The sequence below is a fragment of the Lolium perenne genome, chromosome 3 (assembly GCF_019359855.2).
Source record: "Lolium perenne isolate Kyuss_39 chromosome 3, Kyuss_2.0, whole genome shotgun sequence".
Taxonomy (NCBI): Eukaryota; Viridiplantae; Streptophyta; class Magnoliopsida; order Poales; family Poaceae; genus Lolium; species Lolium perenne.
Genome location: NC_067246.2, coordinates 316,201,071 through 316,273,159, shown reverse-complemented (window position 1 = coordinate 316,273,159; position 72,089 = coordinate 316,201,071). Strand labels below are relative to the sequence as shown.

The following is a 72,089-nucleotide window of genomic DNA, read 5'->3' as shown; positions in this document are numbered from 1 at the left end:
CCCCAACACACCTAATAGGTGCACTAGTTCGGCGAAGAGATAGTGAAATACAAGTGGTATGAATGAATATGAGCAGTAGTAACGGCGCCAGAAAAGTGCTTGCTGGCGTGCAGTTGATGGTAGTAAAATTGCAGGAAGTAAAGATGCAGTAAAACAGTAAACAAGCAGCGATAGCAGTATTTAGGAACAAGGCCTAGGGATCATACTTTCACTAGTGGACACTCTCAACATTGATCACATAACAGAATAAATAGATAGATGCTAGACTCTACACCCTCTTGTTGGATGATGAACACCACTAACTGTGTAGGATTACACGAACCCTCAATGCCGGAGTTAACAAGCTCCACAATATTCAATGTTCATATTTAAATAACCTTAGAGTGCATAACAGATCAACATAACCAAACCAAGTACTAACATAACATGCACACTGTCACCTTCACACTACGAAAGGAGGAATAGATCACATCAATACTATCATAGCAATAGTTAACTTCATAATCTACAAGAGATCACAATCATAGCCTACGCCAAGTACTACACGATGCACACACTGTCACCATTACACCGTGCAAGAGGAATAAACTACTTTAATAACATCACTAGAGTAGCACACAGATAAATTGTGATACAAAACACATTGCAATCATAAAGAGATATAAATAAGCACTTCACTACGCCATTCATAACAGTGAATAAGTATTCTGTGAAATATAGCCTAAGAGACCCACACGGTGCACACACTGTCACCTTTACACACGTGGGACAAGGAGTCTCCGGAGATCACATAAGTAAAACCCACTTGACTAGCATAATGACATCTAGATTACAAGCATCATCATATGAATCTCAATCATGTAAGGCAGCTCATGAGATTATTGTATTGAAGCACATATGAGAGAGATTAACCACATAGCTACCGGTACAGCCCCGAGCCTCGATGGAGAACTACTTCCTCCTCATGGGAGACAGCAGCGTTGATGAAGATGGCGGTGGTGTCGATGGAGAAGCCTTCCGGGGGCACTTCCCCGTCCCGGCAGCGTGCCGGAACAGAGACTCCTGTCCCCCAGATCTTGGCTTCGCGATGGCGGCGGCTCTGGAAGGTTTCTCGTACCGTGGCTTTTTCCGTATCGTGTTTTAGGTCAGGGACCTTTATATAGGTGAAGAGGCGGCGTCAGAAGGTCAACGAGGCGACGACACAACAGGGGGGCGTGGGCCCCCCCTTGGCCGCACCAGGGTAGTGTCTGGTGGGCCTGTGGCCCCCCTCTGGCCTCTCTCGGGTGTTCTGGAAGCTTCGCGTGATCCTAAGATGCTGGGCGTTGATTTCGTCCGATTCCGAGAATATTTCCTCACTAGGATTTCTGAAACCAAAAACAGCAGAAAACAACAACTGGTCCTTCGGCATCTCGTCAATAGGTTAGTTCCGGAAAACGCATAAATATGACATAAAGTATGCATAAAACATGTAGATATCATCAATAATGTGGCATGGAACATAAGAAATTATCGATACATCGGAGACGTATCAGCATCCCCAAGCTTAGTTTCTGCTCGTCCCGAGCAGGTAAACGATAACAAAGATAATTTCTGGAGTGACATGCCATCATAACCTTGATCATACTATTGTAAGCATATGTAATGAATGCAGCGATCAAAACAATGGTAATGACATGAGTAAACAAATGAATCATAAAGCAAAGACTATTAATGAATAGTACTTTCAAGACAAGCATCAATAAGTCTTGCATAAGAGTTAACTCATAAAGCAATAAATTCATAGTAAAGGTATTGAAGCAACACAAAGGAAGATTAAGTTTCAGCGGTTGCTTTCAACTTATAACATGTATATCTCATGGATAGTTGTCAATGTAAAGTAATATAACAAGTGCAATATGCAAGTATGTAGGAATCAATGCACAGTTCACACAAGTGTTTGCTTCTTGAGATGGAGAGAAATAGGTGAACTGACTCAACATAAAAGGTAAAAGAATGGCCCTTCGCAGAGGGAAGCATTGATTGCTATATTTGTGCTAGAGCTTTGGTTTTGAAAACATAAAGAGAGCATAAAAGTAAAATTTTGAGAGGTGTTTGTTGTTGTCAACGAATGGTAGTGGGCACTCTAACCCCATTGCCAGACAAACCTTCAAAGAGCGGCTCCCATGAAGGACGTTATCTCTACCAGCAAGGTAGATCATCCCTCTTCTCTTTTGTTTACACATGTATTTTAGTTTTATTTATGGATGACACTCCTCCCAACCTTTTGCTTACACAAGCCATGGCTAACCGAATCCTCGGGTGCCTTCCAACATTCACATACCATGAAGGAGTGTCTATTTGCAAAATTAAGTTGCTTACTGATGAATCAGAGCAAAACATGTGAAGAGAATTATTAATGAAGGTTGATTAATTGGGGGCTGGGAACCCCGCGCCAGCTCTTTTTGCAAAATTATTGGATAAGCGGATGAAGCCACTAGTCCATTGGTGAAAGTTGCCCAACAAGAATGAAAGATAAACACCACATACTTCCTCATGAGCTATAAAACATTGACACAAATCAGAGGTGATAAATTTTGAATTATTTAAAGGTAGCACTCAAGCAATTTACTTTGGAATGGCGGAGAAATACCATGTAGTAGGTAGGTTGGTGGACACAAATGGCATAGTGGTTGGCTCAAGGATTTTGGATGCATGAGAAGTATTCCCTCTCGATACAAGGTTTAGGCTAGCAAGGTTATTTGAAACAAACACAAGGATGAACCGGTGCAGCAAAACTCACATAAAAGACATATTGTAAATATTATAAGACTCTACACCGTCTTCCTTGTTATTCAAACTCTTTACTAGAAATTATCTAGACCTTAGAGAGACCAATTATGCAAACCAAATTTTAGCAAGCTCTATGTATTTCTTCATTAATAGGTGCAAGGTATATGATGCAAGAGCTTAAACATGAGCACAACAATTGCCAAGTATCAAATTAGCCAAGCCATTTTATCAATTACTACATGTAATTTCCCGTTTCCAACCATATAACAATTAACGAAGCAGTTTCAACCTTCGCCATGAACATTAAAAGCTAAGAACAAATGTGTTCATATGAACCATCGGAGCGTGTCTCTCTCCCACACAAGCATTTATTCAAACAAAAACAAAAACAAAAACAAACAGACGCTCCAAGTAAAGTACATAAGATGTGACCGAATAAAAATATAGTTTCAAGGGAGGAACCTGATAAGTTTGTCGATGAACAAGGGGATGCCTTGGGCATCCCCAAGCTTAGATGCTTGAGTCTTCTTGGAATATGCAGGGATGAACCACCGGGGCATCCCCAAGCTTAGAGCTTTCACTCTTCTTGATCACGTTGTATCATCCTCCTCTCTTGACCCTTGAAAACTTCCTCCACACCAAACTCGAAACAACTCATTAGAGGGTTAGTGCATAATCAAAAATTCACATGTTCAGAGGTGACACAATCATTCTTAACACTTCTGGACATTGCACAAAGCTACTGGACATTAATGAAACAAATAAATCCATCCAACATAGCAAAACAGGCAATGCGAAATAAAAGGCAGAATCTATCAAAACAGAACAGTCCGTAAAGACGAATTTTAAAGAGGCACCAGACTTGCTCAAATGAAAACGCCCAAATTGAATGAAAGTTGCGTACATATCTGAGGATCACGCACATAAATTGGCAGATTTTTCTGAGCTACCTACAGTGAGGCAGATCGAAATTCGTGACAGCAAGAAATCTGTTTCTGCGCAGCAATCCAAATCTAGTATTGACTTTACTATCAAAGACTTTACCTGGCACAACAATGCAATAAAATAAAGATAAGGAGAGGTTGCTACAGTAGTAACAACTTCCAAGACTCAAATATAAAACAAAATTGCTGTAGTAAAATAAACACATGGGTTATCTCCCAAGAAGTTCTTTCTTTATAGCCATTAAGATGGGCTCAGCAGTTTTAATGATGCACTCGCAAGAAATAGTAGTTGAAACAAAAGAGAGCATCAAAAGGCAAATTCAAAACAAATTTAAGCCTAACATGCTTCCTATGCATAGGAGTTTTGTAAATAAACAAGTTCATGAAGAAAAAAGTAACAAGCATAGGGAGATAAAACAAGTGTAACTTCAAAAATTTCAGCATGTAGAGAGGCATTTTAGTAACATGAAAATTTCTACAACCATATTTTCCTCTCTCATAATAATATCCAGTGGCATCATGAGCAAACTCAACAATATAACTATCACATAAAGCATTCTTATCATGAGTCTCATGCATAAAATTATTACTCTCCACATAAGCATAATCAATTTTATTAGTTGTAGTGGGAGCAAATTCAACAAAGTAGCTATCATTATTATTCTCATCATCAAATATAGGAGGCATATTGTAATCATAATCAAATTTATCCTCCATAACAGGCGGTACTAAAAGACCAATATCATTATAATCATCATAAATAGGAGGCAAAGTATCATCAAAGAAAATTTTCTCCTCAATGCTTGGGGGACTAAAAATATCATGCTCATCAAAGCCAGCTTCCCCAAGCTTAGAATTTTCCATATCATTAGCAACAATGGTGTTCAAAGCGTTCATACTAATATGTTCCATAGGTTTTTTAATTTTCGCATCAAACCATCCATGTCTTAAATCAGGAAATAGAATAAGAAGCTCATTGTTGTCCATTATGCCTAACTAGTGTAAACAAGAAACAAAAAGATGCAATTGCAGGATCTAAAGGAAATAGCTTCGAGCACACACACAACGGCAACAGAAAAGTACTTTACCTGGGACCGGAGTATGAGAGCCTTTTACCTTTCCTCCCCGGCAACGGCGCCAGAAAAGTGGCTAGTTGCCGGGGTTGCCGGTGTGTGAGTGCCGTTTACCTTTCCTCCCCGGCAACGGCGCCAGAAAAGTGCTTGATGTCTACGGGTGCTTCTATTCTTGTAGACAGTGTTGGGCCTCCAAGAGCAGAGGTTTGTAGAACAGCAGCAAGTTTCCCTTAAGTGGATCACCCAAGGTTTATCGAACTCAGGGAGGAAGAGGTCAAAGATATCCCTCTCATGCAACCCTGCAACCACAAAGCAAGAAGTCTCTTGTGTCCCCAACACACCTAATAGGTGTACTAGTTCGGCGAAGAGATAGTGAAATACAAGTGGTATGAATGAATATGAGCAGTAATGTGCGCCTTGAGAAAAGTGCTTGCAAGGCGTGCAGTTGATGGTAGTAAAATTGCAGGAAGTAAAGATGCAGTAAAACAGTAAACAAGCAGCGATAGCAGTATTTAGGAACAAGGCCTAGGGATCATACTTTCACTAGTGGACACTCTCAACATTGATCACATAACAGAATAAATAGATAGATGCTAGACTCTACACCCTCTTGTTGGATGATGAACACCACTAACTGTGTAGGATTACACGAACCCTCAATGCCGGAGTTAACAAGCTCCACAATATTCAATGTTCATATTTAAATAACCTTAGAGTGCATAACAGATCAACATAACCAAACCAAGTACTAACATAGCATGCACACTGTCACCTTCACACTACGAAAGGAGGAATAGATCACATCAATACTATCATAGCAATAGTTAACTTCATAATCTACAAGAGATCACAATCATAGCCTACGCCAAGTACTACACGATGCACACACTGTCACCATTACACCGTGCAGGAGGAATAAACTACTTTAATAACATCACTAGAGTAGCACACAGATAAATTGTGATACAAAACACATTGCAATCATAAAGAGATATAAATAAGCACTTCACTACGCCATTCATAACAGTGAATAAGTATTCTGTGAAATATAGCCTAAGAGACCCACACGGTGCACACACTGTCACCTTTACACACGTGGGACAAGGAGTCTCTGGAGATCACATAAGTAAAACCCACTTGACTAGCATAATGACATCTAGATTACAAGCATCATCATATGAATCTCAATTATGTAAGGCAGCTCATGAGATTATTGTATTGAAGCACATAGGAGAGAGATTAACCACATAGCTACCGGTACAGCCCCGAGCCTCGATGGAGAACTACTCCCTCCTCATGGGAGACAGCAGCGTTGATGAAGATGGCGGTGGTGTCGATGGAGAAGCCTTCCGGGGGCACTTCCCCGTCCCGGCGGCGTGCCGGAACAGAGACTCCTGTCCCCCAGATCTTGGCTTCGCGATGGCGGCGGCTCTGGAAGGTTTCTCGTACCGTGGCTTTTTCCGTATCGTGTTTTAGGTCAGGGACCTTTATATAGGCGAAGAGGTGGCGTCAGAAGGTCAACGAGGCGACGACACAACAGGGGGGCGCGGGCCCCCCCTTGGCCGCGCCAGGGTAGTGTCTGGTGGGCCTGTGGCCCCCCTCTGGCCTCTCTCGGGTGTTCTGGAAGCTTCGCGTGATCCTAAGATGCTGAGCGTTGATTTCATCCGATTCCGAGAATATTTCCTTACTAGGATTTCTGAAACCAAAAACAGCAGAAAACAACAACTGGCCCTTCGGCATCTCGTCAATAGGTTAGTTCCGGAAAACGCATAAATATGACATAAAGTATGCATAAAACATGTAGATATCATCAATAATGTGGCATGGAACATAAGAAATTATCGATACGTCGGAGACGTATCAAGGCCCAACACTGTCTACAGGAATAGAAGCGTAAGTAGACATCAAGCTATTTTCTGGCGCCGTTGCCGGGGAAGTAAGGTAAAAGGTATTCACATCCTCCGACTACTAAGCTATTTCCTAGCATTGTTGCCGGTGTGTGAGTGCTCGAAGCTATTTCCTTTAGATCCTGCAATTGCATATTTTTGTTTCTTGTTTTACACTAGTAAGGCATAATGGAAAATAACAATAAGCTTCTTATTCTATTTGCTGAGTTAAGACATGGATTGTTTGATGCGAAAACTAAAAAACCTATGGAATCTTATTTGCATGCTAGTAGCAATGATATTAGTATGAACGCTTTGAACACCATTGTTGCTAATGATATGGAAAATTCTAAGCTTGGGGAAGCTGGTTTTGATGAGCATGACATTTTTAGTCCCCCAAGTTTTGAGGAGAAATTTTTCTTTGATGATACTTTGCCTCCTATTTATGATGATTATAATGATAGTGGTATTTTGGTGCCGCATACTATGGAGAGTAAATTTTATTATGATTATACTATGCCTCCTACACTTGATGAGAATAATAATGATAGCTACTTTGTTGAATTTGCTCCCACTACAACTAATAAAATTGATTATGCTTATGTGGAGAGTAATAATTTTATGCATATAGCTCATGATAAGAATGTTTCATTTGATAGTTATATTGTTGAGTTTGTTCATGATGCTACTGAAAATCTTTATGAGAGAGGAAAATATGGTTGTAGAAATTTTCATGTTACTAAAACACCTCTCTATATGCTGAAATTTTTGAAGTTACACTGGTTTTATCTTCCTATGCTTGTTGCATTATGCTTCATGAATTTGTTTATTTACAAGATTCCTTTTCATAGGAAGTGGGTTAGACTTAAATGTTTTTTTAATTTGCTTTTTGATGCTCTCTTTTGCATCAACTCTTATTTCTTGCGAGTGCATCATTAAAATTGCTGAGCCCATCTTAATGGCTATAAAGAAAGCACTTCTTGGGAGATAACCCATGTTTTATTTTGCTACTGTTTTGTTGTGCCTTGGAAGTTGTTACTACTGTAGCAACCTCTCCTTATCTTTATTTTATTGCATTGTTGTGCCAAGTAAAGTCTTTGATAGTAAAGTCAATACTAGATTTGGATTACTGCGCAGAAACAGATTTCTTGCTGTCACGAATTTGGGCAGGGTTCTCTGTAGGTAACTCAGAAAAATTTGCCAATTTACGTGAGTGATCCTCAGATATGTACGCAACTTTCATTCAATTTGAGCATTTTCAGTTGAGCAAGTCTGGTGCCTCTAAAAAATTCATCTTTACGGACTGTTCTGTTTTGACAGATTCTGCTTTTTATTTCGCATTGCCTCTTTTGCTGTGTTGGATGGATTTCTTTGTTCCATTAACTTCCAATAGCTTTGAGCAATGTCCAGAAGTGTTAAGAATGATTGTGTCACCTCTGAACATATGAATTTTTGATTATGCACTAACCCTCTAATGAGTTTGTTTTGAGTTTGATGTGGAGGAAGTTTTCAAGGGTCAAGAGAGGAGGATGATACAATATGATCAAGAAGAGTGAAAAGTCTAAGCTTGGGGATGCCCCCGTGGTTCATCCCTGCATATTTCAATAAGACTCAAGCATCTAAGCTTGGGGATGCCCAAGGCATCCCCTTCTTCATCGACAAATTATCAGGTCACCTCTAGTGAAATTATATTTTTATTCTGTCACATCTTATGTACTTTACTTGGAGCGTCTGTGTGCTTTTATTTTTGTTTTGTGTTTGAATAAGATCTGATCCATCATGCTTGTGTGGGAGAGAGACACGCTCCGCTGTTTCATATGAACACATGTGTTCTTAGCTTTACTTTTAATGTTCATGGCGAAGGTTGAAACTGCTTCGTTCATTGTTATATGGTTGGAAACAGAAAATGCTGCATGTGGTAAATGGTATAATGTCTTGAATAATTTGATACTTGGTAATCGTTGTGCTCATATAGATCATGTTTAAGCTCTTGCATCATGTACTTTGCACCTATTAATGAAGAACTACATAGAGCTTGTTAAAATTTGGTTTGCATGATTGGTCTCTCTAGAGTCTAGATATTTTCTGGTTAAGGTGTTTGAACAACAAGGAGACGATGTAAAGTATTATAATACTTACAATATGTTCATATGTGAGCTTTGATGCACTGTTTTATACTTGAGTTTGCTTCAAACAACCTTGCTAGCCCAGCCTTGTATTGAGAGGAATTCTTCTCGTGCATCCAAATCCTTGAGCCAAAAACCATGCCATTTGTGTCCACCATACCTACCTACTACATGGTATTTCTCTGCCATTCCAAAGTAAATTACTTGAGTGCTACCTTTAAAATTCTATTCTTTGCCTTTACAATATATAGCTCATGGGAAAATAGCCTTAAAAACTATTGTGGTGAAGAATATGTAGCTATGTATCTTATTTCTTATAAGTTGTTTGTTGAGCGGTAACCATGTTTCTGGGGACGCCATTAACTATTACACCTTTGTTGAATATCGTGTGAGTTGCTATGCATGTTCATCTTGTCTGAAGTAAGGGCGATTTTCATGATCAAATGGTTTGAGTATGCATATTGTTAGAGAAGAACATTGGGCCGCTAACTAAAGCCATGAATCATGGTGGAAGTTTCAGTTTGGACAATTAATCCTCAATCTCTTATGAGAATATTATCTGTTGTTGAATGCTTATGCATTAAAAAGGAGTCCATTATCTGTTGTCTATGTTGTCCCGGTATGGATGTCTAAGTTGAGAATAATCAAAAGCGAGAAATCCAATGCGAGCTTTCTCCTTAGACCTTTGTACAGGCGGCATAGAGGTACCCCTTTGTGACACTTGGTTGAAACATATGTTATGCAATGATAATCCATGTTAATCCAAGCTAATTAGGACAAGGTGCGAGCACTATTGGTAATCTATGCAAGAGGCTTGCAACTTATAGGATATCTTATACATAACACATATGCTTTATTACTACCGTTGACAAAATTGTTTCTATGTTTTCAAAATGAAAAGCTCTAGCACAAAAATAGTAATCCATGCTTCCCTCTGCGAAGGGCCATTCTTTTACTTTATGTTGAGTCAGTCTACCTACTTCTTCTATCTTAGAAGCAAACACTTGTATCAACTGTGTGCATTGATTCTTACATGTTTACCTATTGCACTTGTTATATTACTTTGTGTTGACAATTATCCATGAGATAAATATGTTGAAGTTGAAAGCAATCGCTGAAACTTATATCTTCCTTTGTATTGCTTCAATGCCTTCTACTTTGAATCTATTGCTTTATGAGTAACTCTTATGCAAGTCTTATTGATGCTTGTCTTGAAAGTATTATTCATGAAAATTCTTTGCTATATGATTCAGTTGTTTAATCATTGTCTTTACCATTGCTTTGAATCACTTCATTCATCTCATATGCTTTACAATAGTATTGATCAAGATTATGATAGCATGTCACTTAAGAAATTATCTTTGTTATCGTTTACCTACTCGAGGGCGAGTAGGAACTAAGCTTGGGGATGCTTGATACGTCTCAAACGTATCTATAATTTCTTATGTTCCATGCTACTTTTATGATGATACTCACATGTTTTATACACACTTTACATCATTTATATGCGTTTTCCGGAACTAACCTATTGACGAGATGCCGAAGTGCCAGTTCCTGTTTTCTGCTGTTTTTAGTTTCAGAAATCCTAGTAAGGAAATATTCTCGGAATTGGACGAAATCAACGCCCAGCATCTTATAATTCCACGAAGCTTCCAGAACACCGGAGAGGCACCAGAGGGGAGCCCTGGGGGGGCCCACACATGTGGCCGGCGCGGCCCAGGGGGGGCGCCCCCCTGTTGTGTGGCTGCCTCGTCACCCCTCCGACTCCGCCTCTTCGCCTATAAGAAGCCCCCTGACCTAAATCCTCGATACGAATAAGCCACGGTACGAGAAACCTTCCAGAGCCGCCGCCATCGCGAAGCCAAGATCTGGGGGACAGGAGTCTCTGTTTCGGCACGCCGCCGGGACGGGGAAGTGCCCCCGGAAGGCATCTCCATCAACACCACCGCCATCTTCATCACCGCTGCTGTCTCCCATGAGGAGGGAGTAGTTCTCCATCGAGGCTAAGGGTTGTACCGGTAGCTATGTGGTTCATCTTTCTCTCCCATGTACTTCAATACAATGATCTCATGAGCTGCCTTACATGATTGAGATCCATATGATGAGCTTGTAATCTAGATGTCGTTATGCTATTCAAGTGGATTTTACTTATGTGATCTCCGGAGACTCCTTGTCCCACGTGTGTAAAGGTGACAGTGTGTGCACCGTGTGGGTCTCTTAGGCTATATTTCACAGAATACTTATTCACTGAGTTATGATTTGAGTTGGATGTCTCTATAAAATTGTGGTGTGTTAGTACCTCCTATGAATGCTCACAGTGACAGCGTGGGGTGTTTATTAGTACTTGGGAATACATCTTTAAGGTTTGCCTACATGATGAATTAGTGTTCGTTATCTTGCCAGAGAGTAATTCAGAATAGCATAGTGAAGTGCTTATTTATATTCCTTTATGATTGCAATGTGCTTTATATCACTATTCATCTATGTGCTACTCTAGTGATGTTATTAAAGTACTCTATTCCTCCTCCATGATGTAATGGTGACAGTGTGTGCATCATGTAGTACTTGGCGTAGTTTATGATTGTGATCTCTTGTAGATTATGAAGTTAACTATTACTTGTAGATTATGAAGTTAAATATTACTATGATGGTATTGATCTGATCTATTCCTCCTTTCATAGTCTATCGGTGACAGTGTGCATGCTATGTTAGTACTCGGTATAATTGCGTTGGTCTATCATGCACTCTAAGGTTATTTAAATATGAACATCGAATGTTGTGGAGCTTGTTAACTCCGGCATTGAGGTGCTCTTGTAGCCCTACACAATTAATGGTGTTCATCATCCAACAAGAGAGTGTAGAGTGGTTTTATTATGTGATCAATGTTGAGAGTGTCCACTAGTGAAAGTATGATCCCTAGGCCTTGTTTCCAAATACTGCAATCATCGCTTATTTACTGTTTTACTGCATCTTTACTTCCTGCAATATTACTACCATCAACTGCACGCCAGCACGCTATTTTCTGGCGCCGTTACTATTGCTCATATTCATTCATACCACCTGTGTTTTACTATCTCTTCGCCGAACTAGTGCACCTATACATCTGACAAGTGTATTAGGTGTGTTGGGGACACAAGAGACTTCTTGTATCATGATTGCAGGGTTGCTTGAGAGTGATATCTTTGACCTCTACCTCCCTGAGTTCGATAAACCTTGGGTGATTCACTTAAGGGAAACTTGCTGCTGTTCTACAAACCTCTGCTCTTGGAGGCCCAACACTGTCTACAGGAATAGAAGCGTGCGTAGACATCAGGCGCGCCCCACCCCTTGGCCGCGCCGCCCTGGTGTGTGGGCCCCCTGGCTCCCCTCTGGTCTCTCTCCGGTGTTCTGGAAGCTTCGTGGAAAAATAAGATACTGGGCGTTGATTTCTTCCAATTCCGAGAATATTTCCTTACTAGGATTTCTGAAACCAAAACCAGCAGAAAACAGGAACTGACACTTCGGCATCTTGTTAATAGGTTAGTTCCGGAAAATGCATAATAATGACATAAAGTGTATATAAAACATGTGTGTATCATCATAAAAGTAGCATGGAACATAAAAAATTATAGATACGTTTGAGACGTATCAGAGGTGCATCGGGGCGGAGCGGCTTGCTGCAGATGGGGACGTTGTCGACGTCCTACTGCCGGCGGGAGACGTGGACATCGTCGTTCGGCGCGGCGGCTCCTACTAGGAACGGGGAGACGTGCTCCTAGGTCACCCGACCTCCTTGGTCCAGATGCGGATTTCTCTGGTGTGCATAGGAGGGCGGCTGCTGAGGGAGGGCGGCTGAGAGGGAGAAATGAACGTGGGGGCAGAGAGTGATACGTCCCAAACGTATCTATAATTTCTTATGTTCCATGCTACTTTTATGATGATACTCACATGTTTTATACACATTATATGTCATTATTATGCATTTTCCGGCACTAACCTATTGACGAGATGCCGAAGAGCCAGTTGCTGTTTTCTGCTGTTTTTGGTTTCAGAAATCCTAGTAAGGAAATATTCTCGTAATTGGACGAAATCAACGCCCAGGGTCCTATTTTTCCACGAAGCTTCCAGAAGACCGAAAGGGAAATGAAGTGGGGCCACGAGGCGGCCACACACTAGGGCGGCGCGGCCTGGACCTTGGCCGCGCCGGCCTGTTGTGTGGGGCCCTCGTGTGGCCCCCTGACATACCCTTCCGCCTACTTAAAGTCTTCGTCGCCAAAACCCCAGTACCGAGAGCCACGGTACGGAAAACCTTCCAGAGACGCCGCCGCCGCCAATCCCATCTCGGGGGATTCAGGAGATCGCCTCCGGCAGCATCTCCCGGAGGTCTCTTCATCGCCATGATCGCCTCCGGATCGATGTGTGAGTAGTCCACCCCTGGACTATGGGTCCATAGCAGTAGCTAGATGGTTGTCTTCTCATCATTGTGCTATCATGTTAGATCTTGTGAGCTGCCTATCATGATCAAGATCATCTATTTGAAATGCTACATGTTGTGTTTGTTGGGATCCGATGAATATTGAATACTATGTAAAGTTGATTATCAATCTATCATATATGTTATTTATGTTCTTGCATGCTCTCCGTTGCTAGTAGAGGCTCTGGCCAAGTTGATACTTGTGACTCCAAGAGGGAGTATTTATGCTCGATAGTGGGTTCATGTCTCCATTAAATGCAGGACATGTGAGAAAGTTCTAAGGTTGTGGATGTGCTGTTGCTACTAGGGATAAAACATCGATGCTTTGTCTAAGGATATTTGTGTTGATTACATTACGCACCATACTTAATGCAATTGTCTGTTGTTTACAACTTAATACTGGAGGGGGTTCGGATGATAACCTGAAGGTGGACTTTTTAGGCATAGATGCATGCTGGATAGCGGTCTATGTACTTTGTCGTAATGCCCTGATTAAATCGCATAGTACTCATCATGATATATGTATGTGCATTGTTATGCCTTCTTTATTTGTCAATTGCCCAACTGTAATTTGTTCACCCAACATCTGTTTATCTTATGGGAGAGACACCACTAGTGAACTGTGGACCCCGGTCCTATTCTTTACATCTGGAATACAATCTACTGCAATTGTTCTTTACTGTTCTTTGGAAACAATCATCATCATCCACACTATACATCTAATCCTTTGTTTTCAGCAAGCCGGTGAGATTGATAACCTCACTGTTACGTTGGGGCAAAGTACTGTGATTGTGTTGTGCAGGTTCCACGTTGGCGCCGGAATCCCTGGTGTTGCGCCACACTACACTCCGCCGCCATCAACCTTCAACGTGCTTCTTGGCTCCTACTGGTTCGATAACCTTGGTTTCTTACTGAGGGAAAACTTGCTGCTGTGCGCATCATACCTTCCTCTTGGGGTTCCCAACGGACGTGTTAACTACGCGCAATCAGAGAGCAGCGGCGGGATTTGCGAAGGATGGAGAGGCAGCTCGGCCAGGTGTGTCAGGAAAATGTGGAGGATTTATCGAGAAAAAGAGGCCGTGGCTGGAGGGGCGGAAAACTATCCAGGGACACGCGTGAGAAGATTTCTCGGGCCAACTCGACCAGGCTGAGGTGTGAAGCTCGATTTGAGCTTCACAATCCTGCAGGGCTGAGAGTCCCTTTTTGCACAAGTTGGGCAGGGTTGAGAGGGTAGAGACGGGCTAACAAACAGCTAAAACTTGGTTGAGGTGGGAAGATTTGAGTCCGGTCAACCTACCAAACACACCCTAAGGCATCTGCAGCGGGCCGATCCAAGACGGTGACCCAAAGGTCCGTTTTGTTCGTTCGGGTTGGCCGGTGGACATATTGGTAATGCATGTCCAACCTGCCAAGACAGTGCACGCAGCGGCACGATCTATTCGGTCCGTGCTGAGCGCAGAGTTGATGAAGGAGAATTTATACACAACGTTGAGTGGAACCCCAAGAGAAAGGTATGAGGAGCACAGCAGGAAGTTTTCCCTCAGTAAGAAACCAAGCTTTATCGACCAGTAGGAGAAAAACGTTCTCTCCCGAGGTGTTGCGAACCAACTCGTGGAAGGGCGCACTGCCCAGTGGCGGAGCCAACAGGGTGGAAGGGTGGGGTCAGCCCCACCCTAAGATTTGGCCCAGCCCATATTTCTTATATAGAAAAAAATAAAAAGCCCATCTAAGTAAGGTATGCCCCACCCTAACGAAATGGGCTGGATTCGCCACTGACTGCCGGCGTCAGCAGCAACATGGAGACCTGCACACAAACAACCAAGTACTTTGTCCCCAACTTTCAGCGAGGTTGTCAAGCTCACTGGTTTTACTGAAAACAAAGGATTAAACGAACCGTGTGGAAGAAGAATTGTTTGCAGAGAACAGAACAGAAAAATATTGTAGAAGATTGCAATTAAAAGAAGAAGGATCGGGGTCCACAGTTCACTAGAGGCGCCTCCCCAATAAATAAATATGCTGGATAAACAAATTAAAGATGGGCAATTGATAAACAGAGATTCTACGCTAATGGTTGGTGCACAATACATGCTATGAAAGTATGCGGGCATTACAACAATATACATAGACCGTAATCCAACTGCATCTATGACTAATAATCCACCTTCAGGATTGCATCCGCGACACCCTCCAGTATTAAGTTGCAAGCAACGGACTATCGCTTTAAGCAATGTGTGTAAAGTAAATGATGAAACTACCCTTGAATAGAACACCGTTGTTTTCTCCCTAGTAGCAATAGCACATCTACAACCGTAGAGAACAAGGTTACTTACCATGGTTAAATAGAGGCATGAACCCACTATCGAGCATAAATACTCCCTCTTGGTGTCGCTAGCATCTACTTGGCCAGAGCATCTACTAGAAACGAAGAGCACGCAAGATCATAATAACATAATACATAATCTCAACCAAAGCAATCTCTCTATAAATCGGATCCACATCAAACCAACATGTAGCAATTACAAATAGATGATCTTGATCATGTTAGGCAGCTCACAAGATCTATACATGAAGCACAACAAGGAGAGTACAACCATCTAGCTACTGCTATGAACCCATGGTACCGTGGAGGACTACTCACACATCACCTCGGATGAAGACATGGCAATGTAGAGGCCTCCGACGGTGATTTCTCTCTCCGGCAGGGTGCCAGGATGGATTGCAGAACCCTCCCGAACTAGGGTTTTGGTTGACGGCGGCGTCAGAACTTTTCATGGATGGAGGCTCGGGTCCCTGGGGTTTTCCCGATACGAGGAATAAATAGGCGGAAGGGCGGAGCAAACGAGGCGACGAGGCGCCAGTACATGGGCCAGGCGCGGCCAAGGGTGGGGCCGCGCCTGCCTATGTACTGCCACGTGGCAGCTCTCCTGCGCGTGTCCTTCTGGCTCCGTCTTCATCCCGGAAAAATAAGACTCTGGGATTTTGTTTCGTCCAATTCCGAGAAACTTTCATGTACAACTTTTCTGAAACACAAAAAAGACAGAAAACATGAACTGGCACTACGGCACTGCGTTAATAGGTTAGTCCGAGAAAATGCTAAAAAGTGTGGAAAAGTGCACATAAAACATATAAGAATTGTAACAAAACAAGCATGGAGCATCAAAAATTATAGATACGTTTGGGACGTATCAACATCCCCAAGCTTAACTCCTGCTCATCCTCGAGTAGGTAAGTGATAACAAACAAATAATTTTTTAGGTGACATGCTGTCACACTACTTTGATCAATCTAAGTGTAAAAGCAAACATAGCTGGAATCATAGAATCCTAACATAACCATGATAGATATAATCAAACAATGAAACTTAATAACCATGCTAAAACATGAATAGTAATTAAACAAAAGAAAATGTATAACGTGCATGGAAAGCAAAGTGCTTGTCAAGAGCATAGCATCGATACATAATAATGTGTTACTCAGCTTGTCCCATAAGTGGAAGTAAAACATAAATACTTGGACACCTTTAAAAGTTTATAAGGATGACTAGAAACAAAAAGTTTGAACAAGCAATACCATAATTATGAATCAATCAACAAAATCTTTGGACGATGCACATAAAACTAAGAATGACAACTATGCTCTCATAAGTGGTGCATAAACTAGAAGGTGGAGACTCAACATAAAAGTAAAAGAAGGTCTCTTTTTGAGAGGCAAGTAAGATCACTCATGTGCTAGAGCTTTTTATTGAAACAACAAGAGTATAAAATGCACTTTTGAGAGGTGGATTATGTCAACAGTAAGTACAAAGCATATGGGTTGTGCAAAAGTGCTACTTCTGAATCGCAAGCCTCATGCATAATTGCTACTAGTGCTCACACCTCGTCCTACTCACCTCGGATCACCATTAGCTCTCATCACATACAAGTTGTTTTAACCGAGTATCACAAAGGGGTATCCCCGTGCCTCCTCTACAAAGGTCCTAGGAGATGCATTGCTTTTGATTTCTCATTTTTAAGGCATCTTCAACTTGGGACATCCATACCGGGACGACACGAGCAACAAATAAATGGACTCCTCTTATTTTTTTATTGCTAGAAGCTTTCTCGTAAGAGATTGAGGATTTGTCCAACTGAAACTTCCACCATGATACATGGCGTCGGTTAGCGGCTCAATGTTCTTGTCTAACAAAAATGTATACTCAAACTATTTTTCATGGATAATCTCCTTCATTTCAGACAAGATGAACATGCATAGCAACCCACATGATATTCAGCGGCAAAGCACGCTGAGGTGTCCCCAGATTTCAATGGTTATCACACAACAAGCAACTTAAAAGAGCTACGGTTACAAGGAACACACGCTAGGCACAATAGTCATTTTTGACTACTTTCCCATGAGCAACAAAAATATAATACTTTAAAAATTAAAGGTAGCACATGAGCAAACTATTATGGAATGGAAATGAAATATCACATATAGGTAGATATGGTGGACACTTTGGCATATTTGGTTTTTGGTGGTTGGATGCATGAATAAAATACTCATACAAATGGAGGCTAGAAAAAGACCGGGTGCGACCAACTAAGAGAGCATAATGGCCATAATCATGCACAGTGACAAAATATATTAATCAAAGCATAAAGTGATACACAAGTTGCAAACTAAATGATCATAGAGGCAAGAATTGACTGGAATGTAGTCATAACATGTTGCAAAACATGTGCCAAGTCGACCCAAATAAAAACATTCGCAGGAGAATATATACCACAATATTATGCTTTTCTATTGTATGCTAAAAATGATGCATGAAACCTTCAATGGCACACTAAAAACTCTCAGTATTTGAGACTAATCATAATGAAAACATAATTAACAAGCTCATCATGAGAAGAACATCTAGCAAGATACGCAAAAATAACTATGCCATAGTCTAAAAATGCTTCCATTTGCATCACATACACATAAAACTTTTTTCATGCTTCCAACACCACCAAATGAAACCAAACAACTCTCATATATGAAAAACAAGGAAATGTCCAGAGAGCTATTGAAACCCAAATAAATGTAAAAGTGGAGCGTGTCTCTCTCCAACGCAAAATTCATAACAGTGGAGCGTGTCTCACTCCAAAATAAACATGCAAAACAGCGGAGCCTTTCTCACTCCAAAGTAAATATGCGAAGCGGTGGAGCGTGTTTCACTCAAAAGTAAATATTAATGATGGGATCCAACTTTATTGAAAGTAAACACACAGCAAAAATTAAAGACGCTCCAAGGATAACACATATCACATGAAGGAATAAAAATATAGGGTGTTGAAAAATGAGCTGGTGCTTTTTGTTGATGAAGAGGGGATACCTTGGACATCCCCAAGCTTTGACGCTTGTACTTCTTGGATATTTCTTGGGGGGTCCAGGGGACATCCTCAAGCTTTAGCTCTTGTCCATGCTTCATATTATTGCATCATTTTTCTCTCCCTACACTTGAAAACTTCCTTCACACAAAACTTAGCACAATTGATTAGCAACATTAGTGCAAATAAAAATATATCAAACCAGCAAGGCTTCAGTAATGGCACATATCAAACACTCATTTTAACATATGCTACTGTAGCTACTTCTTTCCAAAGCTCTTTTTCATAAAATAACTCAAAAAGACGAAGCATAATACGCAAATGCAAAACATGGCAGAAATCTGTCAAAATAGACCAGCAGGCAGAGATCGAAATTAAAGAAATAGTTCTATTGCTCAAATCGAAAAATGCTAAACTAACGAAAGTTAGCTAACATACTGGTGCATAAGTACAAAACTTTTCAGCTCAAAATAACGTTCTGGCGAGTTTTAAGAATTTTTTTCGTGACCAGCACATAATCTGTTTCAGAATTGCAAATACCCCAAACACTGCTTTATTTCTATTAGAGGCTACCCTTGGCACAAAAGCGAAATAAAACAATAAGGAGAGGTTATTACAGTAGCAATAACTTCCAAGAATCAACAAAGCAAAAATAACAGAAATAAAACATGGGTTGTCTCCCATAAGCGCTTTTCTTTAACGCCTTTGAGCTAGGCGCAGAAAGGGTGCAAATCAAGTATTATCAAGAGGTGGCTCATCAACATCATAAGTTGTCCTATAAATAGAGTCATAAGGTGACTTCTTTATTTTTCTAGGGAAGTGTTTCATACCTCTTTTGAGTGAAAATTGATAACGAATTATTCCATCTCTCATATCAATGATAGCACCTGCAGTTCTAAGAAATGGTCTTCCCAAAATAATAGGGCATGAAGCATTGCATCCAATATCCAAAACAACAAAATCAACGGGGACATAATTATTATTCACTTGTATAAGAACATTATCAACTCTCCCCAAAGGTTTCTTTGCAGCAACATCAACAAGAAGAACATCCAAATAACATTTTTCTAACGGTGGCAAGTCAAGCATATCATAAACTCTTTTAGGCATAACAGAAATACTTGCACCAAGATCACATAAAGCATTACAATCAAATTCTTATACTCTCATCTTAATAATAGGTTCCGAACCATCTTCTAACTTTTTAGGAATTGAAGACTCATGTTTCAACTTCTCTTCCCTCATTTTCATAATAGCACTAGTAATATGCTTTGTAAGAGCAACATTTTGTTCACTAGCATTGGGAGTTTCAGCGAGCTTTTGCAAGAACTTTATAATTTCAGTAATGGTACAACTTTCAAAATCAAAATCATTGCTATCAAAAATAAAAGGACAATTATCTCCCACACCTCTAAAAATTTCAACACGCTTGTCTGGAACAGTTTTAATGGGTTTATACACTTTTCTATGTGGAGTTGGGACTTTTCCTACATTTTCGATTTTGCTAGTAGTAGTAGGAGGTTTGCTAGCATTCAAAGGTTCAGTATTACTATTGGTGGTGATTGTGTAAACCTTGGCTAAATTATTTTCTCTAGCCATCTGATCTTCTCTTTCCCACCTAGCATGCAATTCAGCTAACAACCTCATATTGTCATCAATTCTAACTTGAATAGCATTTGCTTGAGAAAAAGTTTTATTCTCAGTATTATCATGAGGAACAACCTTTAATTTAAGAAGATCAACATCAAGAGCAAGGCTATCCACTTTAGAAACAAGATCATCTATTTTGCTAAACTTTTCATCCACGGATTTATTAAAAGTAGTTTGTTTACTAATAAAATCTTTGAGCATACCCTCAAGTTCAGAGGGAGCACTCCTATTGCTGTTATAAGAATTACCATAAGAGTTACTAAAACCACTTCCATTGTTGGGAGGATACGGCCTATAATTATTGCTACCAAAATTATTCCTATAGGCATTATTATTATTAAAATTGTTGCTCTTAATAAAATTCACATCTACATTTTATTATTGAGCAACCAAAGAGGCCAAATAAACATTGTTTGGATCCATAGGAGCATTATTATTTGCAAGCATAGACATAATAGCATGAATCTTATCACTCAAAGTAGAAGTTTCCTCAACAGAATTTATCTTTTTACCTTGTGGAGCTCTCTCGGTATGCCACTCCGAATAATTTACCATCATATTGTCCAGAAGTTTTGTAGCGCCCCAAGGGTCATAGATATAAAAGTGCCTCCAGCAGCTGAATCCAATAAGTTCCTTGAAGAAAAATTTAGTCCTGCATAGAAGGTTTGAATAATCATCCAAGTAGCCAGTCCATGAGTGGGACAATTTTTAACCAAAGATTTCATTCTTTCCCAAGCTTGGGCAACATGCTCAGTATCAAATTGTCTAAACTTCATAATATCACTTCTCAAAGATATAATTTTAGCAGGAGGATAATATTTTCCAATAAAAGCATCTTTGCATTTAACCCAAGAATCAATACTATTTCTAGGCAAAGATAGCAACCACTTCTTAGCTCTACCTCTTAATGAGAAAGGAAACAATTTCAACTTAATAATATCACCATCTACATCCTTATATTTTTGCATCTCACATAGCTCAACAAAATTGTTGAGGTGAGATGCAGCATCATCAGTACTAACACCAGAAAATTGCTCTTTCATAACAAGGTTCAACAAGGCAGGCTTAATCTCATAAAAAGCTGCTTCAGAAGCAGGTGGAGCAATGGGTGTGCAAATAAAATCATTGTTGTTGGTGCTAGTAAAATCACACAACTTAGAGCATCTCTAACAGAGCCCGTAAATCCCGCCGGAACTGAAATTTTCCGGCGGATTTACGGGTTCGGGCCGAAACGCGCGCAGATCAGCGCCCGAATACATGGGTCGGCCCGTAAACGAAGTTCAGGGGCCCGAGAAATCAAGCGAACGCCCCGTATTAAAAGGGTTCGCAGAGGGGAGTTCGGTTCGCAAACCCTACTCCCCTCCGCCGCTGCTAGTCGCCAGCTCCGACGAGCAATCCACGTAGCCCGAGCAACCGATCCGAAGCCCGCCGCCACGCGATGGCTTCCCGTGGAGGATCCGGCGGCCGTGCCACGGGATTGGGCGGCAGCGACTCACCGCCGCATCCGCCTGTCTTCCGCACCGACGCGAAGTGGCGGAAGTGGAACAAGAGCGAGGGCGCTCGGAAGAGGAGCGCTCGCCGGTGGACGAACTGGGGGCTCAGGCCCCCAGGGAAGCTCGCTCGCTACGGCCCCGCCGGCGAGGGCTCCTCCTCCGGCCAGTCGAGCCGCGCACCGCGGCTGCCCGTGGCGGAGAGCGAGGAGGAGGATGACCTCGTCCCCGCGCGCTCGCCGACCATCTCCGCCGGGGACTACGTCCACGACAGCGACGAGGAGGAGGCCGTCCTCGCTCAGGCGAAGGCGATCAGCAACACGGAGACTCGGGCGCGCTTCCGCCGGGAGGAAGCCGACGCCGTCCACCAGGTTAGGGAGTATGAGGCGGCCCGCCGGGAAGCCCGCGTCCGCCGCGTCAAGCTCGAAATAGTCGCGCTTGACAAGGACGACACGTGAAGATCTTCCACGCCGCCGACCATCTCCGCCAGCACCGGCACCGCCGCGCGCCATAGGTCATATAGGCCGCATTTTGCTTAGCTAGGTTGCGCTTGCCGGTGTACCAGTAATTACGGTTTCAATTTCAAGAACTATGTATGTATGTATGCTCAATCGGAGCATCTATGTCGTCTAGAACTATGATCATCGCTAAATTTTACCCGCGCCATTTCGAATTCCTCTTTTCAGTTCCATTATACGGTTTCTATTCTGCGCCACTGCGAATTTCGACATAACTCGCGTTTTCGGTGCACTGAACTCGGCGTTTTCAGTTTTCGTTTTTTCGGGCTCTACTAGAGATGCTCTTAGTATTCTTAGGAGTAGCCATTTAATAAAAATAATGCAAGCAACAGAAATAAAAGCTATACTAATTTTTTTGGATTTTCGATATAAAATGCAAACAAGATAAAAATAAAGTATGCAAGCAAAACAATAACAAAGTAAAAGAGTTGAGCGTGAGAGACTCCCCTCGCAGAAGAGATGCTTTTCTCCCCAGCAATGGCGCCAGAAAAGTCTTTGCTGAGCGCGGAGTTGATGAAGGAGAATTTATGCGTAACATTGAGTGGAACCCCAAGAGAAAGGTATGATGAGCACAACAGGAAGTTTTTCCTCAGTAATAAACCAAGGTTTATCGACCAGTAGGAGAAAAACGTTCTCTCCCGAGATGTTGCAAACCAACTCGTGGCAGGGCGCATTGCCGGCGTCAACAGCAATGTGGAGACCTGCACACAAACAACCAAGTACTTTGTCCCCAACTTTCAGCGAGGTTGTCAAGCTCACTGGTTTTGCTAAAAACAAAGGATTAAACGAACCGTGTGGAAGAAGAATTGTTTGCAGAGAACAGAACAGAAAAATGTTGTAGAAGATTGCAATTAAAAGAAGAAGAACTGGGGTCCATAGTTCACTAGAGGCGCCTCCCCAATAAATAAATATGCTGGATAAACAAATTACAGATGGGCAATTGACAAACAGAGATTCTACGCTAATGGTTGGTGCAAAATACATGCTATAAAACTATGCGGAAATTAAAACAATATACATAGACCGTAATCCAACTGCATCTATGACTAATAATACACCTTCAGGATTGCATCCGCGACACCCTCCAGTATTAAGTTGCAAGCAACGGACTATCGCTTTAAGCAATGTGTGTAAAGTAAACGATCAAACTACCCTTGAATAGAACACCGATGTTTTCTCCCTAGTAGCAACAGCACAACTACAACCGTACAGAACAAGGTCACTTTCCATGGTTAAATAGAGGCATGAACCCACTATCGAGCATAAATACTCCCTTTTGGAGTCGCTAGCATCTACTTGGCAAGAGCATCTACTAGAAACGGTGTCTATTTTTATTTACCCTGCGTTATAACCTTTTAAGTTTAGTCAAAGTCAAATATTATAATGTTTGATAGAGACGTAACAGTAAATATTAACATTTGTAATACCAGATTCCTATAATATGAAATACATTTTATAATGATTATTATAAGAATAATTTCTTAATTTTAGATGTTTATATTTTTCGTATATTTTTTAATCAAATTTTATAAAGTTTGAATTTGACTAAATCTAGAATGAGGGGTAAGTGTGTGAACGTTGCTTGTATAGCTGAGTACACATAAATGACACATATATTTAACCGTCATCGAACCAACACATTCACAAAATGCTTACAGAAGTTCAAAATCGTGGGATTTTAAAATTAATGAAGTCATGACATCAGTCGCACTATGTACTTTGTTTCTGTGATTGAGTACATACAAGTGACACATTTATTTAACTGCCATCAAACCAACCCTCTAAAGGGATATTCCGACTTAATGAGACATAAAACATCAAACATTCAAAATTTATAAAGATACAACATTAGATGACACAGAAACATCCATCACACTAACAAATATTATGGTTTACTGATACACACAGAGCTAAGTCACCATGAATTCCCGCTCGGTATGTTTCATATTTAGTATCTGCAGTGCGTCAACTGTCAATATTGTTATTAATCCGATGACCTGAAAAACGGTCACTTAATTCATATGAACTGTTTTGATGGATATTGCTTGGTTTATGGTAGATATATTTGAACTATTGTATGTGTATTTATCTCAACAAAATCAATGCAGGAGGACATGCCATTCCATTTGCTTGCATAACATGGAAATACATGTAACCTGGTCTTTAGAACAATTAACCTTGAGTAGTGATCTAAGTTCGTTTTACAAATCTAATATATCATTTTCCTGGGTGTTTCAACATACGCCATGATAAACATTTTCCCACACATTTCATATTGCCAAAGTTGCTACTAAAATACGTGATATTTTGTATACCAAAACATTTGCCATAGTTGTAGAACAATTTGTTTATCTCCACAGAATAGGAAAGAATGTCATATCAATGAAAACACAAATTTTATTTCTTGAATACTTTCAACTATAGATAGATGGTGCCCTTGCAGTTGGGACGGTCACCATGCTAGTATCAATAACATGCACATAAAGCACTTGGTAGCGGGATGGAAGGAACTGAGAAGCTAAGAGGGCTAGTAATGGAGGAGCAGTTTGAACATGGGTGACCGAGCGGGAAGGTTGACCACGAGTAAGTAATTTGACTAGAGATTAAGTGCACTTAGAGACTAAACTGATCAAATAACTCAATACTAGAAATTCTGAAAAATAGAAAAAAAAAGAGTGAAATTTTATTTAGAAAAAAAATGAATAAAAAAAAAATACACGTGGAGTCTTTTAGTCCCAGTTGGTGTTACAAACAGGGTCTTTGTCCCGGCGTGCGCCTCCCTCGCAGGTGGAGAGGTTACAAAACCGGGACTAAAGACCCTTATCAACCAACCGGGATGAAATCCTCTTTTTCTAGCGTAGGTACATCTAGATTTAGACAAACTTACATCTATTTACGGGGAGGGAGGAGAGAGTACTATATTAATAATCTGCCACAGACCGGCCGGCCATGACAATATGTATAAATCGAAGCTAGGTTAAGAGAAACCCAACCAATCAGCCATGACCAGGATCAGCAGCAGCCGGCCGGCCCGGGCCATGCACCGGCGATCACATGAGTAGTAGCTAGGTAGCTGCACAGTAGTACTACTAGTACGTGCGTAGGCGTGCAGGGCAGGCTGCAGAGCAACATAGAGTTTCAGAGGCGGGCACCACGGCCTGCCGGACGGGAGCACGACCACGAGCGCACGCGGCCGGAGACATTTCAACGCCCCTCAGCCACCAACACAACCTCTGCCAGCCAGCATATTCTCGATCTCGCCATTTATATACGTCCCCGCCCGCTCCTAGCTAGCTAGCCACCAGTAGTTACAAGTGTAAGCACCACGGGACAGAGAAAGTAAAAGTAGCCATCCTCACACAAACACCGCCCATATAAAAGACCAAAGCTTGCCAAAGACAGCAGCAGCGGCAGCTAGCATCCCGAGGTAGCTAGCAAGCAGATCGAAGCACCGCCGCTTCCTCGCAGTAGATCATGGCCGACCACTATAACCAGCTGGTCGGCGGCAGTAGCGGCGGCCACGGAGGGAGCCCTGAGCGCGGCGGCGGGTCGGAGGGGATCAAGGAGCAAGACCGCCTCCTCCCCATCGCCAACGTGGGCCGGATCATGAAGCAGATCCTGCCGCCCAACGCAAAGGTCTCCAAGGAGGCCAAGGAGACGATGCAGGAGTGCGTCTCCGAGTTCATCAGCTTCGTCACCGGCGAGGCCTCCGACAAGTGCCATAAGGAGAAGCGCAAGACCGTCAACGGCGACGACGTCTGCTGGGCCTTCTCCGCGCTCGGCTTCGACGACTACGTCGACCCCATGCGGAGGTACCTCCTCAAGTTCCGCGAGCTGGAGGGTGACCGCGCCGCGGCCGCAGCCTCGTCGCGCGGCGGCGGCATGCCACCCGATGCCGGCGGCCACGCCTCCGGCTCCGGTGCGGGCGTCGGCGGTGCGTCAGGCGGTCATTTCATGTTCGACGCCCTGGATAGGAGCGATAACAACAACGCCGGTGGCTCCAGGCAGTTTTGAGTACTCCTCCACTATAGCCTGGTGAATCAGAATCAGGCACGCATCTTCTTGATTAATTGTTGCTCAAGAGCTACTTCTGCTACTAGCTATAGAATTTAATTACTCCCTCCCTCTCTCTTTGTGTCTGCATCTTAATTTAGAGAGGTCAGGCGACTAGTGGCAGGATAACTAGTGCCAGACTGCCAGTGGAGATTCAAGAGCTAGCAGTAGTTTTCTTTTTTCCTCTCTAGTTAATTAAATTATTCTGGCGTGTATTAATTATTGGAGATGAAACATCATGGAGAGGGTCACTAGGATCGACAAGGATGGTGACGGCGACGCCATGGACAAGTTCAAATTAACAGGTGAATGCACCAGCTGATGATCGATTCCTTCTCGTTTGGTTCCCAAATTATTATATAGTGTTTGTGTAGCAATTCTGCACACCCGGCCCGAGGAAAATTTCAAGTTCATTGTTTTTCAATTTCACTAGTTAATTAAGATTCTACATCGGTTCTAAATTATTGATGTGCTTTAGGTTCCTGCTAGCTAGCTTAATTTGGATATATAGTACGTATTGGCTGCTTAGTCAGTTCGCACTCCTGATTCCAGACAAGCTGTATACCACGGGGATGTATTGTGGGGACGTTTTCTTTTCAGCGAGTACTTGAAATTAACATGTGAATGCATGGATGATCTATTTGTTTGATCGGTGTGCAAATTATAATGTTTGCGTACGTGGAAATTTTGCACACCCAAAGTTCTTTTTTCAAGTTTATTATTCTCTTGGGTAGTTAATTAAGATCCTAGATCGGTTTTTTTAAATTATGTGTGTGCTTAGGTTCTGCTAGCTAGGTTAATTTAGATATTACTACGGCTTAGTCAACTCACACTCGTGCCAAGCTATCTCGTGCATATAATAATATGGAATGTTTTTTAAAGCAATGGAATTTTGCGCAATAATTTGTTGGTTTTTCTGTTTTCTCGAGATAATGCGAAAGCTTTGTGCTGCAATGAATTGATAGCAAGAGAGTTTAGTTACATGCCTAGATGGGCAACGCTCATTCTCTTTGGCTACTCCTGACGATACAACGCCACCTACAAGCTAGGATATCACAAGACCTGAATGTCTCGCTACAACCGGCCCATTACATGAATTCTACCTTGATTGAGTCGATCAGACCTGCGAGGTCAGGTTGCTAGGAATGATTGTCTTCATTTGTATAGTTATCCTAGCTTTGTTGCTTCCTGTTAGTTAGTTTTCAGAGCTACTCTCTAGCTTTCTTTGTAACTTGAACCTCCTTATATATATATATTATATAAATTAAAAATTACAGTGGGGAAACCTACTGTTCAGCTTCAAACAAAATTATATATTGGTTTCTAATTCACAATACATAGGACATACATTAAACTTTGCGTTTCCTATGAAAATAAATATTTTGACTAAATTTTGTAGAACATGAAAACACATCACTTGCACTGTTGCACGAACAAAATGCTTTGTGGATTATCAAAAATATTATAGGGAAGCATGACCAGACTCCAAAGCAAAGTATGTCCACCAGTCCAGGGGTCACTACCGTCTACCATTGATAACATCCTTACCATCCGGGCTACCCTTTGTTCGCTATTGGAATCTAAAATTTTGGAACACACCGCTTGTATTCATAATTTTAAACATCAGGGCTATAACTTTTTTGCATTGTGTTACTAAGTGATTAGCCCCCTAAAATGTGGCTATAGTGGGCTATAAACGGGGCTATAGCTGTTTTTTACGGGTTGCCACCAATAGCCTTAGCCGGCTATTTACATCATTGCTAGGTATATGTCCATATTATGAGTATATATGTTTTGTTAGAAATTTTTGTTTCATTTCGAAAATTGCCAGGGTTTGAGTATATGCTTCCAAGTCGTTTCAACATGCCGGTATAGTTAGTATTCTATCCGTCTAACTTGCAGCCTTAAATGATTCATAGGACGTAAAAATTTATGTTCCATAATTGCTGCCATAATAAATAGCGTGTTCTATGAGTGGTTGCAGAAAGTGAGCGTCTGCTCCCAATAATTCAGGCCTGTGCGTCACCATCCATGCATACACTATATATACAGATAGTTCGTGCGAAACACTGGAATGTCCTTCTTGTAGGTGCAACGTATCATTCATGAGAAATACATGACGTATGCAATTTCTTCTTAAAAGTCTGAATCAATCATGCACAATTGATAGCATCTTCAACAACTAGATTCTGACATTTCAAATCTATGCTTATTTTGGCAGCCTGCTGGAAGAGGTACAATAATACCACGTGCTTTTATTCTGCTCGGAATTATTCAATGCCCTCTTCACAATTATAGTCATATATGTACGTTCAACAGAAGTCTGTAAATGATCGTTGTAGGATTATTGCTAGTGAATGTCATAGAGTGCACCTATATTATGATCGGACACAACCTATAGTGTGATACAAGACAAGAACAGTGCATGAAGAAACGAAATACATGTTTTGGCACTATCGATGGTCTTAATCTCACGTTATTAGTTTTCTGTGAGTAGTGAAAACTAGTTACCAAGACAAAAACTAGACATATGTTAAAACTATACATAGTAGCTAGTTTCCATGCATATCACTTCGACACTATCATATTTACGGGCTCTGCTTGATATTCTACATGAAATGGAATCTAATACTATAGGTAAGAATTTTGGAGGGTAACCAACAGCTGCTCTATTTATTTATATGGATCAATTATAGTAGCTAGAGGAAATTCAATTCGGCTCCCGGGTGTATGCTCCCTCTACCAAAAAATCATATTTTAAAATATCAATTTTTTTTGACAAAATAAATCTACATGTACATGTCCATAATATATGTGTGTTCGTAAAATTTGACGAAAAACTAATATTTATATTTTCTATGCAAAAAAATTATCTTGTGAAAAGCATTATTTTTATCACTGAATTTTATCTTTTTTACACACGCCACATGACAAGTCGATTTTTCATGAAACGACTTTGTGAGCGTATAACACGTGAAGATGTACATGTAAATTTTTTTTTTTGAGATTTCAAAAATATTTCTGAGAGGCATTTAAAATAGAGGGAGCATATGCTCCCATGTTACAAAACACCACTCCCGCTACTCAAGTTGTTACTCGAGCTATATATGTCCCACATGTCATATGGCAATATTGTTTGTTCTAAGGGTTGGTGGGTCGTTCAAGTTTTGCATTCCTAGATCAGTACCCACTCTACCCGCGAGGTACAAATTTTTACCATTTACATCCCAACGGGTAAAAATATTTACCATACCCTTACCCATTGGGGTAAAACCCCATCGGGTAAATGGGTGGCGGGTACCCATTGCCGCCTTTAAGCCCATCTCTATATATAGTTCTAGCACCACCACACCATGGTAATAATTAATGCACATTGTGTCATGGGACCCTTTTGTTTTCAGGATTGTGGAATCCTAGGAATGGTAAATAAAGAGAAAATATGATAGGATTGCATTGGCAATATGGCGTATTGAACACCATTTTTTTCTTCTGCAAACTTGGTTTATTATTCACATGAATATGAGTAACAAAGAAATAAGGATAAACATCGAAGTCTCCACACTAAAAGTATAATTGTGATTCTATAAGGCCACTAAAGACCTCGGCTTTTTATTTCATGTATAGGACTAACAAGGACATAATGGATTGTAAAGTCCTGCGTTTTTCTATGAAATTGACATCAAAAGTTTTTTTGTTTGTCCTCTGCTCCATTCCTTCGAAAAATTCGGAAGAATTGCTACAAAGTAAATATCATACCCCTCAGCTTTTCCTCCACTTTTCCGATGAACCAAAGAGGCCCTACGATTTTAGATTTTAAACCGTAACCTCGAACAAAGAGAAATATGGCATTTCTGCAACCATCGCCATGTTTTCTACAATTTCACCCTTAGCATGCCCTTGATTATCTTTTCAATTTCAGAATTCACCGTGCATTTTGTACCATATTTGACCCCGTGGCTAATTTTGCCATCTTTATATTTACCACGGTTTTTGTATCATATTTCACACTTAGCATGTCTTTGATTAGTTATATGTCATTTTTGTATTCATCACGTGTGTTGTGTACAATATTTCATCCTTAGCATGTCCTTGATTATGGTGGGAACAACAATGAAGACACCTCTGTAATAACAAAAACCAAGAAAGATTCAGACCTGCTGAGGAATACATCTATATATACTCGTGTGTTTTTTTATGGGAAATACATTAGGTTAACGAGTAGCGGAGTTGAGTCATAAATGCCTGCAAAAGTGATGAGGAAGAATCGCCAGTTGTCCGACATGTGCTCCTAACGTTGTCTTGTCACCGTTAACTCGTAGTTATAGCTCCTGCCAAAACATATTGCTCTCCTGCCATTGCCAGCGCTAGCTTCGTCAGGATTCTCGTGAGTCAATAAATCGTAAGTCTTCATGTGTACCGTACTATAGATATATGTTTGGAAGATCCCGTACGTAGTATCACCATGCATGGTTCCTTTGGCAACGGATCGAACAAGAGGCTAGCTGCAGCATAATCAAACAAACACAAGGGCAGAAATAGCACATGGATTACCCCGTTTGCAGCAGTCCTCTTCACCGGGCAATATTCTATACTGCTCGAAGCTAGGGATTTTGAGCCCTGCTTCAGTCTCCTCCCTAACAGAAGTTAAGGGGTTATATGTTGTGTGCTTCCGTGTGCCCCCCCCCCCCCCCCCCCCCCCATAGCTCCATTGTTCTGAAAAGTTGGAGCCGCTTCAGTTTTTTTTAATGAATATGTGGAGCTGCTCTAGCTTTTGGTACAAATACGTGGAGTTGGTTCCGCGGAATAGGAAAACACGGAGATGTTTATTTACGTCCCACTGCCATCAATAAGTGACCAGAACCGTTACTCACGTCTTTTTTTCTCTCCCCTCCCTCTCCTTCCCGATTTGCCAATGCTCCCCGGATATAATGGATAAGACCCCCCCTTTTGTTTTCCCACGCCGCCTCACCTAGGAAGAAGTTGGTTGAGGCGGCCACAGCAAGCTTCTGGCATCGGCGGCAGCGAGCTACAACTCGATTTGCGCGCTAGCGAGAACGAACCGGACAAGTTTGACTCCAGCGGAAGGTATGTTGATTCGTTCGCTGGCGGCCTCGATTCGGTGGCGGAAATTGGGAAAGTGTCTGGGGGTTTGAAAACATGCCCGTGAGAGGGAAGAGAAAGATAATACGTGTGTAACGTTTTGGTGACTTATCGGTGGCAGTGGGACGTAAATAAACAACATCTTTCTGTTTTTCTGTTCCGCGGAACCAACTCCACATATTTGTACCAAAAGCTTGAGCTGCTCCACAGATTTTTTTAAAAAAGTAAAGCGGCTTCAACTTTTGAAAACAATGGAGTTGAGGGGATGGGGGGGGGGGGGGGGGGTGGGTGGGGGGGACACCGAAGCACTTCTCGGGTTATATTCGGTTTTTTCCTACCTAAGGCCGTCGAAACATGTATTCAGCCCATGTATACTCGTTTGTTTACATATAGTATCTATACATCGCGTTAGAAAAAAAAGCTCACATGACCACGTAACTATCCGAGCTACCTAACTACCGTCCTATGCCTGTGCATGCGTGGTTTTGAATACTGCTGGCTGACTACGCATCCGCTCGGATCTAACAACGGCGCCGCCGAACGATAGATTCGCTACGCTGGCAGGATCCTGCTAATAAGGGTGCTACGTATAATACGTACATAAATCACTCGTACAAGTCTACGCGGGCCATACGGGCCAGTGCGGGGTTGTACGAACATGTTAGATTTTTTAATTTTACGATTATGCCCCCACTTACGAAGGGTATATATGTGAAGATCTCCACCGTCCTTGTTTTTTGTCGTGGTCAGAATTTTGTGAAGGGTGAAGCACCGGAGCAGAAGTGAGGGAGTTTTCCCCGTTCCGAAATAAATATTGTTTATTTATCTAGATTTATATGTATCTATATATATTAAAATTTGTTCAGATAGATACGAATCTAAACAAATGTGGGACATTTATTTTCGAAAAAGGGGAGTATAGAATTCGAGGATGGATGATTCTGGCCAATGAGGAGGGGCATATATCGCATCCTTGGGGAACAGCAGCTGGGGCATGAAAAGACCCACTGGCTAAACCAGCCATCGCCTCTCTATCCCCTTTGGTGCGGTTTTTCTTGCTTTCAGAAGGCTGCGAAATCGATAGCCTTTTGTAGCATCAAGTGGCCTACCTCGCTGCCCCCTTGGCCTCCGCGCGCTAATCTTCTCTCCGGTACTAGCCCACAGCACGGGCACTCCTGTTGCTCCTCTCTACGCGTCGGCAAAGAAGACCTCGCAGGTCTCGACATTGATCTGGGAGGATCCACGGCCACGTGCCGCGGCGCTGGAAGCCATGATCGCCCGCCATGCGAGGTCCGCACGGCCTGTCGGCAGGTGTCGACCATCCATCACCGGTGTAAAGAGCGGCACCTCATTGGTGGAGCTGGGCTAGCTCTGCGTAGATCGAGCTCAGCTCCCCACACCACTTGCTAGTACTAGCATCAACTTTCGTGTGCACCCACGCAGCAAAAGATCGATGCTACCTGCTGGCATCTGGCAGCAACGATTCGTGTATGTTCGTACCTGAAACCGTGCTGAGAATTGCAGTAGGCCAAGGTTGCAAGTAGTGAGAATTAGGCACTGAGCAAGTTCACAGTGTCATACTATTATAGAGCACACATGTCTGTGTGTGCGTGCCACCCGTTTAGCTGGTAGTGGCATAATTTAGCCAGGTGCCCGATCGAAAATTTGCAAGTTAACAATCTTTCGGTGGCCATTTTGCTCCAAAGACATACATAAGTACAAAATTATTCCACACTTGTAGTACAAAATCTTCTAAACAACCCTTCTTTTAGTCCGGTTCGAAGAAAACATTTTTTTATTCAGCAAGTTAAATATTTGCAATCCAAAGGACATTTTTTTGCGCCAAACAACTTTTATGAAAATAAAGAGGAATCATTAACCAGCCTGGGCCATAGACGTTGCAGACTAGGCCACGGCATTACTTTGTTCACTTTCGAGCACATGCATAAAACGAGGCAAAAAAAAGAAGAAAAACCACGCCGTTTGGTGCATAAATAGAGCGGTGCCTAGCTCTCCAGCATATGTGTAACACTAGTGCAGCTGTGTGGTAGGTACTTTCCCTCAAAATATGCACGCAAAAAATATCACACTTGTAATTTAAAATGTTCTATACACACTTGTAATTTAAAATGTTCTATACAAACCATGCGTTTGTTCAGGTAAAAAATTGAAACAAGTTCTTGATTATAATTTCCATGGGCGAATAAATGTTGCGTCCACAACTTTAAATAATATGAAGATGAATTATCTAGCCAATTGGAGTGTGGACGTGTAACACTAGGCCACGACATAACATTCCACACTCCTAGAGGAGACCGAGAAGGAAATGCGATGAAAAGGTTAAAAAGCCATGGCTATCGGTACATATATAGAGATGCGGCTCTTCAATACATGTAATGCTACTATCAGTGTGGTATCTACTTTCTCGATGGATGATCAGGTTATACATCTTGTTGTACAAAATTGTCAAAAGACATACGCAATACCAAACACTTGTATTTCAAAATATTTTAAATAAAGCCTTTTTTATTCAGATTCGAAAAAGCCTTTTTTTGTTTAGCAAGTTGGATATTTTAAATCTCATGGGCGAATAAATGTTGCGTCCAGAATTTTAAAACAATGAGACGAATCATCAACCCGCGTGACCCCTTACATTCTGCACCTTTTTGAGCATATCGAGAGAAAAATATCCGTGAACAAGTCGAAAAAGCCGCAACTCGCGGTACATAAATGGCGCCGCGGTTCTTCAGCATAGGCAGTACTACTGGATCCAACCATCGGCCAAACTATATATCTCACTGCATTGAAGATTGCATTCATACCATTATCCATAGCAAGATATGAATAGAGAGGATTTCATCAATTTCTCTGGTTTTACTCAACCGGGGCGAATCAGCCTCCCTAGGGCATCAACTTCAAGCACAGGCTCAGCCTCCGGAGACTCCAACGCCCAAGAAGGCTTGCTGCCCATCGCCAACATCGGGCGTATCATGAAGGAGGTGCTGCCGCCGGAGGCCAAGGTGTCGAAGCGCGCCAAGGAGACAATCCAGGAGTGTGCCACGGAGTTCATCGGCTTCGTCACCGGCGAGGCCTCGGAGCGGTGCCGGCGGGAGCGTCGCAAGACAGTGAACGGCGACGACATATGCCACGCCATGAGGAGCCTCGGCCTCGACCACTACGCCAGCGCCATGCACAGGTACCTGCAAAGGTACCGCGAGGGCGAGGAGCTCGCAGCGGCGCTGAACAACCGCGGCACGTCGCCGCCCCTGCCGGATGATGACATGATCCAGATCGACGTCAGGGCCGAGTTGTCCATCTCCAGGGGCCACGAGAATCATGTCAGGAAGTGATATAACCGTGGGCAACGACGCAAATCATACTCCCCCGATCGATCGTCTCATCGGTTGTGTGTTTCTTGCCTTTGTGACTCTGTGTTCGGCCGGTCTTCGTGCATGAGAGTTCTCTTTTGTATTAATTCAGTTAAGTACGTATACTACCAACAGTGTGCTACTTTTGTTTTCTTGGGCAGGTGTTTGTTATTCAATGAATAATTAATTATCTGAAAAATATTTCAACTTAGTTTTCTCGCCCACTTAACAATGCAGACAAAAACATTTCCTCAATAGTAATTAGTTTTAACAGTGCAAACTGAGAAAAAAATCTGGGCAAAAAGAGAGTGATATAGAGGGTTTGTTCCTATCAAAATAATACTAATTATCAATGTATCAGTTGCAATAACGATTGTCACACATCTTAGTATTTGTAAGAATCCCGTGTACTGAACAAAATGAGCGTTTAAACAAAAATAATATCAAAACAGGAAAACATGGTCTAGAAGCTGCAAGGCATCGTCATTCTGGTAACAAAACCAAAACATTCGATCTGATCCATTTGGTCTTTTGATTGCTCTCAGGTGTAGACAGAGGTGTATTTTTTTTCTTGAAAAGAGGTCGACATTGTTTTCATTTTTACCTTTCACGTCACTCTATGATACATGGGTTGTATTAAATTCACCTGCGCCTAGTAGCAGTAGAAGAAAGTTTGGACGAAAGAGCTCAAAAAGGCACCGAAGGTCAGGGCAAATTTGCAATTGAGTATAAAGTTAGTAGGGACCATTCCTTGAACAATTCCTCTCCCATATGATATTTGAATGCCTCTATTTGTTGCGCGCAAAGACTACCGTGTGGTACATCACGCGTGGTTAATATACTTTTGTTCCGTGGAAAAGCGATTTTTTGAAGCATGATGATGTTCGCAACAAGTGTCAAGTTGCGAAGTGAGGATCTTCCTGCAAGCGCACTATCTGATAAAATCGCCTCGAGTGATACAATGAATGATGACGTCCACGTCCGCGAGGCTCTCTTTATACAAGCGCCGCACCCTTATTGGCGCGGGTAAAAGGGAGCCTGATATTATCAGAAGTGTTGTTCTAGTGGTGAAATATGATTTGACAACCTCCATTAGCCGCCTATCGATCAGATGCCCTTCCACGCTGATAAAGAAACCACACTACGAGTACTTGGTAAGTCCTTATTGTATATGATTTTTGGTGTTAACTAACCTTTTAAATCCTAATAACCTTTTCATAACCGGATGAAGGGAGGAGGGGTTGGGTTCTTTATTGCCTATATCTGGGTGAAGGGATGAGGGATTGCATTCTTTTTCCATACTACTTGGTGAAGACTTGCTAGCAATTTTTTACTCCATTGATAAAATTATACCGCAAGCAACTTTGCATAGTAGATTAGGTCTGGTGCTGCCGCCTGGTAAGTAAGGGCTGTAACTTTTCAAGTACTCTCTACCCAATTTCTCTACGCACAAGATATTTTTAAGTGTTTTCCTTACTCACTAGTAAATACACCTAAAAATCAACTTCTTTTTCTTAAAACCAAGTTTCTTGTGTTTAATTTGTACTTTTGTGATTTGTCATAAGAATTCATATACTTGTTATGTCCCAAAATGTACCGCATCTAAGGATTACACAAAAGTCAACGTTTTTTAAGTTTAACCAAGTTTATACAAAAAGTATAAACAATTACAATACTTAATCAATATCAGTAGATACACCATGAAATGTGTTTTCTTAATATGTCCATTCAATATTGCAGATGTAGATTTTTTCCTAAATACTACTATTGGATCAAAGTTAGTAAGATTTGAGTTCTAGCTAATCCTTAGGCGCCTTACATTTAGCACGGGGGGAGTGTTACTTTATTTTATTCCCTATGTTCATGAATAAATTAAGGCCACATTGTTTTTTGTGTCAAACTTTGACAAATGATTTATTTAACCAATATAAGTTATATATGATTCAAAAATATATAATTGGATAGTTTATTGAAATGTGCATCTGATTATATAGTTTTAAATGACATGCAACTCATATTTGGTTAACCTAATTATTAGGCAAAGTTTGTCTTAAAAATCAAAGTGGCCTTATATTTTCATGTTCAAAAAAATAAGAGTAGTTAGGCTTATCATGTCATCTCCACATATCTATGTGTGCATGCATGCATGTCTCTCATGAAGGAGAGGTGTGTGCACGAGCACCTCGTTATGGGCTAAGGATGGACAAGATGAACATCAAACCCTAGACCGTTGAAAGGGCAGTTCTACACAAAGGGGAGATGGAATTGCGTTGGCCCGGCTCCTGAAAGAAGTTGGGTTGTTTTTATGACATTTTAAATATAATGTAAAACATGGATAATTAAAAATTACAAAATCCCTATAATATAGGTGTTGCTTTAAAAAATAAGATATTTTCTACCATATAATCTTCACATGTGTTACAAAAATATTTACACGATCACTAGAAAAAATCTCCACTCAATAAAACTGTTCTTATGTAAAAAAAATATCTAGAAATATGTTCCACGATGCATGAGTTTTAATGTATGCCAAATAAATTTTCATGTACGTATAATAATGCAACATCTAAATATGATTTTTCATTTCATGAAAATGATACTTATCTAAATTGATAAGCATTTACCATGGATCACAACCATAACATGATATCTTTATGTGTGCTAATTTTTTCAAGCAAATACTACTTTCAAAATGATTATATAAATTAGTCGGGTTACCTGAACATTTTAATCTAGGATGTTCGATTGATGAAACACATAGAAAAGTAACACGCTATAATACACTTTTACACAAAATAATTTTTATTACAACTCAAAGAAAAAAATCCTAAATAGAAAAAGTATAGAATCAAGTAAATGAAAGGGATCAAGCCACATGATTGATAAGCAGCCCCAAACAAACAAATATAGGGTAAATAAAAGGGAATAGATAATAGAAAATAAAAATGAAAATGAAAAGAGAACAAAAAATGAAAAAAGAGAAAACCAAAGAAAAATGGGAGAAACGAAAGAGCCGGCTAAGGAATACTATTCCCATGGCTGTTGCGGTATCGCGGTCCCAATGACCCAATTCATACACAGGAGGGCGAATAATATTTCAAAATAATCCAAAAACGTGACCTGTGTGTTTAGAATGTCCACGGGAGCACCTACCCATCGCTGGTTAGTGATGGTTTGTTGGCATCGCTAACACGCGAACTCTAATTGGGCTTGGCCCATATTGCTCGGTTGTTTTGGGAATGCTAAAGATGTACACACGCATGTATGTCCCGTTCCGTACGAAGAGCGTAAACAGTTGAAAAAAAAATTAAGATTCAAAATTTGCTTAGATTTCAAAATTTTCCAAACTCGAAATTTCTTTAGATTTGAAATTTGGTCAGAATTGAAATTTTCTCATATTCAAAATTTTCTTAGATTTCAAATTTGCCTAGATTTAAAATTTGCTTACATTTAAAATTTGTTCAGTTTCAAAATTTGCTCAGATTAAAAATTTGCTTGCTTAGAAATTTGCTCCAATTCAAAATTTACTTAACTTTAAAATTGGCCCAAATTTTAAATTTGAAAATTTTGTTATAAAAAGTTCAGAATTTTCAAAAAACTATAAATGAAACAAAAAATAGAAAAACAAAAACCGGCATAAAACCGAAGAAATCATCAAAGAACCATAAAAAAGACCTGAACTAGAAATTTCTAGAAGTTTCCTAAAACTTGAAAAGACAAGGACAACAAAAATGGGCCACGGCCCAGCAAGGTCTCGCTGCGAGCGTATTAGCTCTCACACTGCAGCGATGAATGGGTTTTGCCATAATGGGTCGGACGTCTCTGGTGTGTGCATATTGCTGAAGGCAAGACAACCTAGTGGGGCTTGGCTACATGTTGTTGGGAAATATCCTGAATTCTAATTATTGCCAGGGCACTGTGTTGTCTTACACAGTGCTCCCCGCTTGTACCTGTCGGATCTCCATCTAACGGTTCATCTGAAACATTGAGTGGTTCATGTGCCGCACGTGGACAGGCTGTAAGCCAGTAAATTCACATCTGGTCTTTCTTCTCGCGTGGTCTTCGTCTTCGTCTGCAAATCGGCCTCTTCCGTTTCTCTCCAAAGTTGGAATCCCGTCTCTCCCCAACGCCGGGAACCGGAGGCGGCTGTGGTGCGCATCCGCCGTTGACTCACCCGCCCGGCCCCGGCGCGCTCGACCTCCGCCGGCGACTCAGCCGCCCAGCCCCGGCGCGCGCGACCTCCGCCTACGACTCATCCACGCGGCCCGGCGCGGTCGACCTCCGCTAGCAGCTCACCGGTTCGGCCCCGGCGAACACGAACTCCGACGGGCGGACGCGCGATGGAGGCGGCGTTCGACCTTGCGGCTGTACAGTGACAGCCGCATCAGATGCTTGGGAGACCGTCGCCTTCTTCATGGCCTCAGGTCTCCCGCAGCCTATCCTAGCACAGGTACCTCCAGCTCCGCTCGATTTGGGTATATTAAGTAATTTTGGGTGCAGATTTTCGAGCTACAAATGGACGAGCTGTCAGGCTAGATGTAACTTTTTGTGTCGGGTTGTACTACTCTTAATTTTTTTTTGTCAATTCTGTAAGTAAATTTTCTCCTAATTCTGGGGCTTGTTTTTGTAACTAGATGTATTTCCTACCCTTTTCCTACATCTAGATTGATGAAAGTTTCTAGGTGTTTTTTCCCAATTTTAGGTGAAACTTTAGGCATCTGGATGTATTTTTTATTATTTTTCTACATCTGTAATATTTGGATGGATCAAGGTTAACACACTAGTATGCTTTTGTGATCCAGGTTTGATTCATCTGGATGTAACTTTATCTTCTTTTCTACATTCACCGCTGCACTTTTTACATCTTCAAGTGAGATCACAAAACTAGTTGCTGTATGGTGTGTTGTTTTACGGGGCTGCTGCCTCCCTTTTTTTACTCGTCAAAAACTTGCGACAGAGCAGAGAAACTGGAATGACATTCTCCGTAGTTCCTGTGCTGACCTGGGCGGTAGGAGGAGACGTGGGGAATTAGTATTTCTATTTTCATAACGCACATATGTCGGACTAATTTATTTCCTAATTTGGGTGGGGCACTTCGGAAGACTAAATAGTGCTATAGCACTACGTAGCAAGGTCCGGGAAATATCCCAGGACTTTTAGGGCCGACCCGGAGCTTGGTTACATATGGTTCAGACATAGCCGTGTGAAACAGTGAATAAGTCAGGTGTACGATGTTTGGACCAAAAAAAACCTATACATCGCCCGTAATCTGCGGGGAACAGGCTCCGCCCGGTAACAAGGCTACTTGGTCCGCGGCCTATTAGAATGGTTTTTTCGTTTACACGCGGTTTTGAGTTTATTTTTTGTTTCTTCGGTTTAGGCGGTTTTGACCGGTTTTTTCGTTTTTATGTTTTTTTCGTTTTGTGTTCTTCTTCTCTTATTTCTTTTAACATTTTTTTAATATGAACATTTTTTAGTTCTGAACAGAAAATATAAATAATTTTTTTGAGCAAACTTTTTGAACATTTTTTGTTTAAACATTTTCCAAGTGTGAACACATTTTTTGCTAAAAAATAAAAAATTCAAATTTGATGTTTTCCAAATGAAAAAGTAATACAAAATATAGGGGAAGCTCCCAGTCTGTGCGATATTCCCGCACGCACTGGAGCGATGCATAGGCACGCCCGTTCGGATTGGATTTCAAAATTTCGAACTTCCAAAGATTGCATTCGCATCACATTTAGGTCAAGATCGCTGCCGCGAGCGGCCATCAGCCCACCACGCGCATCCTAGTCGAGCTCTTTAATTTCTACCCTGGACGAGGGGGCAAAATTTAACGAGGAAGACGTCCGACCGTCATCGGCCATCAAGTAGGAGCTCGAGGACGGTCTCCAATGGCTTGTCATTGTGAAAGGCATGCGCGCTTCCATGCAAACCTCTCCACCAACATCCTTTACACCTCCGATACGGACAATTGGGATTAGATTTTGATTAAAATTTTGTATTAGTTTAAATTTAGTTTGTGAACCATGTTTGTCCAGATCTAGTTGAATTTGTTCTTCCTTAGCTTTTTTTTCATGTTTTACAAATTTCCGGCCAGTTTATGGGTGTCAATGGGGGCACCTGTCCGGTCCGAACAAATGTCCGAACGACTCCAAGACCATGTTTGGGGGCGTCTAGTCGAAAAATATGGGTAATCGTTGCAGGAAATGATCTAAGCACCGGAAAGTTACTTGAAGGGTAGTGCTCATAGGGTGATTTTTTTATAGAATTAGCCACCCTTCATTGATTATTATTCAAAACGTTTATAGGGATACATCAACCTTCAGGTGGCTGAATCAACCACACATGACAACCAATAACTTGATTAACTGAGCTCCTAGTGAGGCGATCTACTTCACCGTTCGAGCTATCTTCCTTCATGATAGAATGACATCGTTGAGAAAAGGGATGGCGTGTCCTTTATCTCACGAATAACCATGTCGTATGCTCCCATGCATGGTTGCTGGAGGTCCTTAACCATTTCCAAACAATCTGATGCAATGCAAAGCTGGGACAAGTGGCTCTTGGCCTGCCAGTGCTTGGAGCATGGCAGGATATATTGCCCTATGTTTGGAGCGAGACTGTTGAAGTACCCAGCAACATCCATGTCTTGCTTCGAAAAACCACCGCTATGTGTGGCCCTGCTCCCTTGCGAATACTAGCCACAGGTGAGGGAGACATAGCTAAATCATTCAATAAGTTTCTAACAAACATGAAGGTGATAGAAGGCTTTGATGTTTCCATATGGATCGATTTTTCTTTGGCAAACCAAAAGGCCCATAAGGTCACTATCATATATTTGGAAAGAGATACAATGCTCGATGTATTGATCGGATGCATATGGCGGTACATATATAGACCACGTCCTCAACTATACAAGGAAGGAGGCGGGCCCAATAATAAATACAAAGATATGCATCGCTATACATAACTACAGAGGATACACATCCGGATATACAAGGATATGTATCTCAACACCCCCCCCCCCCCCGCGCAGTCGAAGCGTCGCCTGGTCGAATGCATAGACTGGACCGGAACTCCTCAAATGATGTCATAGGGAGACCCTTGGTCATGATATCCGCAAATTGTTGGGAGGTGGGCACATGAAGTACTCGAATGTGTCCAAGGGCCACCTGTTCCCGAACAAAGTGGATGTCCAGCTCAATATGCTTGGTGCGGCGATGGTGGACCGGGTTGGCGGAGAGGTAGACGGCGGCGACATTGTCGCAGTAGATAACGGTGGCTTTGGCGACAGGACATGAGAGCTCAACGAGGAGTTGCCGCAGTCAGGAGACCTCGGCAACCGTGTTAGCAACAGCCCGTTACTCCGCTTCGGCGCAGGAGCGAGAGACCGTGGGCTGTCTCTTAGACAACCAGGAGATGAGCGAAGGTCCGAAGTAGACGCAGTAGCCAGACGTGGAGCGACGCGTGTCGGGGCAGCCTTCCCAATCGGTGTCCGAGTAGGCGACGATGTCCGTGGCGGTGGAGGCGTGGAGGGAGAGGCCGAAGTCCATGGCGCCACGAATGTAGCGGAGATTCCGCTTGACCGCAGCACAATGAGGATCCCGCGGAGCGTGCATGTGAAGGCACACCTGCTGAACAGCATACTGCAGCTCGGGGCGAGTCAATGTGAGGTACTGCAGGCACCGACGATGGAGCGATAAGATAATGCATCCGTGGCCAAGGAACCATCCGTGGCGGAGAGCTTGGACTTCATGTCGACGGGCGTGGCCGCAGGTTTGCAATTAAGCATACCGACGCGGTCCAGGAGCTCATGGGCATACTTGCGCTGATGAAGGAAGAAGCCGTCGGTGCGACGTATGACCTCAATGCCGAGGAAGTAGTGCATGGCCCCAAGTCCTTGAGGGCAAACTCAGCGCAAAGACGCGCGGTAAGCTGTCGCAGTAGGTCCGTGGAGCTGGCTGTTAAGATGATATCGTCGACGTAGAGCAGCAGGTACGCGGTGGTGGCGCCATTGTTGTACACAAACAGCGAGGCATCGGAGCGGATGGAGCGGAAGCCGAGTTGGTGTAGAAACGCTGTGATGCGCTGGTACCAGGCGCGTGGGGCCTGCTTGAGCCCGTATAACGAGCGCAAGAGCAGGCACACATTGTCGGGGTGGGCGCTGTCGGCGAAACCCGTGGGCTGTTGGCAGGAGACCTACTCCTCTAGATAGTCGTGAAGGAAGGCGTTGGAGATGTCCATCTGGTGCACGGTCCACGCACGGGAGACCGCGAGCTCAAGAACTGTGCGGATCGTCCCAGGCTTGACAACCGGGGCGACGGTGTCGGTGAAGTCGATGCCGGCGCGCTGGCGAAAGTCACGAACCACCCACCGCGCCTTGTGCGGTCGAGAGTACCGTCCGGGATGGAACTTGTGCTTGAAGACCCACTTCCCGGTGATGATGTTGGCGTGAGGGGGGCGGGGAACAAGCGTCCATGTCAGGTTCCGCTGCAGGGCATCGAACTCGTCCTGCATGGCCGCAAGCCACTGCGAGTCGCGGAGAGCAGCCCGGGCAGAAGCGGGCAGGGGCGACGGTGTGGCTGGTGAAGGCGCGGAAGTCGACGCGGTACAGACGTACGCGTCCGAGGGGTACCGTGTGCTCGGGACGCGAATCCCCGCACGGGCGCGCGTGAGGGGGGCCATCGCCAGTGGCGGAGGAGGCGGAGGCGGGGCCGAAGGCGAGGCGTCGCCCGAGCTGGGGCTCGAGGGTGACGCGGTCGAGGGTGCATATGACACGATGGTGCCCGAGGCAGTGCTCGAGGGCGCAGATGACACGGCGGTGCCCGAGGCAGTGCTCGAGGGCGACGTGGGCGGTGTCGAGGGCGAGGCGGCAGCGCCGGAGGCGGGGCTCGAGGGCGCCACGTGTGAGCCCGAGGCAGTGCTCGAGGGCGTCAAGGGAGGCATCGCAGCTGTAGTAGAGGGGGTGCTGCCGAGCTAGGGACCTCCACCAAGGTAGGGCCGCGGCGCCACAGACTGTCAGTCGCAGGAGGAGAAGTCGTCACCTGTTCCTGTGCAAAGGGAAAAAATGCTCATCAAAATACACGTGCCAGGACGTGATGACGCGGTGAGAGACCGGATCATAGCAACGGTAGCTTTTGGTGTTAGCCGGGTAACCGAGAAATACACACGGAATGGAGCGAGGTGCGAGTTTATGAGGGGTGGTGGTTGCGGTGCTAGGAAAACAGCGGCAACCGAAAATACGGAGACCGTCGTATGAAGGGGGCAAGCCGGACAGGAGGTTATGTGGTGTGTAATTCCAGCGAGGGCGACACAGGCATAGGTTGACTAGGAGGGTGGCGGTGGAGAGGGCGTCCAGACAGAACTGGGGGTGGGGGCATGTGGGCATAGAACAGGAGGGTACGGACGCGGTCATTAAGTGTATGTAGGATGCGCTCATCGCGGGCGTTTTGCTGGGAAGTGTATGGGCAAGTTAGGCGAAAGGTGGTGCCGTGGGTGGAGAGGAGGGTGCGGATGGTGGTGTTGTCGAACTCCTTGCCATTGTCGGTTTGGAGGGCGATGATGGGGCGACCGAACTGCGTAGAGACATAAGAATAAAAAGCGGTAAGTGTCGAGGCGATGTCAAATTTCTTACGAAGAGGAAAAGTCTAGACAAAATGAGAAAAATCGTCGAGAATAACAAGATAATAAAGAAAACCAGAATGACTCGATATAGGGGACGTCCATACATCACTATGAAGTAATTGAAAGGGAAAATATGCAATTGTGGATGAAGTACTAAAGGGAAGCCGAACATGTTTGCCTAGTCGGCAGGCGTCACATGAGTGAGCCGTCATTTTATTACATGAAAAGGAAAAAACCTTTCATTATTTGGCGGAGCGAGGTGGAGCTGGGATGGCCAAGACGAGCGTGCCAAAGGTCAACACCGGCGGAGAGCGCCCCGAGGTGCAACATGAGTGGAGGGAGATGACTGAACGGGGTACAGGTCACCGGGACTCTCACAGCGGTGCAAAACCATCCGGGTACGGGCGTCCTTTACAGAAACACCAAACTCGTCAAATTCCACAGTTACAGAGTTATCACGAGAAAGAGTTTTAACGGAAACTAAATTCTGAACAAGATGTGGTGAAACTAAGACATTATTAAGAGACAATGGTGTGGAGTTAGAAGGAAAATGAGTGGAGCCAACATGAGAGATGGGAAGACCAGCACCGTTACCGACAATGATGTGAGAGGAAGTGGATGTCGAAGATGAAGTGGAAAGGTTACCCGGGTGAGCAGCCATGTGTGCGGAGGCTCCGGTGTCCATGAACCAGTCGCCACCGCCGGAGTAAGCACCAGACGAGGGGGCGTACTGAAGGGCGGTGTACAGCGCGGGGTCCCAGTGGGCCGTCGGGGCCTGCGGCATCATGCCGCCATAGGCGGGGGCGTAGGGCAGGCCAGCGGGAGCCTGCGGTGGCGTGGCGATGAAGGCCTGGTGCGTCGGCGGACGGGGGGGGGGGGGGGACGAGCATGGTGTAGGCGTGCACGACCCCCGTCCAGGGGTTGTGTCCGCCCGCCCACGATGGAGTGGGGTGTGAGTACCCGGGGCGTGGGCCGATGATGTCGGGCCGCCGTTGTTGCCACCGCCGCGGCCACCACCACGGGCACGGCGACGGTTGCGACCACCGCCCCCTCCCCCTTGGTGTTGTTGCGGTTGAGGGGCGGGGTGTGGAGGGGCGGGTGTGGGCGCCGGCGGAGCTCCTCCGCCATGAGGAAGGACGTTGTTGCAGCTGGCCCATAGGGCGGTGTGGACAGCCCGAGTACGTATGCCCTTCAGCCGACGTTCCTCCAGCTTGAGGTAGTCGACCGCCCGCTCGAACGTAGGGTTGGTCATGAGGGTGATGTTGGAGGCGGCGTTGCCGAGGTCCTCGTTGAGGCCGGCGGTGAGGGTGGAGAGGAGGAGCTCGTCGCCAATCCGGAACCCAAGGTCCTGGAGCTCATCGGAGATGGCCTTAAGGTGCAGGCAGTAGGCGTCCAATGCTTGATCGCCCTGGGGTGTACCGAAGAATTCCTGCTGCAAAAAGACAACACGTTGGAGCTTATTGTTGGTGAAGAGGCCGTTGATCTTCACCCACACCGTGCGGGCATCATCGCCCTCTCGAACGACATTCTTGAAGATGTCCGGCGAGACGGTGAGGAAGAGCCAGCGGATGATGGTGGCGTCGATGGCCAGCCAGTCGGAGTCGCGGGCGAGGAGATCGGCGGTGCCGTCGATGTGGTCGCGCAGGTTGTACTCGCGGAAGAGGAGGTAGAAGTACGTCTTCCAGGCAAGGTAGTTGGCGGCTGTGGTGGACAGCTTGACGGGGACATGGTCGGTGATGGCGATGGCGCGGAGCTAGCCGGGGTCGGGGATGGAGGAGTCAGCGAAGGGGTTGGAGCTGGGAGTGGACATGGTGGGGCAGAGGGGGCGGCGCACGGCTGGAGGAGGAGAGGCGGCGCTCGGCTAGGGTTTAGGGGTGAGGGGGCGGCGCCGGCTTGGGCGGCACGGCTAGGGTTTAGGGGTGGGGGGGGGGGGGGCACGGGGGGAGAGAGGCGGTGCGCGGCTGGGGTAGGATCTAGGTGGTGCCTTGTACCATGTGGAAAGAGATGCAATGCTCGATGTATTGATCGGATGCATATGGCCGTACATATATAGACCACGTCCTCGACTATACAAGGAAGGAGGCGGGCCAATAATAAATACAAAGATATGTATCGCTGTACATAACTAAAGAGAATACACATCAGGATATACAAGGATATGTATCTCAACAATATTCATGAAAGCCGAGTGATCCACTGATGCTATCATAAAAAAATCCATTGCTTGACACCCAGTTCCGCTGACATACTCATCTGTTGTGCGATCTCCTCATTGACAAGGGCCCAAAAACTTCCTGGCATGGCACAATCAATGAGAGAATGCCTCCACAAATCTTATGCGCCGCAAACCAAGCACTGGTTCGTTTCCTTCACATTCTGATGATGAAGATCAACACCTGTTGGGATAAATTGGTGTGCAAGTCGCCACAAGAATTCATAGCTTAGACGAAACCTTCACACTCCACAAACTCTTCCAAAGTTTCCGCGCTCTCCCAACCGGCTCGAGTTAGATGACCTATGCTCAAGTCAATCTTCTCTTCTCCTTTTTGTTTGTACCAGCATGCGGATCGAAACAAAAGTACCTCCGAGCACTCGTGCATAGTGACATGCCGATCCATGTGCTTAATAAGTTTTGCATATTTGCTCCACATCCATCAAAAGAAAAAAATTCATCAAGAGCTTGTGTGTTCTAGGTTACGGATCTGTTGTTGATGAAACTGCTAACACAAACTTGGTGGTTTACCTTCTTGCAACCGCCCAAAAGTAGCAAGTGCTCATGGGGAATCAAATTGTGATTCCATGCATGTGTTGTCTCCCCGTACCAATTCTCGGAACCAAACCCTGAATCTCTGCCCTCAACCAAAGAGCACCATGGTCTAACCAAAATATCAAGAAAGTATATCTAAGGGAAATGGACCGCCTTGAGTATCCTTGCATAGTGTGTCCGTGTTTAGGAGGATTCACCATGCTTCCTTAGATAACAAGGCCATGTAGAAAAGCTTAATATCATGAAAACATTTGACCTCCCAAATATTTTGGTGATAGTTTTTTAGGATAAATTGATCGCTTTACTAATCAAAGGTCAAAATTACAGGAATTAACAAAGTATCATGGGGTCCAAGTAGCCGCAAATGTCACCCCCAAACTTGACGACCTAAGCTATGAGCTTCGGAGTTTGATTTCCTTCCCTCATGGACAAAGGTACTATTCACCAACTCTAACTACTAGGATCTCTTTTGATAATTGATGCATAAACCCCTCCTCGATACATGATTTTTGTGGTGCTATATTAATATAGCAATCACACGATACAACCACGAGTCTTGAAACGAAAGAAAAGCTAGGGTAGCAGCAAACACACGCCCAAAATAAGAAAATAAACAAAATGGAGACATAATCGGATCAAGTACACAAAAGTGACCCGCAAATGATGAGTGCATTTTTGAAGCATGTTTATTTAATATTTTTGCATATTAGTATTTTACCGTGCTCACGTGCATCCTTTATGTTAGTTTTCATCAGGATCCTGGAATGGATGGAAGGAATGGAATCAATCAATGAAGAAGTTTTTTCCGGACACAAATATGTTGATTGAAGGCCATTAAACAATAAAGATATTTACCTTAGCACTTGGGGAACGTCGCCAAGAAACAAGTCAAAACAAAGCAATCAGAGAGTTTGGCGACTATTGGTAAGGCATAGGACCGCCCATACAGTGCGTTCGTACGACCCTCCACCTCCTTTGTCTCTTCAAATATTTTCACCTCTGCAAACAGATCCGAGATCTGACATTTGTGGACATGAGAGCACGCAGAAAACTCACCTCCGGAAGGGATCTAGAGGGGGAACTAGTAGAAGGGCACCAACCCTCGCTTCTACTTGGATCATTACAGGCTTGGGCATCATCTCTATCACCACCACACAACATCTCCATGATCTTCATGACCAACACCGTTTCTTCATCCATCTTGTTGTTTTTCCCATACATGTTTGTGGATCTGCAGAAGTATTCATCCATTCTTATATACCCTATTCACCTTATCATTATGGTGATGTTGTTTCCTTAAATGAGTGAGTAGTTTCTTTAGTTCTTGGGGAAAGGGAGAAACCCTAGCAAATACTATGGTGTGATAAAGATGGTTATATTTTTTATGCATTGTGGTTTACTTCTCTCTTTTGACCTCGTGTGAAGTGCTCCACGCAATGTTTGCTTTAGGGACAATAGAGGGAATTAATTCTAGGCATGTGGTGGTAAGGAGGCATGAAGTGACACTCTCACGCTGATCTACCATCATGTGACTAGATGGGTATTAAAGGGGACTCATAAATATTATACACATCCATGAGTCCTTGGTTGAACCTTTAATAGTTTGTGTACTAAGGTGGCTTGCCGGGTGGAGGGTTATGGTTATGAGGGGTGGTTGATCAGATGCCTGATCTGCAATCACCCACTTAGGAGCTCCTCTCTCATACATGCATGAATAAAAGATGATAATATTTAGTTGGAACACGGCTACATCTCAAATGTATCTACTTTTCCAAGAACTTCGCTCAAGGATTTGCTCCGGAATCTCACCATACTTGGATAAAAACTGTTGAATCTAACGTTGTTTTTAGCAAAGTCTTGTTTCTGTCAGTTCTCGTAGGAAATAAAATCGAGGAAAAATACCAGGGGAATTTTTCACCAAAACAAGCGACATGGAGCTTTGGAGTTGCACGAGAGGGGCCCCGAGGCCCAAAAGGCACCTGGTGGTGCGCCCAGCACCATAGGGTATGCCACCCAGGCCCTTTTGGCCCTCGAGCATCGCCTCGCCTCCTCCTTTCGCGTACCCCGTTATATACCCTAAAAACCTACGCTGACGGAAGGAGAGGACGTTTCGCAAAACAGAACGCCGCCGAGACCACGATCATCATTTCGGGTGTCAGATTGATCCTGCTCTCCACCCCGGAGAGAGGGATTTCGAGGGCTTCTGCATATCACCGCCACCAATGTCATCGCCAACAACTATGGGCTTACTCTCCATCACCATGAATGGGTAGTTCTTTGTAGGGTTAAGAGGTGGATGGGGTTTGGATGAGATTGATGACGTAATCATCCATATGTAATATGTATTGAGAATTGAGGTGTTTTTCTTGAAGATATTCTTGTATGAGTGTTGGTACACCTTTGTTATGTTTAATGCTTGTTACTAGGACCCGAGTGACATGATTTCAGTACTAAAACCTATATTGTTTTATCATATATATGTGGTTGGTATCTATTTGAAAGGTGTGTTGCTTATTATTATTTTGACCCTGTGAATCCCTAAGGTGGCAGATAGGGGAAAACAAGGGGAATATGTGATAGTTCGAGGATAATGTCTGTTCATGAATCTTAATACTTTGTTTCGGGCTATTCCAAAGGATAGACCGTAATTTCTTGTAGTTCCAAGTTGTCCCCGGTAAAATGGCAAGCAGGATAAAAGATGTTATGCGAATTCTCTTTGTTAGTATGCATAGCTATATTTAGAGCACACACCTACACACCGCTGAATTATAGATAGATGTTATGTTAGTTGGATTACACTATATGATAAATATCATTCATACTACACCCCACTACTACCTCATACCTACGCTTTTAGCCACTGAAAGTTACATAAATACTACTTCCGGTGAAAACTGGAAATCTGGTGCTACTGTTTACTATTTGCCTCTTACTATTTGAATCAACTGCTATAAAAGAACCACTTTCTTTGTGATTTATTGATATACATGTGTGGTTGAGAGTGACGTCTCAATTGGTAAAGTCTTGTTGGTATTCTTGTGTTCCCCTTGAGTCGAATTATAAATTTGGGTAATACTTCCCATCGAAGATTTTAGCGATCCCCTACACTTGTGGACATCGAACACCAAACCTAAATGCTAGTAGTATATCCGACACTCCACGAGAACGTTTTAGCCCTCCGGAGAAGTGCCACCACGCTCCTAGCACCGGATCTTCACGTACCAAGCAGTACCTTCAAGAAGGAAATCGACCACGCTGCGGCCCGAACCAGATTGTCTAGGATTTCCCTCGACAAACAGAGGGAAGTGGACAAAGGGTAGCCATGACGCCCTAAAGGAAGGAATTGTGCCACCCGCAGGTGGCACCGCGCGTTGCCGTGCGAGCTGACAAGGATTTCTCCTAAAAAAACCCTATCCACAACCCCATGCATCCCGTCACATTGGAGCCCTGCGAGGACTCAGCATCGACATAACCAAACTCGCCGCCCATGAACACGCGCAAATATGGTCACAAAGCCTCCATAATCATCTCACTGTGATAACCATCACGAGGCACACAAGGTAGAGGAGAAAAGTAGCTTGAATCGGGGCCGGCGATACCCCAGCCGTACCGGAGGGAACTACCTCCATCGCCAAGGCAGTTGTCGATCGGATGCAGCCACAGATACACCAGTCCTAGTTGGGTCTGACCAGGCCAGCAGGATTGTAAAGCCCCCGTGGAGCCACACCATCCCCAAGAGAGTTCGGATAGGCCCGGAGTGGGCCTGTAAAGATTGCTGCCATGGTACAATAGGCTAGCCACCATCGCCACAAACCCTTGCACAAGGCACCTCCCCGACGCGCGCAGAGCAAATGGACCACCGAACATACCCGCCGCCCCTTGATGACCCATAAGTATAGGGGATCGCAACAGTCTTCGAGGGAAGTAAAACCCAATTTATTGATTCGACACAAGGGGAGCCAAAGAATATTTGTAAGTCTTAACAGCGGAGTTGTCAATTCAGCTGCACCTGGAAACAGACTTGCTCGCAAGAGTTTATCAGTAGCAACAGTTTTATAGCAGTAGCAGTAGTGAAATATAAGCAGCAGTGTAACAAAGACAGCAGTGGTGATTATAGTAAACAGCAGGATTAAAATACTGTAGGCACAGGGATGGATGAACGGGCGCTGCATGGATGAGAGAACTCATGTAACAATCAAGGCAGGGCATTTGCAGATAGTAATAAAACAGTATCCAAGTACTAAACAACCATAGGCATGTGTTCCGTATATAGTCGTACATGCTCGCAATGAGAAACTTGCACAACATCTTTTGTCCTACTAGCCGGTGGCAGCCGGGCCTCTAGGGAATCTACTGGTAATTAAGGTACTCCTTTTAATAGAGCACCGGAGCAAAGCATTAACACTCCGTGAACACATGTGATCCTCATATCACAGCCTTCCCCTCTGGTTGTCCCAATTTCTGTCACTTTGGGGCCTCGGGTTCCGGACAGCAATATGTGTATACAACTCGCAGGTAAGATCATAAAACAATGAATATCATCATGAATTGATAACAGGTTCAGATCTGAAATCATGGCACTCGGGCCCTAGTGACAAGCATTAAGCATAACTAGTTGCAACAATTGTAGGGATTCGTAGCATAGAAAACAAAAAAACTCCTACCGCGAGAACGCAATCCAAGCCAAGATGCAATCTAGAAGACGGTAGCAACGAGGGGATGAACGAGACTAACCCTTGAAGATTTCCAAAGCCTACAAGAGGAGGCTCTCGTTGCTGCGGTAGACAATCACTTGCCGCTTTCAAAAGCGCGTAGAAGATCTTGACGGTGCCACAATCGGGCAGCACCTCCGTACTTGGTCACACGTTCGGTGTTGATGAAGACGACGTCCTTCTCCCCGTTCCAGCGGGCAGCGGAAGTAGTAGCTCCTCCTTGAATCCCGGCAGCACGATGGCGTGGTGGTGGTGTCGATGGAGATCTCCGGCGGAGCTTCGCTAAGCGTTGCGGGAGAGGTGGAGGAGGTGGGGCGGCTAGGGTTTGGGGAGAGGGGGTGGCCAGCCACTTAGGGGTGCGGCCAAGCTATGGGCTTGTGGTGGCCGGCCCCCTCCCCTTGCCCCTCATTATATGGGTGGAACCCCCAAGTGTTGGACTACAAGTCTTCGAATAAGACCCCAACCCAAAACCTTCCATGTGTAGGGAAACCTACCCAAGGTGGGATTCCCACCTCAAGTGGGACTCCCACCCTTCCATGAGGGGGGTGGCTGGCCACCCTTGGTGGAGTCCACCTGGGACTCCACCCCTCTAGGGTTGGCCGGGCATGAGAGGTGGAGTCCCTCCGGGACTCCGCCTTCCAAAGTGATTTCTTCCGGACTTTTCTAGAACCTTCTAGAACCTTCCATAAATGCACCGGATCATTTTCAAACTTATAAAATGACTTCCTATATATGAATCTTATTCTACGGACCATTCCGTGATGTCCGGGATCCCATCCGAGACTTCGAACAAAACTTCGAACTCCATTCCATATTCAAGTTCTACTAATACGACATCAAACCTTAAGTGTGTCACCCTACGGTTCGCGAACTATGTAGACATGGTTGAGAACTCTCTCCGACCAATAACCAATAGCGGGATCTGGAGATCCATAATGGCTCCCACATATTCAACGATGACTTAGTGATCGAATGAACCATTCACATACGATACCGATTCCCTTTGTCACGCGATATTTTACTTGTCCGAGGTTTGATCATCGGTATCTCTCTATACCTTGTTTCAACCTCGTCTCCTGACAAGTACTCTTTACTCGTACCATGGTATGTGGTTTCTTATGAACTATTCATATGCTTGCAAGCTATTTAGATGACATTCCACCGAGAGGTCCCAGAGTATATCTATCCGTCATCGGGATGGACAAATCCCACTGTTGATCCATATGCCTCAACTCATACTTTCCGGATACTTAATCCCACCTTTATAACCACCCATTTACGCAGTGGCGTTTGATGTAATCAAAGTACCTTTCCGGTATAAGTGATTTACATGATCTCATGGTCGAAAGGACTAGGTAACTATGTATCAAAAGCTTATAGCAAATAACTTAATGACGTGATCTTATGCTACGCTTAATTGGGTGTGTCCATTACATCATTCATATAATGATATAACCTTGTTATTAATAACATCCAATGTTCATGATTATGAAAGTATAATCATCTATTAATCAACAAGCTAGTTAAGAGGCTTACTAGGGACTCATTGTTGTTTACATAACACACATGTATCAATGTTTCGGTTAATACAATTATAGCATGGTATATAAACATTTATCATAAACATAAAGATATATAATAACCACTTTTATTATTGCCTCTTGGGCATATCTCCAACAGTCTTCCACTTGCACTAGAGTCAATAATCTAGATTACATTGTAAGGTACCTAACACCCATGGCATTCTGGTGTTGGTCATGCTTTTCCCTAGGGAGAGCTTTAGTCAACGGATCTGCTACATTCAGATCAGTGTGTACTTTGCAAATCTTTACTTCTCCATCTTCGATGTACTCGCGAATCGAATGATAACGCAGCTTGATATGCTTCAGCCTCTTGTGTGACCTTGGTTCTTGTGCATTGGCGATGGCACCCATGTTGTCACAGTAGATGACTAGTGGGTCCAATGCACTAGGAACCACACCGAGCTCTACAATGAACCTCTTCATCCATACCGCTTCTGATGAAGCCTCTGAAGCCGCTATGTACTCCGATTATGTAGAAGACTTAGCCACCGTGCACTGCTTCGAGCTTGCCCAGCTTACTGCAGCACCATTCAATATAAACACGTACCTAGACTGAGACTTAGAGTCACCAGGATCAGTGTTCCAACTTGCATCGGTGTAACTGGTTTAAACGAGCTCTTGGTCACCTCCATAACAAAGAAACATATCCTTAGTTCTTTTCAAGTACTTCAGGATATTCTTGACCGTTGTCCAGTGTTCCATTCCTGGATCACTTTGATATCTGCTAGTCAAACTAACAACATGTGCTATATCCGGTCTAGTACATAGCATGGCATACATGATTGAGCCTACTGCCGAGGTATAGGGGATCTGATTCATCCTTTCTTTTTCTTCTGCCGTAGCTGGACCTTGAGTTTTACTCAAGACCTTGCCTGGTAACATAGGTAAGAACCCTTTCTTACTTTCGTCCATTCTAAACTTCTTTACAATCTTGTCCAGGTATGTACTCTGTGATAGCCCTATTAGACGTCTTGATCTATCTCTATAAATCTTAATGCCTAATATATACAATGCTTCACCAAGGTCTTTCATTGAAAAACTATTATTCAAATAACCTTTTACACTACCTAATAGTTCTATATCATTCCCAATCAATAATATGTCATCTACATATAATATCAGGATTGCTACAGAGCTCCCACTCACTTTCTTGTAAATACAGGCCTCTCCATGACACTGTATAAACCCGAAGTCTTTGATCACGTTATCAAAGTGTCGGTTCCAACTTCTAGATGCTTACTTCAGTCCATAAATTGAACGCTGAAGTTTGCACACCTTGTCAGCATTTTTAGGATCGACAAAACCTTTGGGTTGTACCATATACAACTCTTCCTCAATGTCTCCATTAAGGAACGCCGTTTTGACATCCATCTGCCAAATCTCATAATCGAAAAATGCAGCTATTGCTAACAAAATACTCACAGACTTTAGCTTCGCTACAGGTGAGAAAGTCTCATCGTAGTCAACACCTTGAATTTGTCGGAAACCCTTTGCGACAAGTCGAGCTTTATAGACAGTAATATTACCATCAGCATCTGTTTTTCTTTTGAAGATCCATTTATTCTCGACAGCCTTGCGGCTATCAGGTAAGTCTACCAAAGTCCACACTTTGTTATCATACATGGATCCCATTTCGGATTTCATGGCTTCTTGCCATTTGTTGGAATCTGGGCTCATCATCGCTTCTTCATACGTCGCAGGGTCTTCATCATTGTTGTCCACAATCATGACATTTAGACAAGGATCATACCAATCAGGAGTGGCACGTTCCCTTGTCGATCTGCGAGGTTCAGTAGCTATCTCGTTTGAAGTTTCATGATCATTATCATTAGCTTCCTCTGTTACCGGTGCAGGCGGCATAGGAACAACTTCCGGTACTGTGCTACTCTGATCAACGAGTGAAGATTCAGTAATCTCGTCGAGTTCTACTTTTCTTCCAGTCACTTTTTTAGTGAGAAAATCTTTCTCAAGAAAGGTTCCGTTCTTAGCAACAAAGATTTTGCCTTCGGATCTGTGATAGAAAGTGTACCCTATAGTTTCCTTAGGGTATCCTATGAAGACGCATTTCTCCGCTTTGGGTTCTAGCTTGTCCGGTTGTAACTTTTTTACATAGGCTTCGCAACCCCAAACTTTAAGGAACGACAGCTTAGGTTTTTTATTAAACCATAATTCATACGGTGTCGTTTCAACAGATTTAGATGGTGCCCTATTTAAAGTGAATGCAGCTGTCTCTAATGCATAACTCCAAAATGATAACGGCAAATCAGTAAGAGACATCATATAACGAACCATATCTAAGAGAGTTCGATTACGACGTTCGGACACACCGTTTCGTTGTGGTGTTTCCGGTGGTGTCAATTGTGAAAGTATTCCGCATTTCTTTAAATGCATGCTAAACTCATAACTCAGATATTCACCTCCACGATCAGATCGTAGAATTTAATCTTCTTGTTACGTTGATTTTCTACTTCACTTTGGAATTCCTTAAACTTCTCGAAAGTTTCGGATTTATGTTTCATGAAACAGATATACCCATATCTACTCAGATCATCTGTGAAGGTTAGAACATAACGGTAACCACCGCGCGAGGCTACACTCATTGGTCCACACACATCGGTATGTATGATTTCCAATAAGTCTGTAGCTCGCTCCATAATACCAGAGAATGGAGTCTTAGTCATTTTTCCCATTAGACATGCTTCGCATCTATCAAGTGACTCAAAGTCAAGTGATTCAAGTAATCCATCGGTATGGAGTTTCTTCATGCGTTTCACTCCAACATGACTAAGACGACAGTGCCACATATAAGTAGAATTATCATTCAATTTAATTCGCTTAGCATCAATGTTATGAATATGTGTATCACTACTATCGAGATCTAACAGAAATAAACCATTCTTTTCAGGTGCTCGACCATAAAAGATATTATTCATAAAAATAGAACAACCATTATTCTCAGACTTGAATGAATAACCGTCTTGCATTAAACAAGATCCAGATATAATGTTCATGCTCAACGCAGGTACAGAATAACAATTATTGAGGTTTAAAACTAATCCCGAAGGTAGATGTAGAGGGAGTGTGCCGACAGTGATCACATCGACTTTGGATCCATTTCCAACGCGCATCGTCACTTCATCCTTCAATAGTCTTCGTTTATTCTTTAGTTCCTGTTTCGAGTTACAAATATGAGCAACCGAACCAGTATCAAATACCCAGGTACTAGTACGAGAACCAGTAAGATAAACATCTATAACATGTATATCAGATATACCTTCTTTCTTCTTCTTGACAAGGCCGCTCTTCAGATCAGCCAAATACTTGGAGCAATTACGCTTCCAGTGTCCCTTCTCCTTGCAGTAATAGCACTCAGCATCAGGCTTAGGGCCATTCTTAGGTTTCACAGGAGGCGTGGCAGCTTTCTTGCCATCCTTCTTGAATTTACCTTTAGACTTGCTCTGTTTCTTGAAACTGGTGGTCTTGTTGACCATCAACACTTGGTGCTCTTTCTTGATCTCAATCTCAGGAGATTTTAGCATGACGAAGAGTTCAGGTAACTCTTTGTTCATGTTCTGCATATTGTAGTTCATCACAAAATTCTTGTAACTAGGCGGCAGTGATTGAAGGACACGATTAATCCCCAGTCTGTTAGGAATCACTATTCCCAAGTCACTGAGTTTCTTCGCATGCCCGGTCATGGCGAGCATGTGCTCACTAACGGAGCTGCCTTCTTCCATCATGCAGCTGAAGAAGTGTTTCGATGCTTCATAGCATTCCACGGCCGCATGAGTTTCAAAGATAGCTTTCAGCTCATTGACCAACTCATGAGGATCGTGGTGCTCAAAACGTTTTTGATGATCGGCTTCCAGACTGCATAGGATGACAGACTGAACTTGAGAGTACCGAGTTTTCTGAGTCGCGTAAACATTGTTTACTTCATCGGTTTCAGTTTCTGCAGGAGGGTCACCTAGCGGTGCATCAAGCACATATTGCAGGTTTCCACCAGCGAGGAAAATCCTCACATGACGGAACCAGTTGGTGAAGTTGCTACCGTTGCTCTTAAGCTTTTATTTCTCTAGGAACTGGTTAAAATTGATTGGGGACGCCATATCTACAACATATATTTGCAATAGTTTAGACTAATGTTTATGACAAATTGAGTTCAAATTTTAATTCAACAAAATTAAAAACTAGGTGAACTCCCACTCAAAACAATATCCCTCAAATTGTCTTAGTGATCACACGAACCAAATCCACCACACCAAGTCCGATCATCACGAGACAAGATGTAACTTCAATGGCGACCACTCAAAGTGTTCATCATATCAATCATATGATTCATGCTCTACCTTTCGGTATCACGTGTTCCGAGACCATGTCTGTACATGCTAGGCTCGTCAAGGCAACCTTAGTTTCCGCGTGTGCAAAACTGGCTTGCACCCGTTGTATGCACTTGTTGAATCTATCACACCCGATCATCACGAGATGCTTCGAAACGACAAGTCTTGGCAACGGTGCTATTAAGGATGAACACTTTATTATCTTGATATTTTAGTGAGAGGGATCATCTTATAATGCTACCGTTGCGATCTAAGCAGAATAAGATGCATAAAAAGGATTAACATCTTTGAAATACTACTCAACATGAAATTTAAAGACAACCATAAGGCTCCTGCCGGTTGCCACAATACAATAATGATCATCTCATACATATTCATCATCACATTATGGCCATATCACATCACCAAACCCTGCAAAAACAAGTTAGACGTCTCTAATTTGGCTTGCATATTTTACGTGGTTTAGGATTTTCGAGTGAGATCTAATCTACCTACGAACATGAACCACAACGGTGATACTAGTGTTGTCAATAGAAGAGTAAATTGAATCTTCACTATAGTAGGAGAGACAAACACCCGCAAAGCCACTTATGCAATACAAGTTGCATGTCGAGCGTGGAGCAAATCTCATGAACGCGGTCATGTAAAGTTAGCCCGAGCCGCTTCATCCCACTATGCCACAAAGATGCAAAGTACTCAAACTAAAGACAACATAAGCATCAACGCCCACAAAACAATTGTGTTCTACTCGTGCAACCATCTATGCATAGACACGGCTCTGATACCACTGTAGGGATTCGTAGCATAGAAAACAAAAAAAATCCTACCGCGAGAACGCAATCCAAGCCAAGATGCAATCTAGAAGACGGTAGCAACGAGGGGATGAACGAGACTAACCCTTGAAGATTTCCAAAGCCTACTAGAGGAGGCTCTCGTTGCTGCGGTAGACGATCACTTGCCACTTTCAAAAGCGCATAGAAGATCTTGACGGTGCCACAATCGGGCAGCACCTCCGTACTCGGTCACACGTTCTGTGTTGATGAAGACGACGTCCTTCTCCCTGTTCCAGCGGGCAGCGGAAGTAGTAGCTCCTCCTTGAATCCCGGCAGCATAACGGCGTGGTGGCGGTGTCGATGGAGATCTCCGGCGGAGCTTCGCTAAGCGTTGCGTGAGATGTGGAGGAGGTGGGGCGGCTAGGGTTTGGGGAGAGGGGGTGGCTGGCCACTTGGGGGTGCGGCCAAGCTATGGGATTGTGGTGGCCGGCCCCCTCCCCTTGCCCCTCATTATATAGGTGGAACCCCCAAGTGTTGGACTACAAGTCTTCGAATAAGACCCCAACCGAAAACCTTCCATGTGTAGGGAAACCTACCCAAGGTGGGATTCCCACCTCAAGTGGGACTCCCACCCTTCCATGAGGGGGGTGGCCGGCCACCCTTGGTGGAGTCCACCTGGGACTCCACCCCTCTAGGGTTGGCCGGCCATGAGAGGTGGAGTCCCTCCGGGACTCCGCCTTCCAAAGTGATTTCTTCCGGAATTTTCTAGAACCTTCCATAAATGCACCGGATCATTTTCAAACTTATAAAATGACTTCCTATATATGAATCTTATTCTCCGGACCATTCCGTGATGTCCGGGATCCCATCCGAGACTTTGAACAAAACTTCGAACTCCATTCCATATTCAAGTTCTACTAATACGACATCAAACCTTAAGTGTGTCACCCTACGGTTCGCGAACTATGTAGACATGGTTGAGAACTCTCTCCGACCAATAACCAATAGCGGGATCTGGAGATCCATAATGGCTCCCACATATTCAACGATGACTTAGTGATCGAATGAACCATTCACATACGATACCGATTCCCTTTGTCACGCGATATTTTACTTGTCCGAGGTTTGACCATCGGTATCTCTCTATACCTTGTTTCAACCTCGTCTCCTGACAAGTACTCTTTACTCGTACCATGGTATGTGGTCTCTTATGAACTATTCATATGCTTGCAAGCTATTTAGATGACATTCCACCGAGAGGGCCCAGAGTATATCTATCCGTCATCGGGATGGACAAATCCCACTGTTGATCCATATGCCTCAACTCATACTTTCCGGATACTTAATCCCACCTTTATAACCACCCATTTACGCAGTGGCGTTTGATGTAATCAAAGTACCTTTCTGGTATAAGTGATTTACATGATCTCATGGTCGAAAGGACTAGGTAACTATGTATCGAAAGCTTATAGCAAATAACTTAATGACGTGATCTTATGCTACGCTTAATTGGGTGTGTCCATTACATCATTCATACAATGATATAACCTTGTTATTAATAACATCCAATGTTCATGATTATGAAACTATAATCATCTATTAATCAACAAGCTAGTTAAGAGGCTTACTAGGGACTCATTGTTGTTTACATAACACACATGTATCAATGTTTCGGTTAATACAATTATAGCATGGTATATAAACATTTATCATAAACATAAAGATATATAATAACCACTTTTATTATTGCCTCTTGGGCATATCTCCAACAACAATATCATAAAAGTACCAACAACGGATACTAGGCACTATGCCCTAACAATCTTATGCTATTACATGAACAATCTCATCCAATCCCTACCATCCCCTTCAGCCTACAGCGGGGGAATTACTCACACATGGATGGGGGAAGCATGGATGGTTGATGAATAGGCGTCGGTGGTGATGATGGCGATGATCTCCTCCAATTCCCCGTCCCGGCAGGGTGCCAGAACGGAGTTTCTGGTCCCGAGACGGAGTTTCGCGATGGCGGCGGAGTTCTGGATGTCTTCTGGCAATGTCGTCAAACCCCCTCGCGTTTTTAGGTCAGAGGGCTTAAGTAGTCCAGAGGGGAGCATCGGAGGCTGGACGAGGCGCTGCCACCATAGGCCGGCGCGGCCCAGGGGCCCACCGCACCGCCTTGTGGCGTGGGTGCCTCGTGGCCCCCCTCCGTCTCGTCTTCTCGCTCCGTCCATCTTCTATGAAAATAGGCCCATTGCAATTATTCCCGGGGATTTTCCTGAAAGTTGAGTTTCTGCACAAAAATAGGACACCAGGGCAATTCTGCTGAAAACAGCGTTAGTCCGTGTTAGTTGTATCCAAAATACACAAATTAGAGACAAAACAATAACAAAAGTGTTCGGGAAAGTAGATACGTTTTGGACGTATCAACTCCCCCCAAGCTTAGCTTATTGCTTGTCCTCAAGCAATTCAGTTAACACTGAGTGCGATAAAAGAACTTTCACGAACACATTTGTTCATATGATGTAAATGTTCTCATGATATGGACAAGTACTTAGGCAATTCACAATAAGATACATGCAAATAAAGTCATCTAATTGTTATGTCAATCATGGAAAAGATACCAACAAATTAATAATAAGCATCATGAATCATGTCTATTAGCAGGATTGCAATGTTCATAAAAAGATATGATAAAGTGGTATCTCGCTTGCCCGTATTTGTATAGCAAAACATAAATGCACATGCACCTCTGAAATTCATGGAAAGACTAGAAGTAAAGATTATCAAAGATAAAAGCATCAAAGCTATACCATAGTTAACTATATTTTGGGACAAGCATATTATACTAAGAATGACAGTTGTGCTCTCAAGAAGGTGCTCAAAGAAAGGATGGTGACTAAACATAAAAGTAAAAGATTGACCCTTCACAGAAGGAAGCAGGGATTAACATGCGCTAGAGCTTTTCATTTTTAAAACAGAAGTAAAATTGTTTTGAGAGGTGTTTGTTGTTGTCAACGAATGGTAGTGGGCACTCTAACTACCTCGTCAACCAGACTTTCAAGAGCGGCTCCCATGAAGGACGTTATCTCTACCAGCAAGGTAAATCATCCCTCTTTTCTTTTGTTTACACATGTACTTTAGTTTCATTATGGATGACACTCCCCCCAACCTTTGCTTACACAAGCCATGGCTAACCGAATCCTCGGGTGCCTTCCAACATTCACATCCATGGAGGAGTGTCTATTTGCAAATTAAGTTGCTTACTGATAAATCAGGGCAAAACATGTGAAGAGAATTATTGATGAAAGTTAATTAATTGGGGCTGGGAACCCCGTTGCCAGCTCTTTTTGCAAAATTATTGGATAAGCGGATGTGCCACTAGTCCATTGATGAAAGTCTGTCAGGAGTAAATGACAAGGTTGAAAGATAAAACACCACATACTTCCTCATGAGCTATAAAACATTGACAGAAATTGAGAAGTACTTTGAAGGTTTTAAAGGTAATACATGAGAATTTACTTGGAATGGTTTGAAATGCCATGCATAGGTATTTATGGTGGACACTTTGGAATAACTTGGTTTTCAGGGGTTTGGAAGCACGAGCAGCATTCCCGCTCAGTACAAGTGAAGGTTAGCAATAGACTGGGAAGCGACAATCAAGAGAGCAGTCACTGTCATAATCATGCCTGCGACAAAATAAATTAACGGAGACATAAAAGTGATACAAGAACTCTGAGGCAAAGTAAATCATCGAGGCTTAATTGAATTTTGTTCAGTCATATGCATGCGTGAGCATGTGCCAAGTTGATTCAAATGAATTATTTAGAGGAGGATACCACAATGTCATACCTATTTATGAATAAAACAATGCAACCAAACATCCATGACATGCTACTCATATTAATAAATTGGAGCTAAACATGAGAGATCATGAACTACTAGACTTTCTTAAATGACATATACCTCACATGAAGCAACTAAGCATGCTCACATGGATGAGTATATGTACAAAAATGAAAACAAATAGAGTTCATACCAGCCTCTCACCACAGTCGAGTTGTCGTAGATCGTCATTATTGCCTTTCACTTGTGTAGCTTGATTAATATGAAATGAAAAACAAGCTCCAGCCACCGAAGACCGCTGAACTCCACAATAAACTTTACAAAACCAAAGAAGAATAAAAAATATTTTTGGTCTTTTTGAATTGGAAACAAGAACAAAAGGAAACAGGCAAACAAAGCAAAATATTTTTGGATTTTCTCATAGCAAACCAACGATAGTAAATAAAGCAAAATAGGAGCAAGAAACCAAAATAAACAAATGGTAAAGAGAAACAACAGAAATATTTTTGGTCTTTTTGTGTTTTAGGAAAGAAACAAAGAAAAAACAAGAGAATGAAAACTAAAAGAGTCACATAAACACAAAGTAGCAGCAATCCGTCAAACTTGACAGCAGTACAGTAATCAATTTTTACGAAAATCTTCCGCTGTCCAACTCGAAAAGTGGTCAACTAATGAAAGTTAGATAATAACCTGGGAAATATGCACAAAAATTGTCTTCGCAAAATAACGTTCTGGCTGTTTTTAGGAAAAAAATTTAGTATCAGTCCAGAATCTGTTTTTAGACAGCACTTCCCCAAATATCATCTTCCTCATATTAGAGGCCACCTTAAGAAGTGAAACAAGTATGTACAAGTATCCGGAAATTGTAATATGCAATGAATGAGTGATGCCGGCATACCTCCCCCCAAGCTTAGGCTTTTGGCCTAAGTGGAGATCAACCCCAGCGAGGGTCAGGGTTCCACGCCGGTGGATCATACATGGCGTGGTCATAATAAGGTCCCTGTGCAGAAGAAAAGGATGAAGGCTCCACATGCCCAAAATGTTGATGCAAAGAACTCGCTGTGTCGGATGACAAGTCGAGGGGTTCCTCGGCCTCCTCCGTGCCGTCCCCTGCATGATGGCCGCCCCCTCTATGTATGCATCAAGTTCATCTTCTGTGACCGACCAATTTTCCCTGGAATCAAGGTTAAACAAAGCAGGTGCAGGCAATCCAACTAGCCTTTCAATTTTAGTTGTTCTCCACTTTTTCTTGTAAAAGGTTATCTCATAGGACAGGTTATTCAAATTAGACCAATTAGAAACGAAGTCATGTTTTATCATGGAAACAATATCAAGTTTCTCTATAGAGAGCTAAACATCAAGAGGGTGAGGTTCTACACCATGATGGAGGCTTTGCAGCGAACAATATCAATCCAGGTGAACTTGCAAATAAAGCTATGCTCCCCGGCAATGGCGCCAGAAAATAGTCTTGATGACCCACAAGTATAGGGGATCGCAACAGTCTTCGAGGGAAGTAAAACCCAATTTATTGATTCGACACAAGGGGAGCCAAAGAATATTTGTAAGCCTTAACAGCGGAGTTGTCAATTCAGCTGCACCTGGAAACAGACTTGCTCGCAAGAGTTTATCAGTAGCAACAGTTTTATAGCAGTATCAGTAGTGAAATATAAGCAGCAGTGTAACAAAGACAACAGTGGTGATTATAGTAAACATTAGGATTAAAATACTGTAGGCACAGGGATGGATGAACGGGCGCTGCATGGATGAGAGAACTCATGTAACAATCAAGGCAGGGCATTTGCAGATAGTAATAAAACAGTATCCAAGTACTAAACAACCATAGGCATGTGTTCCGTATATAGTCGTACGTGCTCGCAATGAGAAACTTGCACAACATCTTTTGTCCTACCAGCCGGTGGCAGCCGGGCCTCTAGGGAATCTACTGGTAATTAAGGTACTCCTTTTAATAGAGCACCTGAGCAAAGCATTAACACTCCATGAACACATGTGATCCTCATATCACAGCCTTCCCCTCCGGTTGTCCCAATTTCTGTCACTTTGGGGCCTCGGATTCCGGACAGCAATATGTGTATACAACTTGCGGGTAAGATCATAAAGCAATGAATATCATCATGAATTGATAACATGTTCAGATCTGAAATCATGGCACTCGGGCCCTAGTGACAAGCATTAAGCATAACAAGTTGCAACAATATCATAAAAGTACCAACTACGGATACTAGGCACTATGCCCTAACAATCTTATGTTATTACATGAACAATCACATCCAATCCCTACCATCCCATTCAGCCTACAGCGGGGGAATTACTCACACATGGATGGGGGAAGCATGGATGGTTGATGAAGAGGCGTCGGTGGTGATGATGGCGATGATCTCCTCCAATTCCCCGTCCAGGCAGGGTGCCAGAATGGAGTTTCTGGTCCCGAGACGGAGTTTCACGATGGCGGCGGAGTTCTGGATGTCTTCTGGCAATTTCGTCGAATCCCCTCGCGTTTTTAGGTCAGAGGGCTTAAGTAGTCCAGAGGGGAGAGTCGGAGGCTGGCCGAGGCGCCGCCACCATAGGCCGGCGCGGCCCAGGGGCCCACCGCGCCGCCTTGTGGCGTGGGCGCCTCGTGGCCCCCCTCCGTCTGGTCTTCTGGCTCCGTCCATCTTCTATGAAAATAGGCCCATTGCAATTATTCCCGGGGATTTTCCTGAAAATTGAGTTTCTGCACAAAAATAGGACACTAGGGCAATTCTGCTGAAAACAGCGTTAGTCCGTGTTAGTTGTATCCAAAATACACAAATTAGAGACAAAACAATAACAAAAGTGTTCGGGAAAGTAGATATGTTTTGGACGTATCACCCCTCACCTAGATGGAGCCCAAAAGGTCCCAGATAGATCTCGGCTGAACGTGCTCGTCCAGCGTTGCCCCGTCGCCGTCGGCCGTCTTGCGCCGCCCCACAGCACCTCAGGCGCGCCACCGCGTCGTCACCGCCCGACCGAAGAGGAGCCTCCACCGCCCTAGGAGCACCACCGACCCCACACTTCTTGACTCGAGAGTGGGTGGAGGCTTGTCCGCCACCGTTGCAATCGTGTGGGCTTTTCCTGGCGGCACACTCCGGCGGCGGCGATGGAGAGGGGGTGTAGGGGAGGAAAAGCTCGAGGCTAAGGATTTGGGTTGTTGCACGTGGATGAGGCTGCTAATTACCCCGCATAAACCCCTCCTTTTTTATTGAGGGCGGCATAAACCCCTCCTGTGCAGCAATATCATGCTTGAGGGGTTAATTATTTTTCTCTACAAGATGAGCCGTGAAAAGGCTTACTAATATACAAGCACCGTTCGGTGATAGCCCACGAGGCCACGACTTACCGATTGGGCCGACGACTTTCGATCAGATTGAAAAAGCCTAGCCCACCCGTGTGAAAACGGTGAGGTTGCATTCGCATCGCGTTTCCTCCTGATTTTGAATCCAAAATTAGGGCACGACCCCAAGGCGCCACAGTTACATATGCCACCACACCACCCACTGGTGACTGACATCGCAACGCCACCAATGGAGAACCAGCTGGGAGCAGCCGCGCCCCAAGTCCAGCGCCGGGTCGAGGCGACAAAGATCCGTTTCTGGGAGGAGGCGGCGCCGGCGCGCAAATTCGCGGTGCTCGTGACGTGCTACGTGATGCGTTCCTTCGAGTTCTGGAAGCGCGGCGACCAGGGGCCGCAGGACGTGCTCGCGGAGGAGCACCCCGCCGGGAGAATCCCGACGATGTTCGCCATCACCGACCTCGCGCCGCTTCGGAGCGCCGTCGCCTGCCGCGACGCCCTCCGCGGGATGCTGGCGGCGCTACCGCAGCTCCGGTCGCTGCGCCTCGCGGAACACGAGTGGGACGCCGTCGTCCCCGGGGACGTCGTTTCGGAGATCGTTGGCGCGGCGCTCCGCGGCGACGGCTTCACATTCTGCCTCAAGATGAAGGTGCGGTGCCGGCTGATACACGACGAGCTGGCTCTCCTGATGGCGTGCAAGCAGTGGCCGGCGTCGACGCCGCCTAGAGAGAAGGAGTGCTCGATCTGCGTCGAGGGACTGGAGCGAGAGTTCGCCGTGGAGCTTCCGGGCTGCAAGCACGCGTTCCACCGTCGGTGCATTTCCAACTGGTTCTTCAAGGCGCCGACGTGCCCCATGTGCCGGGAGGACGTCTGGGACTCTGCCCTACCGGAGTTCATTGAAATGGCCTCCACCAGCGAGCCGGCTCAAGGCACAGCAGCAGTGCCCGATCTTGAGTAGTTCATTTGTCGTTGTTTTTCGTCAGGAAAGATTGTAAGCTTGTCGTCACTATTCGTTGTTGTTGAGGTTATGAGCAACGTCGATGGTGTAACATGGTACTGCATATCATGAATGAATCTCGTCAGCCGGAGAAAATATCAATTAATGTATCATATAGGTGGTTGGCTACATGCTTAGGTCTGGACGTTTCTTCTTCTTCTTTGGTGTCTCAAGCGATTTGAATTTAGAATGTTTCGACCCCAATAATTTTTTGTAATATTTACCGGCGACAAACTACTTGACTTCCCTTTTGATTTTGGGGAATCACTCTGACCGTGGAGCGCGGAATCCTGCACAGCCAGGCAGCTGAACTCCGGTCTGATGGCGTGCAAGACGTAGAGGGCAACAGAGGAGAAGAACGTGGACAGCCAGGACGCAAGAGCTGATCTTAACATACGGGCAGGTGGCAGTTCATAGCTGAATGGATGATGGTGCCATGGTGTGGGGGAAGTGTCGTGGAGCTCCGGGGCTGCTCGCTTGCCTTCGGCCGCGCCTGCACCTTTGAATGGTTTGTCGAGGATGTAGAGATAATATCAGCCTGAGCCCAATGTTAATTATGGGGAAACTTGTCGTAGAATTTTATGGATTTCAAAGAGGGTCATCGGATTGCGAACAAGATTGATGATGTATTGCAGTTGTACCCCAAAGATTGATGAGGGTTATGGGTTTGAGGAATATTTTGGCTAGGACGTCGCCAAATATTTGATACCAAGGGAAGTGTAGGTGCACACCGCCACCACTTAACTTTTCAGGCTGGAGGATCTTGTAGGAAGGCCAAATACAGAATCCCGTCTATATCCATATAAGATTTACTTTTGAGGGAAATCCACTTAAATTTAAATTTGATCTGCGGGGTACATGAAGTACTAATTATTTAAAAATGGTGCAAATACAGGGAGGTGCTCTGAAGGTGTGGAACCCAAAAAAAAATTGCCAAACAGGTGCGCTACCTCCACCTAGCACACATCACAGAAACCGCGGGTTTGACCGAAATTTGAAATCTAATCAAATGTGGTTCAAAAAAAAAAACTAGAAGCCTGCGCATGAAGTCATAATATGTGATGTAGTACCTAGAAAAAAATACACAACTATTGGTGCAATATAGGACTTCACTTGGCTTTTTATCCAATTAAGCTTGGTTACTCCAAGATCCATAGAAAACTTGCAAATCATGACCCCATCATTTGCATAAATGTGCATCTTTTCAAGGCCAACAACTTTATTTTTGGCCACTGAAAGAAAGTGGTTGGCATTGGAAAATGCACATCTCTGCAAAATATGGGGTGAAAATTCGCAAGTTTTCAAACTAGGTTTTTTTTTACTTACTGTCGTTGCATTATCGACGAGTATGCCCTAAGGGGTACCTCACGAAGAGGAGATAGAGAGTAGGGGATAAGGCGGAGGGCTACCGGGATAGTAAGACACAAGTTACTCAGCTTCTGATCTCACAATGGTGGCGAGAACCTACTTCTGCAATAATTCACTATAAGGGTAACAAGTGTGCGATTACAATGACGAGATTGTGTGTTGGTGAGTGCCTCAAGGGCACCCAGAAACCGGCTTATAAAGGCTCCATGATCTAGGATTTACGTGGAAGAGTCCTGGATGGACACTACAGATCATATCATGATACATATCACACATTTTCATGCATTTCTAGTATTTCGTCCATATACGAATCCGCCTAGCGTACTCCTAGCCCGACTTTCCGTCTTCGTCAATGATACGTCTCCGACGTATCGATAATTTCTTATGTTTCATGCCACATTATTGATGATATCTACATGTTTTATGCATACTTTATGTCATTATTATGCGTTTTCTGGAACTAACCTATTGACGAGATGCCGAAGGGCCAGTTGCTGTTTTCTGCTGTTTTTGGTTTCAGAAATCCTAGTAAGGAAATATTCTCGGAATCGGACGAAATCAACGCCCAGGGTCCTATTTTTCCACGAAGCTTCCAGAAGTCCGAAGGGGAAACGAAGTGGAGCCACGAGGTGGGGACACAGTAGGGCGGCGCGGCCCAAGCCCTGGCCGCGCCGGCCTAGTGTGTGGCCCCACCAGGACTCCACCGACCTTGCCCTTCCGCCTACTTAAAGTCTCCGTCGCGAAAACCCTACCACGTTCGACGAAACCAGAGAAAACCTTCCAGAGCCGCCGCCATCGCGAAGCCAAGATCTGGGGGACAAGAGTCTCTGTTCCGGCACGCCGCCGGGACGGGGAAGTGCCCCCGGAAGGCTTCTCCATCGACACCACCGCCATCTTCACCAATGCTGCTGTCTCCCATGAGGAGGGAGTAGTTCTCCATCGAGGCTCGGGGCTGTACCGGTAGCTATGTGGTTCATCTCTCTCCTATGTACTTCAATACAATAATCTCATGAGCTGCCTTACATGATTGAGATTCATATGATGATGCTTGTAATGTAGTTGTCATTATGCTAGTCAAGTGGATTTTACTTATGTGATCTCCGGAGACTCCTTGTCCCACGTGTGTAAAGGTGACAGTGTGTGCACCGTGTGGGTCTCTTAGGCTATATTTCACAGAATACTTATTCACTGTTATGAATGGCATAGTGAAGTGTTTATTTATATCTCTTTATGATTGCAATGTGTTTTGTATCACAATTTATCTGTGTGCTACTCTAGTGATGTTATTAAAGTAGTTTATTCCTCCTGCACGGTGTAATGGTGACAGTGTGTGCATCGTGTAGTACTTGGCGTAGGCTATGATTGTGATCTCTTGTAGATTATGAAGTTAACTATTGCTATGATAGTATTGATGTGATCTATTCCTCCTTTCGTAGTGTGAAGGTGACAGTGTGCATGCTATGTTAGTACTTGGTTTGGTTATGTTGATCTGTTATGCACTCTAAGGTTATTTAAATATGAACATTGAATATTGTGGAGCTTGTTAACTCCGGCATTGAGGGTTCGTGTAATCCTACACAGTTAGTGGTGTTCATCATCCAACAAGAGGGTGTAGAGTCTAGCATCTATCTATTTATTCTGTTATGTGATCAATGTTGAGAGTGTCCACTAGTGAAAGTATGATCCCTAGGCCTTGTTCCCAAATACTGCTATCGCTGCTTGTTTACTGTTTTACTGCATTTATACTGCCTGCAATATTACTACCATCAACTGCACGCCAGCAAGCACTTTTCTGGCGCCGTTACTACTGCTCATATTCATTCATACCACTTGTATTTCACTATCTCGTCGCCGAACTAGTGCACCTATTAGGTATGTTGGGGACACAAGAGACTTCTTGCTTTGTGGTTGCAGGGTTGCATGAGAGGGATATCTTTGACCTCTTCCTCCCTGAGTTCGATAAACCTTGGGTGATCCACTTAAGGGAAACTTGCTGCTGTTCTACAAACCTCTGCTCTTGGAGGCCCAACACTGTCTACAAGAATAGAAGCACCCGTAGACATCAAGCACTTTTCTGGCGCCGTTGCCGGGGAGGTAAGGTAAAAGGTATTCACATCCTCCGACTACTAAGCTATTTCCTAGTGTTGGAGATATGCCCAAGAGGCAATAATAAAAGTGGTTATTATATATCTTTATGTTTATGATAAATGTTTATATACCATGCTATAATTGTATTAACCGAAACATTGATACATGTGTGTTATGTAAACAAACAAATGAGTCCCTAGTAAGCCTCTTAACTAGCTTGTTGATTAATAGATGATTAGTTTCATAATCATGAACATTGGATGTTATTAATGACAAGGTTATATCATTATATGAATGATGTAATGGACACACCCAATTAAGCGTAGCATAAGATCACGTCATTAAGTTATTTGCTATAAGCTTTCGATACATAGTTACCTAGTCCTTATGACCATGAGATCATGTAAATCACTTATGCCGGAAAGGTACTTTGATTACATCAAACGCCACTGCGTAAATGGGTGGTTATAAAGGTGGGATTAAGTATCTGGAAAGTATGAGTTGAGGCATATGGATCAACAGTGGGATTTGTCCATCCCGATGACGGATAGATATATTCTGGGCCCTCTCGGTGGAATGTCGTCTAATGTCTTGCAAGCATATGAATAAGTTCATAAGGGACCACATACCACGGTACGAGTAAAGAGTACTTGTCAGGAGACGAGGTTGAACAAGGTATAGAGTGATACCAATGATCAAACCTCGGACAAGTAAAATATCGCGTGACAAAGGGAATTGGTATCATATGTGAATGGTTCATTCGATCACTAAAGTCATCGTTGAATATGTGGGAGCTATTATGGATCTCCAGATCCCGCTATTAGTTATTGGTCGGAGTAAGTACTCAACCATGTCCGCATAGTTCGCGAACCGTAGGGTGACACACTTAAAGTTGGATGTTGAAATGGTAGAACTTGAATATGGAATGGAGTTCGAATATTTGTTCGGAGTCCCGGATGAGATCCCGGACATCACGAGGAGTTTCGGAATGGTCCGGAGAATAAGATTCATATATAGGATGTCATTTTATGTGATTTAAAATGATGCGGAAGGTTCTATGGAAGGTTCTAGAAGGTTCTAGAAAAGTCCGGAAGAAACCACCAAGAAAGGTGGAGTCCCGGAGGGACTCCACCTCCATGGCCGGTCAACCCTAGAGGGGGAGGAGTCCCAAGTGGACTCCCCCAAAGGGGGCCGGCCACCCCCTCCATGGAAGGTGGAACTCCCACCTCTAGTGGGAGTCCTAGCTTGGGTAGGTTTTCCTATCATATGGAAGGTTTTGGGTTCGGGTCTTATTCGGAGACTTGTAGTCCAACCCTTGGGGCTTCCACCTATATAATGAGGGACAAGGGGAGGGGGCCGGCCACCTCAAGACCACCACCTGGCCGCACCCCCCAAGTGGCCGGCCACCCCCTCCCAAACCCTAGCTGCCCCCCTCTCCTCCATAGCTCCCGCGTGCTTTAGCGAAGCTCCGCCGGAGTTCTCCACCGCCACCGACACCACGCCGTCGTGCTGTCGAATTCAAGAGGAGCTACTACTTCCGCTGCCCGCTGGAACGGGAGGTGGACGTCGTCTTCATCAACAACCGAACGTGTGACCGAGTACGGAGGTGCTGCCCGTTCGTGGCGCCGGTGATCAAGATCTTCTACGCGCTTTTGCAAGCGGCAAGTGAACGTCTACCACAGCAACAAGAGCCTCATCTTGTAGGCTTTGGAATCTCTTCAAGGGTGAGACTCGATAAACCCCTCGTTGCTACCGTCTTCTAGATTGCATCTTGGCTTGGATTGCGTGTTCGCGGTAGGAAATTTTTTGTTTTCTATGCAACGTTATCCTATAGTGGTATCAGAGCCGTGTCTATGCATAGATGGTTGCACGAGTAGAACAC

General features: G+C 43.8%; 4 protein-coding genes across 4 annotated transcripts; 3 read left to right on the top strand and 1 right to left on the bottom strand.

The window, feature by feature from the left end:
- Positions 1 to 25,518: 25,518 nt before the first annotated feature.
- LOC127345562 (nuclear transcription factor Y subunit B-1) lies at positions 25,519 to 26,787 on the top strand. The gene is made up of 2 exons (XM_051372047.2): positions 25,519 to 26,307; positions 26,412 to 26,787. Exon 1 carries the CDS (start codon positions 25,732 to 25,734, stop codon positions 26,269 to 26,271), a length of 540 nt encoding a protein of 179 aa, XP_051228007.1. The 5' UTR covers positions 25,519 to 25,731; the 3' UTR covers positions 26,272 to 26,307; positions 26,412 to 26,787.
- A 7,405-nt stretch (positions 26,788 to 34,192) lies between these two features.
- On the top strand, positions 34,193 to 34,936 carry LOC127345563 (transcriptional activator hap3-like). The gene has a single exon (XM_051372048.2). The coding sequence runs from the start codon at positions 34,251 to 34,253 to the stop codon at positions 34,758 to 34,760; it is 510 nt and encodes a 169-aa protein (XP_051228008.1). The 5' UTR covers positions 34,193 to 34,250; the 3' UTR covers positions 34,761 to 34,936.
- Positions 34,937 to 44,062: 9,126 nt separating this feature from the next.
- Positions 44,063 to 50,661, bottom strand: LOC127340307 (uncharacterized). The gene is made up of 4 exons (XM_071827642.1): positions 50,611 to 50,661; positions 45,051 to 46,158; positions 44,797 to 44,912; positions 44,063 to 44,356 (listed from the first exon to the last, which is right to left on the bottom strand). Exons 1-4 carry the CDS (start codon positions 50,659 to 50,661, stop codon positions 44,063 to 44,065), a joined length of 1,569 nt encoding a protein of 522 aa, XP_071683743.1.
- Positions 50,662 to 65,986: 15,325 nt separating this feature from the next.
- LOC127340306 (uncharacterized) lies at positions 65,987 to 66,712 on the top strand. The gene has a single exon (XM_051366076.1). It carries the CDS (start codon positions 65,987 to 65,989, stop codon positions 66,710 to 66,712), a length of 726 nt encoding a protein of 241 aa, XP_051222036.1.
- Positions 66,713 to 72,089: the final 5,377 nt, after the last annotated feature.

Excerpts from the sequence above, each read along its gene's own strand:
- LOC127345562 (XM_051372047.2), top strand. The coding sequence starts at position 25,732 with ATGGCCGACCACTATAACCAGCTGGTCGGCGGCAGTAGCGGCGGCCAC.
- LOC127345563 (XM_051372048.2), top strand. The coding sequence starts at position 34,251 with ATGAATAGAGAGGATTTCATCAATTTCTCTGGTTTTACTCAACCGGGG.
- LOC127340307 (XM_071827642.1), bottom strand. The coding sequence starts at position 50,661 with ATGGGCGGCGAGTTTGGTTATGTCGATGCTGAGTCCTCGCAGGGCTCC. Across the intron at positions 46,159-50,610 it reads AGTCCTCGCAGGGCTCCAAT|CTCCGCGCCATCGCCATCAC; the intron begins GTGACGGGATGC and ends GACCCCGGCTAG. Across the intron at positions 44,913-45,050 it reads ACACATGGCTGCTCACCCGG|TTTCACCACATCTTGTTCAG; the intron begins GTAACCTTTCCA and ends ATAATGTCTTAG.
- LOC127340306 (XM_051366076.1), top strand. The coding sequence starts at position 65,987 with ATGGAGAACCAGCTGGGAGCAGCCGCGCCCCAAGTCCAGCGCCGGGTC.